The sequence below is a fragment of the Panicum virgatum genome, chromosome 3N (assembly GCF_016808335.1).
Source record: "Panicum virgatum strain AP13 chromosome 3N, P.virgatum_v5, whole genome shotgun sequence".
In the NCBI taxonomy this organism is placed as follows: Eukaryota; Viridiplantae; Streptophyta; class Magnoliopsida; order Poales; family Poaceae; genus Panicum; species Panicum virgatum.
In genome coordinates this window covers 16,144,950-16,214,099 of record NC_053147.1, presented here as the reverse complement: position 1 = coordinate 16,214,099, position 69,150 = coordinate 16,144,950, and the positions used below count along the sequence as shown (strand labels likewise).

General features: G+C 50.2%; 6 protein-coding genes across 8 annotated transcripts in view; 3 read left to right on the top strand and 3 right to left on the bottom strand.

The window, feature by feature from the left end:
* The first annotated feature begins 837 nt into the window (after window positions 1-837).
* On the top strand, window positions 838-2,571 carry LOC120667607. Its single transcript, XM_039947648.1, has 5 exons — window positions 838-959; window positions 1,052-1,997; window positions 2,046-2,140; window positions 2,196-2,497; window positions 2,540-2,571. The coding sequence occupies exons 1-5, from the start codon at window positions 838-840 to the stop codon at window positions 2,569-2,571; spliced, it is 1,497 nt and encodes a 498-aa protein (XP_039803582.1).
* A 9,382-nt stretch (window positions 2,572-11,953) lies between these two features.
* LOC120664652 (dnaJ homolog subfamily B member 4-like) lies at window positions 11,954-14,652 on the bottom strand. Its single transcript, XM_039943935.1, has 3 exons — window positions 14,266-14,652; window positions 13,682-14,169; window positions 11,954-12,684 (listed from the first exon to the last, which is right to left on the bottom strand). Exons 1-3 carry the CDS (start codon window positions 14,428-14,430, stop codon window positions 12,246-12,248), a joined length of 1,092 nt encoding a protein of 363 aa, XP_039799869.1. The 5' UTR covers window positions 14,431-14,652; the 3' UTR covers window positions 11,954-12,245.
* A 17,773-nt stretch (window positions 14,653-32,425) lies between these two features.
* On the bottom strand, window positions 32,426-33,373 carry LOC120667381 (protein DMP4-like). Its single transcript, XM_039947467.1, has one exon. It carries the CDS (start codon window positions 33,168-33,170, stop codon window positions 32,514-32,516), a length of 657 nt encoding a protein of 218 aa, XP_039803401.1. The 5' UTR covers window positions 33,171-33,373; the 3' UTR covers window positions 32,426-32,513.
* A 9,933-nt stretch (window positions 33,374-43,306) lies between these two features.
* LOC120664650 (NAC domain-containing protein 73-like) lies at window positions 43,307-45,314 on the top strand. Of its 2 annotated transcripts, none has more exons than XM_039943933.1 (3): window positions 43,307-43,848; window positions 44,061-44,289; window positions 44,376-45,290. In XM_039943933.1, exons 1-3 carry the CDS (start codon window positions 43,696-43,698, stop codon window positions 44,966-44,968), a joined length of 975 nt encoding a protein of 324 aa, XP_039799867.1. In that variant the 5' UTR covers window positions 43,307-43,695; the 3' UTR covers window positions 44,969-45,290. The 2 variants fall into 2 exon arrangements, with proteins under 2 accessions (XP_039799867.1, XP_039799868.1); XM_039943934.1 differs by having other exon boundaries at window positions 43,341-43,848; window positions 44,061-44,256; window positions 44,376-45,314.
* On the bottom strand, window positions 45,283-52,670 carry LOC120664649 (guanylate-binding protein 7-like). Its single transcript, XM_039943932.1, has 14 exons — window positions 52,310-52,670; window positions 50,566-50,727; window positions 50,249-50,314; window positions 49,983-50,126; window positions 49,668-49,781; window positions 49,469-49,570; window positions 48,715-48,900; window positions 48,287-48,376; window positions 48,078-48,212; window positions 47,823-47,945; window positions 47,642-47,727; window positions 46,924-47,536; window positions 46,717-46,794; window positions 45,283-46,622 (listed from the first exon to the last, which is right to left on the bottom strand). The coding sequence occupies exons 1-14, from the start codon at window positions 52,565-52,567 to the stop codon at window positions 45,591-45,593; spliced, it is 3,189 nt and encodes a 1,062-aa protein (XP_039799866.1). The 5' UTR covers window positions 52,568-52,670; the 3' UTR covers window positions 45,283-45,590.
* Window positions 52,671-67,806: 15,136 nt separating this feature from the next.
* The window catches only part of LOC120664647 (auxin response factor 15-like), a 5,827-nt gene continuing 4,483 nt past the window's right edge, over window positions 67,807-69,150 (top strand). Inside the window, exons 1-4 of one of the 2 annotated variants that reach the window (XM_039943929.1) lie at window positions 67,807-68,499; window positions 68,596-68,652; window positions 68,767-68,964; window positions 69,067-69,150. The exon at window positions 69,067-69,150 is cut by the window's right edge and continues 1 nt beyond it. In XM_039943929.1, the coding sequence (XP_039799863.1) occupies window positions 68,164-68,499; window positions 68,596-68,652; window positions 68,767-68,964; window positions 69,067-69,150 (675 nt within the window). In that variant the 5' untranslated portion in view covers window positions 67,807-68,163. The remainder of the gene's footprint in view (window positions 68,500-68,595; window positions 68,653-68,766; window positions 68,965-69,066) is intronic. The other variant, XM_039943930.1, reaches the window with a different exon arrangement.

The window sequence follows — 69,150 nt, the reverse complement described above, 5'->3', positions numbered from 1 at the left end:
CGAGGATGTCGAGCGTGTTGCTCCCCCTCGACGCCGCTGCCCAGAGGGCGAGGAGCGCGGTGGCGCGGTTCCCCTCCGACCCCGCGGATCTCTGGAGGATCAAGATGTGCCCTGAGAAGGGGTACATCGGTCTAGTGAGTCTGGCTTTCGGTTGTTGTCGATTTCATGTTGTTTCTTCCCCTATTTCTTGCTCCTGATTTGGTCGCGCTCGCAGGGACTAAGCCGTAAAGGCTATGTCTCGAAGCCCCCGCTTCCCGAGGCTCGCGAAGCAAACCGCCTACACATAGAGGCGGTGAAGAAGAAGAAAGACGGGGCAAAGGCGAAGGCCGCTAGGAAGAGAGAAAGAGAGGAGGAGCACAAGAAGGCGTGCGCCCGAGCGAGGAGAGAGGGGCTCCCGCCGGCGCCGACGCCCGAGTCCACCGAGGAGGAGGATTCCTCGACTGGCGGGGTCGATTTCTCGGAGTCGGATGACTTCGAGGTGGTGACGGGTGCGAGTCCCCCCCGGCCCAGCGAGGGGCCGGCGGCGAGGCGTCGACGATGGCGCTGGACGAGAGGAGGTTCGCTCCAGCGACACTTGTGGTGACGCCCGCGGCGAGGACGGAACGAAGGTCGCCCCCACCGGCGGCAGGGTAGAGGTTGCCCTCGCCGGCAACGGGACAGAGATCGCCCGTGCCCGCGGCGGGCAGGGTTTCATTCATGCCGGTGACGGGGCGAAGGTCGCCCGTGCCTGTGGCGGGGCAGAGGTTGCCCTCGTCGGCGACGGGCAGTCGGACACCCGCGTCCGCGGCGTCGACGGGCGGTAGGGCGTCTGCGGCTAGCGTGGAAACACCTGTGCGGATGGCCCCGGGGCTTCAGGCCGACCCGGGGGCGACGCCCTTGGGTCAGTCATCAGGAGGCTTCAATGTACCGCGGGCGCGGAGGAGCGGCACAGGCAAGCGCAGCCTGAGCTCCCTGTCAGAGTAAGTGATCCTGATTTCATTTTTCGCATTTGTTTACTTGACCCCCCGATTCTGTTGGCTTAGCATTTTTCTCCCCCTTTGTCCGGCCACAGGGCCGCCACCAAGGGTCCGGTCCGCTTTGCGCCGACCAAGGCCCTCAAGACCGGGGCGCGTGTGACGCCGCATTCGGCGCTGCAGCCCCCGACCGAAGGGGACCAGGCCCTCGAGGCGGAGGCCGCAAAGCTTCGAGAGGCGATGGCTCGGGGGGCCCAAGCGGCCCAGCAGACCCGAGCGCAGGAGCATGGGGATGACGCTGGTCAGAGTGGCGCTGCGGCGGCCACTTGGGCCGACGTCGAGGAGGAGACCGGCCAGGGTGGCGCGGGGAGCGCCGCTCGGCCGGATGTCATGGATGGGGCCGGCCAAGGCGGCGCGGGTGGCGCCGCTCAGCCGAAAGCAGGAGATGGAGGATCTAGCGGGGATGTGCAGGAGCATCCCGCCAGCCGAGAAGAAGAGACCCCCGCCCCCGAGCCCCCGAGGGCTGGGGTCGAGGGTGCTACCGCAGCACCGACGGCGCCAACGGCATCGGTGGCAGAACAGATCCTTGTCCCAGAGCCCGCAAGGGCCGGGGACGAGGGTGCCGCTGCGGCGGCGACAGGGCGAATGGCGCAAGAGAACGTGGTGCTGGTGGTGGAGCTGCCGCTGAGCGAGGAGTACGGGGAGTCGGAAGATATCGACCCGGTTGCCGCGGCTAGCGCCGCCGCCCGTATTGCCGAGTTCGTCTCGGCCTCCGACGATGTCCTCGGTGCGGGTATGTCCGAGGGTGCCGATCATGGGGCGAGCTATGCTATCGTCTACGTCGGGGCACCCTCGAATTTCGCCCGCATCGAGCGGGAAGAAGACGACGCCTGGCGAGCGCATATTGTCCCCCCGGATTTCACCCACGCCGAGCGGGTAGAGGGTGACGCCTGGCGTGCACATATGGCCATTGGGGCCCAGATCGAGGAGGACCTCTCTCGGGCTCTGAATCTCCTTTCTCGAACGCATCGTGATGTCAACAGTGTGAGTGCCTTGTTTGCCCACTTCTGGTGTTATGCATACGATTTCCAGCTCACGTTTCTTCATCTACAGCAGCTGCGGTCCATGTCGCGGGACAAGAGCGACAGGCTGACGTGGGTGTACGCCAGGGTGCATTGGCTCGATCGGTACATCGCCACCCTGGTGACGCAGCTGAACGAGGCCAACACCCTGATCCAACAGCGAGCGCGACACGCAGCGAGCCACAGCTGACCAGAAGGTCCAGGAGGCCGAGCTACGGCAAGCTAGAGCGGCGCTTGAGCAGAAGGACCAGGCCCTCGAGGCGAAAGAGGCCGAGCTCCAGCGCGAGAAAGCGGCCATCAACACGCTCACCGCGGCCCTTGAGGAGAAGGACATAGCCCTCAAGGAGAAGGAGGGGGCCGTTCAGAATGCAGAGGCCGCCCTCAAGGATAAGGAGGCCTCCTTGTCCACGCTCCAGGAAGCTGCACGGGCCCAGCTAGAGGAGGCACGAGGGTCTATCGCGGGTAAGTATCCGAGGTTTTGTTTAACTTGGCTCTAATTTGCAGCTACTTATCTTCGTTCCCTCATTCAGAGCTGAAGAAGGCGGTGGCGGACCAGACCGCGGCGAAGGAAGTTGTCCACATCGCGCTCACGGCGGCACAGGCTGAGTACTCAGACCTGGAGCAGACCGCCGTGGCCGTGTGCCAGGAACTCGAGGGGGAGGGGGCCTTATCTGGTAGTTCGGTGGCCAGTCGCCTGGGATCGCTGGGCGGTCGGGTGGCCGAGCATATCAAAAGCACTTTCCGCCTCGGTGTTCAACGGGTCCTCGCCGTGGCCTCGACGCACTATGACATGGACCTCAAGCTGGTGTCGTCGGGGTACGTCATCGCGCCCGGCGTCGTCGGGGATGCCGCAGCGGCCGCTATGGACGAGGCCGATGCCGCCGTCGAGGACTTCGCCGCCGACTTTGCCAAGAAGCTTGAGGACGACATCCCCCCATAGCCGAAATCGACGCTGTTGAAGATCCGCAGGGGGGAGATGGCAACCTGTAGAAAGTCTGGGCCTCGGAGCCCATATAAATAAGTCAGTATTTTGTTGTAATTGTGTTTCTGGGTGAAGAAACTAGTTGATGTATCGACAGTGTGGCCGATCGAGGCCTTGTGCGTTTGAGCCCTTGTTTTCTCTACTTTAATTTATGTATTCTCGTATGCGCCTTAGATAGGTCTCAACGAGGAAGTTTGCTTTCATAAGCAACTTAGGCGTAGGGAGGTGAGTGGGGATGCTTTGTCCCGGTGGCGTAGGCGGTCCCGCGGCTCGGCCGATCCCCCATAGATGTTTGTGCCTTGCGTCTACCTTTCTAAGTATACGAGAAACTTAGATACGAAATTTTTTCAAAAAAACGTTGGCATTTTTGGGGACGTTCGGGGGTTCCCCCCTGTAGTAGCCCCCGAGGGAGGCTTGGCTTTGCCGAGGGTAAAGCCGAGCCTACCTCAGTGTTCGTGCGCATCCGAGCCCCCGCGGGTTCGGAAGGTTCCCAAATAATAAATAAGTAAACTGTACTTTTCATTGCTTCGGGAAATTCGAGATACAAGTACAAACTATGTACAAATAGCTTGAAATTTCAAGAATAGAAGTGACGTAGCTGCTGAATGCTCCAAGCATTGGTGAAGATTTCGCCTTTTTCGTTGGCTAGTTTTGTACGTGCCGGGCTTGAGCACCTCAGCGATGATGTATGGGCCTTCCCATGGCGGTGAGAGCTTGTGGTGCCCTCTGTTGTTCTGACGAAGCCTCAGTACCAGGTCCCCTTTGTTGAGGTCTCGATGTCAGATCCTCTGCGCTTGATATCTCCGCAGGGATTGCTGATAACGTGCTGAGTGTAGGAGCGCCACATCTCAAGCCTCGTCCACTTGGTCTAGCGAGTCCTCGCGGACTTGCTGGTTTTGCTGCTCCTGATAAGCCATGAGCCTTAGCGATCCGTACTCCAAGTCCGTGGGGAGGATGGCCTCGGTGCCATAGACGAGGAAGATTGGAGTGAAGCCCGTGGCTCTGCTTGGGGTCGTTCTTAGGCTCCAGATGATCGAGGGTAGCTCCGCAAGCCACCTCCGGCCGAATTTATTCAACTTGTTGAAGATTCTTGGCTTGAGGCCTTGCAGGATCATGCCATTGGCACGCTCCACTTGGCCATTTGTTTGTGGGTGTGCCACAGTTGACCAATCCACACGTATATGGTAGTTGTCGCAGAACGCCAAGAATTTCTTGCCATTAACTGAGTGCCGTTGTCGGTGATAATCGAGTTTGGAACCCCGAATCTGAAGATTATGTTGGTGAAGAACAGCACAGCCTGCTCGGATTTGATCTTGCCGATGGGTCAAACCTCGATCCACTTGGAGAACTTGTCGATCGCTACCAACAAGTGAGTGAATCCCCCGGGCGCTTTCTGCAGTGGCCCAACGAGGTGCAGTCACTGCGAACGGCCATGTGATGGGGATGGTTTGCAGAGCATCGGCCGGGAGGTGTGTCTTCCGAGCGTAGAACTGGCAGCCCTCGCAGGTCCGTAAAAGCCATGTCGAAATGTGTTGCCCACGAGGGTGCGTGGCGCAGCATGGTGAATGCAGATGCCAGCGTGGATATCTCGGATCAGCTCCTTGCCCTCAGGGATGGGGAGGCACCGCTGCAGAACGCCCGAGGGACTGCGCTTGTACATTTCGTCGTCGATCAAGACGAAGGACTTGGCCCGCCTAACGATGCGCAGTGCCTGAGCACGGTTCGAGGGTAGGACCCCTCGGATCATCCAGTCGAGGTACTAGGTGAGCCAATTGTTGACGGTGCTTAAGTGCCATTTTCACCCGTCAACTATACTCAATAATAAAGGAAAACCACATGCCTTACTCACATATTTGTATCACTAACCTCGCTCCACAGTTGTTTTTGAGTTTTGTATATTTCAGATGAGCAGGAGTGGAATAAGACGAAAACACACAGCAGATGCCATACAACTACGCAGAATATCGCATCTGGCGTCACACCCTTACAAAGAGGGCCCACATGTCAGAGCAAACGGGGCCTCCACGCAAGATGCTCTAGAGGATAAGGATAAGATCCAATGAATCAACCACTCAGCAAAGGATCAGGCCAAGGGGCTGCCAGGTGGGGTAGGCCGAACCTGGCCTAGTTCCCGTCCAGGTGCACTTCGAGGAGGAGTAGCTGCCAAGGCACCTGATCACCTTCCATATGTGCGTTGGTGGGAAACCGACCTCTAGAGCTATAAATAGGGCCTCTCTCCACCCCCCTCAACACACACATACTTCATTCCATTCTCTCCAAGAAGTCTCTCCTCTCTCTTGCTCTCTTAGCTAGGTAGTGGAGTTCTCTTTAGCGAGCAAGTCGTCCTCGGGGTCGTTGAGCAATCCTCGGCTCCTGGTATGGCTTTGTATCCGACTTGTCAGACTTCTATTCATAATATAGAGTTCTGCCATGGTTGCTTTACTATCTTGATAGTTTATCAATCCATGCATAGATCGTTCATAAGTTATGCTACGGTCTTGGTTAGGCCAGATGATTAGGGTACGGATAGAGGTTCGTTGTGCTTTTGGGCTTGCTCTAGTGTTTTACTCGTCCATTCGAAGGGTGGGAAACCTGGGGCACTATAGTGACTTCATACATGAGCGTGGTGCTCTGGTATGCGGGATCCTTCGGATATGATCGTGCTCCACATTGTGACTGGGGTAGACGGCAGGTGGTGACAGCCCTGTCCGTCCGGCGTAACAGCGGTGTTGTGTTTAGCGTACTCCCCGACGTTCGGGTTCGGTGTAGGAGTTCGTGCAAAGAGGTAACGGGACTGGATGTACTCCGGTGCGGGACCTTCTCCCCGCTATCCCATTTTCCTGGCACCTGCAGTCCTAACCATGATCTAACATGACCCCAGCTTTGGATAGAAGCACTAGGACACCTAACCTAGCCTAAGCTCCAGCTGACTTGACGTAGGATAGAGTAGTTCTTTATTTTATAGTTTCTCTCCTTTATTCCTTCCTCTTGGAGTGTGGATGTGTGCTGTGTCACATTACCCTTGCTTATTCTTTATTTGTACTTACCCCTGTTAGAGTATTGCCTATTGCTTGAGGCACAATGTCATGGTTAATGTTGAGTACAATACCTTTGCCGCTGTCGTCCTTTGGGACACAAATAAATGACGATACCCTTACTCTCCGGGTATCCGTGCGCTTGCGGATCCATCTGCCTGCATACTGCTGCTTGGAGTCCATGGCCTCCTCGGCCATCTCCTATAGCTGCGCGGCGAGGGCCTCGTCGAGCGCCAGTGCATCGGCGTGCTCGACACACTCGACATCGCACTCGTAGGCGTGCTCGAATGAGGAGCCGATGGTGATGACACCCTTCGGGCTCGGCATCTTCATCTTGAGGTAGGTGTAGTTGGGGACCGCCATGAACTTGGCGTAGCATGGACGTCCAAGGATGGCGTGGTATGCCCCCCGAAACCCCACCACCTCGAAGGTAAGCACCTCCTTGCGGAAGTTGGCTGTCGTGCCAAAGCAGACGGGTAGGTCGATTTGGCCGAGGGGTTGGACTCGCTTCCCCGGCGCAACACCGTGGAACGGCGACTTGCTGGGGCGGAGCTTGTCCAAGCCAATCCCCGTGAGCTCGAAGGTGTGTGCGTACATGATGTTGAGGCCGCTGCCTCCGTCCATGAGCACCTTGGAGAAGCGAGTGTTGCCGATGATGGGATCCACAACGAGTGGATACTGTCCTGGGTTCAGAACGTAGTCGGGGTGGTCCTCGCGGCCGAAGGAGATGGTGTCCTTCAACAAGTCGAGGTAGGATGGCGTGGCCTTGGTGATGGAGAAGACTTCCCGGCACTCGCGCTTGCGCTGCCGAGAGGTCATGTTCGTCGTCGGCCCTCCAAAGATGAAGAAGGCGTTCTCCACTGAGGGGAACTTGCCGTCTCCACACTTGTCATCCGCATCCTTCTTCTTGTCTTTGTCGCGATGCGCGACGCGGTTGTAGTACTTGCGAAGCATCTCACACTGCTCGAGGGTGTGATTGACCGAGCCCTTGTGGTAAGGGCACGGCTTCTTGAGCATGTCGTCGAACAAGCCACCACTGCCACGAGGGCCCTTGCGATCTGGGGCAGCGACGAAGGCCTCGTCGGGGTCCTCCACTCGCCCCTGTTCGCGCTGGTTCGTTGGGACCGGCTTCTTTCCTTTCTTCCCCTGCTTTTGCTTCTTGGCGGGGGTCTTTGTCTTGCTGTTGCTGCCCTCCGCGGGCGCATCCTCCTTGCGCTTGCTCGTCTTGTTGTCGAAGATGGCACCGACCGCCTCCTCGCCGGAAGCGAAGTTGGTGGCAGCATCGAACAATTCGTTGGTGCTGGCTGGACGGCTTCGCGCAAGCTCATGCACCAAGTTCCTGCATGTCGTGCCTTCGAGGAATGCGTTGATGACCTCGATGTTGGTGACGCTGGGGAGCTCAGTGCATTGCTTGGAGAAGCGTCGCACATAGTCGCGCAGGGATTTGTTGGGCTTCTGTCGACACCCTCGGAGATCCCAGGAGTTCCCGGGACGCACGTAGGTGCCCTGGAAGTTGCCCACGAAGATCTTGACTAGGTCGGCCTAGTCATGGATCTGGTCCACGGGCAGATGCTCGAGCCACGTTCGTGTGGAGTCGGCGAGGTGAAGAGGAAGGTTGTGGATGATCACGGTGTCGTCTGTTGCATCGCCCAGCTGGCATGCCAGGCGATAGTCGTTGAGCCAGATTGCGGGGTCGGTCTCTCCCGAGTACTTGACGAGGGTGGTGGGTTGGCGAATGCGTGGGGGGAGGGAGCGGTGCGAATCTCCCGACTGAACACACGGGTGCCCGGAGGCTCCGGTGACACGCCCCTGTCGTGCTCGGGGTCGAAGCGGCCACCCCGTTGAGGGGTGTACTTCCTCCCGTTGATGATGTTGCGGGTGTCGCCGTCGTCGGCGCGCCCGCGCGCATCGTGAAGGCGCTCCTTCACAGGAGGCTTCTTGATGCGATCGTGCACCGAGAGGGCCCTTGCGTCGTCCGCCGCGGCTGCCTTGCCCTTTCCTCCTGGTGGAATGTGCACCGAGGCCTCGTGGTCCTGTTGTGCAGTCCCGCCGGCTTTTGCCGATGCCATTGAGCGCATTCGAGACGCAGAGCTCTCAGCCTGCTGCACCGCAGCCTGCTCGATGAGCACCCATGCCTCGTTGCGCAGGTTGCGACCTTTGGTCGTTGAGGGCTCGGGCATGGCCTGAAGTAGGTAAGCCGCCACGACGAGCTTCTGGCTGTCCCTTTTCAAGTCCAGCGGGTTGTCGACGTTGTCGTCGACCAGGATCCGCTCCTGGGCGAGACGCCCCGCCTCTCGGGCGTGCACCGCGCGCGGTGCGTTCCTGCTCGAGCGCGGTACGTAGTAGTCGCGTCTGCCGTTGTTCCTCTTTGAGCCTTTTTTCAATCTCCGTGAGTTGCGCCAGCTGTGCCCATCGCGCCGCCGAGCTTGACGAAGCAGCTGGCGTTGCGACCGGCACCACTGCTTGGTTTGCTGGTGGGGGGCTCCTCGTTGTTTCCGTCGTCGCTCGGCGCTTCATCGACCACCCCATCCGCCAGCTCGACCATGAAGCACTCCCGAGTGGGATCGTAATCCCCCTCGCTGGAGTCTTCGGAGCAGGTGAGGCAGTAATTTGCCGCGAGCTGGAACGACCGGAAAGCGTCGAGGTCACGGACCCCAGAGTAGTCCCACTCCGGGGCCGTGAAGTTGTCCATGAAGAAGTTGATGTCGTCGGCAATCATGCCGGCAGTGTCGGGGTAGGAGTCGTCGGGTGACACCGCGATGAGGTTGCGGATCGAGATGAGGTGATGACCCAGCAGATCCTCGTACGCGCTCATGTTGGTGCTGACCGACGAGGCATAGGTCGCAGCCATGTTGCGCATCCCGAAGGGAAAGGGCGACGGCGCGGTCGCGCCCTCCTTGGGAGTCTCCGGAGCTGCACTCGGTGGTGGTGAAGAAGTGGTGACGTCCCCCGCCGCGGCACCAGGCTGCGACACGTCAGCCTCGTCCCACGAGGGGGAGTTGAGGTGTGCCGCCCTGCGCCGCTCCATGCACGCTTGTCGCGCGCGCTGTCCCGAGCGCCTGCTGCGCTGGGGTGGCGGAGTCGGAGTGTCGGGGTTGGCCCAGGCCGGGAGAAGCTCTATGTCGTAACCGTTGCCGGTCGTGACGAAGTCGAGGCTCCCGAACCGGAGCACCGTGCCCGCCGGGAGTGGGCGTGGCTCGTCTGCCATCCGGAGAACAAGAGAGATCGAAGACAAGAGTCACGCAGCATGTCCCCTACCTGGCGCGCAAACTGTTGGTGTCCTGACCCGGCGGTCCGGCACCAACTAGTACGATGTTGCGTGATCCCTCACTCTGGATGGTTGATGCAAGAGGCAATACAGGAATGCACGGGTTTATCCTGGTTCCAGCCGCGAGGCCGTACATCCAGCAAAGGGGTGTGCAAATGCACTGTACTATCTTGCACCGGGGGTGCCTGTAGTAGGGGGTACAAGCGAGGCGAGAGAGGGAGGGAATCTCCCAAGTCTCTGCTAGGTGATTGAGGCAAGTGCCAATATCGTGCTCCGGGGAGCGGGCGTGTGTGTGCGTGGAGGAAGAGAACGAGAGAGTAGAAGATGATGAAGATAGAGTCTGCCCCTGCTTTTATAGACACAAGGAGGGGCGGAGTACATGTACGGGAGGGGGAGAAGTCGCCGTTCCTCCCCGAATCGGGGGCGCACAGTGGTCAACTACTATAGAAAGTACGCTGTGGGGCTCCGGAGATCATGGCGCCAGGCGTGCGGTTGTCCTGGGCAGTGTCCTGGCCTGGCGGAGATCGCGCTGGCGTCGTTGTGGCTCCAGTGGGCGTCATGGTCGCTCCTGTAGAGGGTACCGTCCTCTGTGCGCGACGTGGCGGTGTCTCGAGGGTCCTGCAGGCAGAAGTCTTGCTCCGGCCAAGGCCTGGGCAGCGCTCGAGGGTTGCGCCCATGCCGATCGAGGGTTCCCCGGCGGGGAAAGTACGAGGGAAGTACAGGGAGTTGGCAGTACAGTGGCGAGAGCAGTGCCAGACACGTCTTGCATAGGGCGCCGCAGGTTCCCACAGTGCCGGGGATGGCGGAGCAATGACTGGGGTTGGCGGACGGGACTTCGGTCACAACCGCTGTGCGGCGTGGAGGCCTGACGCCGCCTGACTCCCCACTCCGCGGTGGAGTGGTTGGCATTTATTGCCTTTGTCGGGCGAGTAGGTGAGCCGGTGGATTGATAACTCCGTCAGCCGAGGGGTAGTCTCGAGCGAGGCGGAGTCAGTCCGCTCTCCCGAGGGTAGGCTCGCTACCCTCGAGCGAGGTGGAGGTGGTTTGCTGCCCCGAGGGTAGGTTAGCTACCCTCGAGCGAAGCGAAGGTGCGGGGTGTTGCCGAGGGCCTCGGCAGGGAGGCCTCGAGCGAGGCGAAGATTGCTCCGCGGGTTCGAGGTGGTCCGGACGGGCCGCGCTGTTTGAGCTGGGCCATGGGCCGGGTGAGAAGTGGGCCCCTTTGAGTTCTTTTCTTTCCTTTGGATCGGAAGGAGATTGTAGGCCTTCGTGGGCCCGATTGCTTTACATGTGTTTACGTTTTGAGGGTAATTTAATCCCCTGCTTAGGGTGCCCCTAATCATGGTACCCGACACTCCCCGATAGTGATGGCAAGGGGGAGGTGGCCGCCAACAGGGAGTCGTCGTTCGGCGGCGCTGACGAGGAGAGAGCCCTCGAGGACGAGGGCACGACGGTCAGGGCGTGGAGGAAGGAGATGCAGGGGAGACAGTGGCCCTACCACCACGGCAGTTTGGCGCGCGGAGACCGCTCGGCATGTTTGCCGAGCGCGAAGCAGAATATTGCGAGTCGGGTAGCGAGCCGGTCAAGATAGAGAATATGTTGGATGATAATTTTGAAGGTTTTTCTAGAATTTTAGCTAGCCAGATTTTTAGAGAAGCTCTTGAAGGGTATAACCAAATTTTGGATCATTAAGGATCAGTTTAGCTGGATGTTAAAATATTGGCATTGCCAAAATACGGAAATGGCAAAACATATGCATGCTAATTTTTTTACCAAAATCTTGATAAATTTAAAATAACATTTGACTAGATAATCTATTCTTTCAACCTTCGTGCTAATATTTGTAGACTTACCTAAATTTTGGAAGCCAACCAATCAACTTGTAAATCTGCTGCTTTTATTTTGGTTAATTTTAGCCTTCAAACTTGAATTTAGGCGATCAAAGGAAGTGACTAGCATGTTAAATGTTAGCATCCTATCACGAAACGGAAGTCACAAGATAGCACCCTACAAATGGTCACAGAATGGAAGTCGGAGTTGCCAAATTTTTGGGGTTCGGCTCTGGTAGCACTTTCGTTTTTATTTGGTAATGAGTGTCTAATTATAGACTAATTAGTCTCAAAAAATTCATCTCATCATTTACAGCTAAACTGTATAATTTGTTATTTTTTAAACTACATTTAATATTCCTTGCGTGTGTCCAAAATTTCGATGTGACGAAAAATCTTGAAATTTTTTAGGACCTAAACAGGGCCTTAAGTGCTTTCGGGGAAAACCATTCAAGCTATGATCCCGTGCAGATGGGACAAACCATTCAAGCTATGATTCTGTGCTGATAATAAGAAACCATCTTCTTTCCGATAAGAGCAAGACTTGTGGATGCACCGGTAACAAAAGAAAAGAATGCCAACATTGCATTTATTAAATGCTGCGATCGGCCAATGGGTGGCCAGCGTCGCAGCAGCGCAGCGCGTCTGTCCGCTTGCGCCGATAACTCGAGAAACGCTGGCGAGCATCTCTTTGTTTCTCTCTCCCTCTCATTGGATTTCACCGGCTTCCTATTGCCCATAATACTTAGCTCTAAGAAATTACGGGTCGCATCGCACACTGGAACCGAACTGCAATACCAACTTTTCTTGCACTTCAAATTCCCATCTCGCTTAGTATCTTACTATTACCATTCCAACCAACGCTTGTAAAAGGTTTCTCACATAATCTATGTGCTCAACGATTATTCCGTCCTACCATTGCAAGTCGCCAAGAAATGGACCAGTGAACAAACACCAATCTGGAAGATTGTACAAGGAATCCTATGCACCTCAACCGTCTGCTCTGCGCACCGTCTCCATCCAGTCCAACCAAAACGAACAAGTTGTGACACAGAACAGAGCACCGTCTCTGCGCACCCCGCTAGCGCACTCGCTCTCACTACTGCCCGAGCAGCCTCTTGACGCCGGACTTCTGGTCGGCCGTGAGCCTCGACGGGAACTTGACGTCGAACTTGATCCGGAGGTTGCCCTTCCTCGACGGGTCCTTGGGGATCGGCATGCCCTCGCCGCGCACCACCTCCTCGTACCCCGGGTGGATCACGGAGGTGATGGGCACCGTCAGGCTGCGCCCGTCCAGCGTCGTCAGGTGCGCGGTGTACCCCGTCAGGGCCTCCGCGAGCGGGATCTTCTGCGTCACCACCAGGTCGTTGCCGTCGCGGGTGAACACCGGGTGCGGCTTCTCGTCGATGATGAAGACGAGGTCGGCCGGGATCGTGTTGGGCGTCTCGTTGCCCTTCTCCGGGAACGTGATCTTGGTGCCCTTCTTCCACCCGGGCTTCACGTCGATCGTCAGGATCTCCTCGACAGGGATCGTCTTGCTGCACATGAAGATCACCAGAGTTCAGTACAGGCAGCAAAAGGAGCTCAACCAGCTTTCTTGTTTTGTGGAGCTCATGGACTGATGGACCGAGCAGATTGGACGTTGGACGTCGTTGGACAATCAATTCAACTGTTCGAGCAACCAGTACTACAAAATCAAACAATTAAGTAGTTGGACGTTGATCCACCTCCAAGATGGTGATTGAAAACCAAGTTATTTAAGGTCTTGTTTAGATCCAAAACGCAAAATGCAAAAAATTTATAAATTACTTGCATGGTATACTAAATGTAGTTAAAAAATAAATAGCATTACATAAATGGACTGTAAATCGCGAGACAAATCTAATGAGTCTAATTATGACGTGATTAGACACAAAATTGCTACAGTAATACTACAATGAGCATGCTCTAATGATGAATTAGTTAGGCTCATTAGATTCGTCTCGTAGTTTACAGACGAGATATCGAGATATGTAATTAGTTTTGTGATTAGTCTATATTTCATACTTCAAATATTAAAGATTCCCTTCTAAAAACACAAAAATATAAAATGATCTAAACACACCCTTATTGCTAGAAGCAAAAAAAAAAAACTGATCCCAAAAGTTTTTGACCAAACATTCCCACGAAGAGAAAGGAAAGGTGATAGACGACCAGACGAGCTTCCCATGTGACGAATGCACTACTACTATGGTTAGATGTAGCTCAGTTTAGCTTATCAATGGCAAATTTTTATAAATGGCAATTATTCACCCTTGAAAATAACATGTAGTACCGTATTACCACCAAATTAAACAGTTTGGAGGCGTCTTCTGCACATTCATGCAAGTTTAATTTGAAATCTAGAGCAGAAATGAACCACCAGACAAATCTAACAACCCATGATTTTTATCCTGATTAAATTGGGACAGTTTCACGGCGTCTATTGAATTGGTGTTGGATTTGAAAATCTTAAGCAGCAACAGTAATCGACAATCCTATGACCGTGACACTTACCCGCTGGCATCAGCGATTTCCCTGGAAATCTTCATCTTCTTGGTGGTGCCCTTGTACAGCTCCTCGAGGCTGCACGGCAGCTTCCGCTCGATCGCGGGCGCCTTCACCGCCCGCCCGCCGGTGTGCATGCCGTGCCCGTCGGGGCCGCCGACGAACGCCGAGCCGAATATATCGTCACCAAAGATAGACGAGGAGAACCTCGTCCCACCGGTCCGCATGCCGGGCATTCCTCCCCCCATTCCGCCGGCGCCGCCGCCCATGCCGCCACCCATGCCGCCGAAGGGGCTGGACCCGCCGAAGAACTCCGCGAAGATGTCCTCCGCGTTGCGCGGGTTGAACCGGAACATCGTCGGCCCGTCGCCGCCCGTGGAGAAGAAGGTGGCACCCCCGGGGCCCGCCCCGCCGGCGCCCGGCGGCGGCACCTGCCCCTTGAGCCCCTCCTCGCCGTACTGGTCGTACACCGCGCGCTTCTGAGGGTCGCTCAGGACCTGTCGCAGCACGGCGCATCAAGGGCGCGTCACTACATTGCCGGACTCGACTGGACAGGCTTATGAATCCGCCATGGATCTCCTCAGGATGCTTACCTCGTATGCTTCCGAGATCTGCTTGAACTTGTTCTCGGCCTCCTTCTTGTTGTTGGGGTTCTTGTCGGGGTGCCACTTCATGGCGAGCTTGCGGTAGGCCTTCTTGAGGTCGTCGTCGGTGGCGCCCTTGTCGACGCCCAGGATCTTGTAGTAGTCGAGCCCCATGGATGTTGCTCCCTTCCTTTCTCGGCGCTTCGCCGCTTCGGCGTGCCTGGGCTCTTCGTAATCGCGGGAGGGTCTGCCTCGTTTACGCGTTCTCGTCGTTGCTGTTGCTGGCTGCTGCTGCGCGAGGTTTGGTGGTACGGGGATGGAGAGGGCAGGAGAAGAGGGCGAGAAAAGGGGGAGAGAGAAGCGTCTGGAGAGAGGGGGAGGGAAGAGGAGACTGGAGACAGGTGTGGAAGCTTCTGGAAGGTGCACGAGGGTGCGCGCGTCATCTCGGTCCGCGCGGAGCTCTCACGTGGGACGGACACGTGCGCCCGCAGTTTCGGTGGGCCTAGCCACCAAAATGGGCATCTATTGGGCTTCACAGCCGGAGTCGCATCGGGCCACAGCGGCCGCCCATCAAATTTCTATAGTTATTTTTGTAACATACTAGCATCATCAGGAACACACTCAAAACAAGGAATACCACAACAGAAGCAGCTAAATGCAGCTCTTTTTTACAAAAGAAACTTTGATCTGTCGTATACACAGAGAATGGCCTAAGTCATAGACTAACAACAAGCCCAACAACAAAACCAGGCAGGCTGCCTCTTCAATAGTTTTCTAATTCAGCAGTTGCGTTGATGGTAGTGGAGGTGCTTCAAACCTAAGTTATATCATTTACTGCCCAGGCAATTTTTTCAACACTCACATCATTCGCTATACCCTGAAGAATATGAAGTAGCACCATCATCCACATCTGCATTTGCCACTCCATCTCCACCATCATCGTCGTCGTCGTCATCACCATCCCCTCCCATATCGACATCATCGTCGTCGTCACCACCGTCTTCCGCTTCATAGTCCTCTCCATCATCACCCTCTTCATCTCCTTCAGCATCATCATTATCCTCGCTTCCATCATCCATCATCTGTAGGGGGCTGGACTCTGAATTGTCCCTTTGATAACTTACCTGCTGCTCATCATCATATTCCTCATTCATGGGCTCACCATTCTCCTCATTGTCTTCTGATTCATCAGATTGAGATACCGAATTGTTGTCATCATCTTCAACATATTCCCTTCTCTCCAAGGCCCATTCTCCTGCGCCCGAGCTCTCAGGAGAATGCACTGTTCCAGAACGGTTTGCCTTACTTAACATGCTAAAGCTGCCCAATAAGTTTGCCTTTGGAATTGATCTAGTGCCGAGCTCAGATGGTTGGCGAGGTCTAACTGTCCGAAGTCCGCGGCCACGACCACGCCCACGGCCACGGCCACGGCAACGGCCTCGCCCCCGCCCCCGCCCCCGCCCCCGGGTATTCTTTGCAATCTTCCGAGGGCCTTTCTCATATGAAATATTGCGGTCATCCCTGAACTGAATTCTGGAAGAGCTGCTAATACCTCTAGGAACCTTGCCACCACGACTACGGGATCTACCTCCCCTGCTACCTCCTCGACTTCCACGTCCACGACCTCTACGACCATTGCTGTTGGCTAGCAGCATTCCATCTTGTTGGTCAAAACTGATAGCTCCAAAGTGTTCTATTTCTTGTTTGTTCCTAATAGCAGAATACCTCGGTGGAAGATTCTGCACAGAACAAAAGGACAGTTACACAACCTAGCTCAACAGAGAGACCAACACTTTATATCATTGATCCAGATATGGAAAATTAAATGCATCAAAATCCCCACATGTGAAGTAAACACCACTACAGTTTTTAGATGCAATAATAAACATATATGGCTCACCGTGAAATCTCCAGCTTCTCGATCCTTATTTGATGCCACTTTTGGATGAAATGTGTATGATATAGAAGAATCCAAATCTAACAATCTTAAGGCAACAGCAGCAGTAGTATCAGGAACCCATGGAAGTACAGTAGCAGATCCAGCAGATCCAGAACGTGCAACAGAATTCTGATTGGTATCTTGTGTGTTTGAATTAAGCAACTCAGTTGTTGTTTCAAAGTTAGATGACAAGTGATCTCGCTTTACCGCACCTTCCAGCATAGTGAGCATCTGCATAAATATGACATGGCAGGATTTAGGTAGGCACATAAAATAGATATCTAAAGTTTGCTGATAAATTAAAAACGTTTTTTTTAACCATGCCAATCTCCTCCTCTTACAGAAAAGTAATTCAAGTTTGATAGAATTGAAGTGGTACACAACTTGCTGGGGGTCAAACAGTACAAAAGACTCAGGCAACTTGTACCTATCCTGATATTGTTGCTATTGTCAATACAGTAAAAGCTTAAGGTAATATATATCTATAGCAACCACAATAAACTGCTGGGTGTATTTCAATAAATAGGGGGGAAAGTATGAAACCTGCAAGACTTCTTCAGCAGACGACGCAGAGTACAACTTCGCACCCCAAGATTTTCGATACCCATCTGTCCAAAATGGTTGGAGAGCTTCTGCTGGCACTGAAGCCTGTAATACACAGCGCAACGAATCACACAAACAGCAATTTTTTGAAACAAAAAAAAATAGATTTCAGTGATAAAAAAATGCTACTGTACCTCAATGGTAGCTAAGAGCAGTTTCAGCAATCTCAATCCTATGGGCACAGAATGGTCCACTATTTGCATCTTCCAATTAGGATCTGTTCTCTGTTTTTCTTCACATTGTGATGAGTGCTCCAAGAAATTATGAATGGGTTTGAACGTCTTGTGGCAAGAAGAACAGTGCCTTTCTTCAGTTAAGTAAATCTGGTAGCAATGGTCACAAGATTGAATCAACTCAGGGTACCGCTTCTTTCCATATTTCATGGCATATGTAGATTGGTGACTGTAGCACTCCCTCCACATCCATTTCACAAACACATGAGCCCTTTTCGAGATAGCAATCTTCTCGGCTTCATTACGCCCAAGCTCTATCTTGAAAGTATCTGAGTGTGCCATAATATTATCAGAAGCAACACCAGAAAGGGTACTGCACGGACTTCCAAACTCATTGCCACGGTTTGGACTTATTATCTCATTACTTCCATTTTTCAAAATCCGTCCAGCTGGCTGTTCTAAAGTGGAACACTTTTTCCTCTCAACAGCTTCCTTAAAGGTTGGCTCAATACTTTGCAACATTGAGTGCAGATGTGACTCGCGGATGCCACGAGTATTAAGCGAGGCTACCAAAGCTTCAAACGCCTGCATTTTGAAACCGGAATCATGTTAATATATCACAATATCAGCACAACCTGATCTGTATGCCATGTAGTAGACGCTAACAACTTAATGTCCAAACGCTATATAACGACAAAATATAATTTTCATTAATCAATTTACTAGTTACTATCTAGTTTATGTACGAGAAATACAAAGATGCTGCTCAAAACCTAAAACACTATGCACTGCAATCGTGAAGGACCATAATAAGGAATTAGACACTAGATCAGACAATTAATAAACCAGCCAAAACACTACCAAGTAAGAAACAAACATAAAATAGGATAATTACAAGTTGACAACTATGGTGTTATGCATTTCAACTGAAAATATTGATGGCTCATGCCAGCTATCAAATACCATGCCCCCTAAATATTCCAACTTCAATGCTATCACCTCTGACCTTCTAGTGATATGGGGAAAAAACCATAATCCTCACTATTCAAAGTTGATCTAGCGCCTGAGATTGGAGTTCTCATTCTCCTATTTTCAGGTTAGTTACATAAAAGATAAACCAATTAACAATTAACACATTGAAAGAACAATAATCACCACTTGAACTACTCTATTTTCAAGCTCCTATTAAAAAAATAAATAATGAAATTCAACAAAGAATTTTTGGATAAACTACCTCAGCTGAGTCAATGACCCTCCAGTATCCATCTCTAGATTCAAAAAAGATTCTTCCAGAACCAGGGTCATAGGACGATGAAGATGCAGAAAACTGCCAATATCGGTTGCGCCTCCGATCTTGTCCAAGGGGTAGCGATCTGTAAACATAAAGCTGTTCTGCCTTGTGACCTATGTAGGATTTCAACTGAGATCGAGTTTTCTCAGATGAAGCATACTGCTGAACAGACAAGCTTTCTGGATTAATACTCGATTCTCGGCTTACACCATTCTGCTGATGAGCTATATCGCCCGTAATAAGCTGATTCTGCTTATCGATAAGCAAATCATTATTCATCGTACTGGCATTTCCATCATTGTTTTTAATAGGGTTATGCACTGGCGTAAGGGTACTCTCAGCAGCATTATTTTCTCGATCTGTGTCGACCTTCAAACCCACACAAGAATCATATTGTGTCTTACTGGTGAAGTCCTCCCTTGTACGCCTTTTATCAAGTTGTGCCTCAGCCCACATCTGTTTTTTTAAAGCACTTGCTGCTTCTAGACGCTCCTGTAAAGTCTCTTGTTCAGATGATGTTCAATGGGAAAAATATTAAGATAAAAGAAAATACAATAGGACCATTACCTCCAGAATTGCACGGATAGAATTTCCTTCAGTGGCAACACCAATAAGCGCAACCAACGCATTGAGGCGTTCATCCACACTAAGGTCACAGTAGTCACCTTCAGCTAGCCCCTGTACCCAGGATTCTCCTTGGTTACTTTCATCTATCTCAGTGTATTTAGCATCATCTCCAACCGCTGGATCAGTTGAAGTACTTGCTTTACTGTCAAAAGTATGCAACGAGACACTTTCACTGGATTTAGTCTGGGAGATTTGTGGTGCTAGTGTGTTAACCACACTATTTGATTCTTTTTTTATGTCACCAACTACTATAACTGGTGCACCATCTTGAGCTCCAACTAGGGGAGATTTGGCATCCTTGTCGTCAATATTCATGTCATCACCATCAGCATCATCATCAGCAACATCACATTCGGAATCCTCATCCCTCTCAACCTCATCCACATCCTTCTCCACTTCCGAAAGTGCATTCTGAAACACCCTGATTTTTTCACGTGCTGCTGACAACACAGCCTCAGAGTCAGCTGGGTCCTTTCTGTAAGGACTTTTAACACAATATGTTGAAGGTGCCGTTCTTTCAAAAAGCTTAGTGTCTCTTGACAATGCTGCAGATATAGAAGCCTCTGGTGTCTTGCTTGTTGTAAGGTCTCTCAGTCCAGATTTCTGACGAGAAAAAAGGATGTAAACCAATATAAGTTTCGTTAGAAATAACAGGTCAGTAATTTAGAAATTTGTTTAAAGTGGATATACCTGGATCTTTTCTGCAACTTCCAGTATTGTGAGACCTTTGCCCCCTTCAAGTGATAATACATGGAAAGCAGCAAATTTTACGGTTCCAGGTGTCAGACGGTGTCGTGACCTGCGACGGTTAGTATACCCTCTTTCCTTCATCAAAGCAGCAGCATTCACAGCCGCCGAACCACTTCGCAGAGTGGAAATGACATCGGCACCATCACGCCCCTTTCCAAAAAAAAAAAAAGATGCAAGGAATTTATTAGATATTTTGTGAGAATTCCCATGTTTACATGAATAGCAAAAGGAAGCAGTTCAAAAAACAAGCATGCTGCAAATATGCAGCTATACTTTGTTGAATTGTCGTGAATGGAATACATACAACTCTACTTCAAGATTTGCATCTAAGTTTTATGTAAATTAACCCAACACCTTTCTTACCATATCCCTGCAGTGGCAAGTACACGTTAACAAGCCCATTTCAGAACCAAAATTTAAAGGCCACCAATACCGGATTCTAGTCAACTTTAAGACTCAGAACAGTAAGGTGTCTACAGTAACATCAGTTCATAAAATTATTCTAATTTCCTAGCAAATGCTAGCACCATTGGGCAATTACCCTTTCAATCACATTTCAGCCGTTTAAGGCTTGTCTGCTTATCAGGCAGACATGCTACCTTTCAATCACATTTCAGCCGTTTAAGGCTTGTCTGCTTATCAGGCAGACATGCTAATTACACCTGGAAGCTTTCTCATGATCAATAACAACAACAACAACAACAACAACAACAACAACAACATAGCTTTTTTTCCCAAACAAGTTGGGGTAGGCTAAAGATGAAACCCAAAAGAAACAAAGGTCACGGTTCAGGCACGTTGATAGCTAGTCTCCATGCGCCCCTATCCAAAGCTACCTCTTTAGAGATATTCCAATCCTTAAGGTCTCTCTTAACCGACCCATCCAAAGTCAGTTTAGGTCTACCTCTACCCCTCTTTACATTATCGACCCGCTCTAGAGCCCCACTACGCGCCGGCGCCTCAGGAGGCCTCCGTTGGACATGTCCAAACCATCTCAACCGATGTTGGGTAAGTTTCTCCTCAATTGGTGCTGGTGCCACCCGTAAAGCAGTAAAATAAGACAGATAGTAATATTTCAGTTTCTTTATTATATGCATTTATAATATCTCGCCTCCCCGCAATTTTGTAATGTCCTTCAACATGATGACTCCAGATGCCTAACTAGTTGAGCCGTGTGAATCTCGCAAAAAGTCATGCAACAACTATTGCCCCCCCCCCCTTCTGTTCTTAAATAGACAACGCTTAAGGTTGCATATGCTAACTTTATAAACTTAGAAAAGGTGATGGTCAAAGGTGCGTATGAAAATGCCACTGTCTGAAGCGACAAATAGAAAATAATGGTCGGAGTATGGACCATGAAATGTAATACTCATCAAAATATATATTACTGCAAATGAATAACTGTCAAACTATCATAAGGTTCACATTGTAACATTGTAAACTGCCAGTAATCAATACCTCATTATCTTCGCGGTAATATACAGTTTCAGCATTCCTTTTCTTTAACTGAGGCCCGAAACCAGCACATAAACCAAATTGGCGCAATATTTCAGGCCAGGTAAGAAAGTTCAAGTGGCGCTGCCAGTTAAGTATGTTGAAGCCCCAAGCATATGCCTAGCATTAAGAAACAAGAAATGATTCTTATAAAAAAAACAATATTGGTCTTCAACAGAACAAAAATCTACGTTTTAGAGAACCAGGAGTGCACACATACCCCTTCAACGATTTGTGGGTGACCACCTCCAGGATTAGCAGAACTGCTCTGATTTACACCCAAAGCAACTGAAGGAGTGCGAGCAACATCCTCAATATCTTTTATGATAGATTTCAGTAGAGCAACATGCAACTCCCCCAGGAACCTTGAATCCTATCAAATAAATAATGATAGAAGTTTAGAATTGGTTATGGCACACATCTAAATTCATGAATGACACCAGACAAGCAGAAATATTTTGCTTAGTCTATTAGCATGCTTAAGAAGTTTATCAATACACATGAAAACGACACGTAAGTTATGTCAAATGTGACAGTGCATTTGACAATTGAAACCATAATATCCCAATATCATTAATCAAAGAAACAAGTAGACACTGTAATGAAAAGGTCTAGGACCATGTTCATGTCCTAGTTGTCATGGTAAAAAAGAACCAGCATCATGTCATCATATCAAGACTACCTTTCAACATGATTGGCTATATCTAAAACTCACATAATCATGAAGAGCCTGCAGGAACTCATCCAATGTGAACGATGGAAGGCCAAGAACATCAGCAAAGGTGATAAAGAACCTCCAAACCTGAATTCCATTAACAACAGCTTCTGTTAAAAACATTAATGAATAAATTCTAAAATGTGAGACACATTGAAGATATGTAAATCCAGGATGCAGTAGCAGGATAGAAAAATCCACAAATAAAAGTAGTGAGCAAATGCAGAAGATCATTCATTAACGCATGATTCAGTTGAACATTAATTACAGTTAACAGAATAACTAAACTACAGCAACAGAATAAGAAACTTTCTGAAGGACAAAAGAGACATCAGGAGGCCTTATTAAACATATTTTCTGGTCTCTGTCCACTGAATAATCTAGGAACAGAGGTACTGCTTTTGTCCCAAAATACATGGCGCAACCTAACTTCGCATGGTCTTCAAAACTGACTTTGACTCTTTCCTCCTATACTATAATGTTTGTGGCACCAAAATCATATCCATACCCATGTTATACAGTCGTCCGACTAATCGCGATTAGTCGCGATTAGTCGACCTTATCGCTCCGCTGGCTTCGATAAGTGAAACGACTAGCTTTTGTCGATCAGATGTCTGATCGTCCGACTAATCGTCGCCTAATCGCGATTAGTCGTCCGACTAGCTACTTGGACGATCAGGCCAAAACCAAAAGATGTCCAGCAGACCAGCACTCCAGCCCGCCGCCTGTACTGGGCTCAATTAGGCCCATTAGCCATTAGGGTTAGGTTAACTATATAACTTGCACCATTAGCCATTAGCCATTAGCCATTAGCCATTAGGGTTAGGTTAACTATATAACTTGCACCATTAGCCATTAGCCATTAGGGTTAGGTTAACTATATAACTTGCACCAGTAGCCATTAGCCATTAGCCATTAGCCTGTACTGTGTGGGACAAGAATATGGAGTTCTGGACAGTTCAAACATCAAATCTCACAAGTGTCACCAAACTGACTATCATTGTGGTGTTACTGCTTGCTATATAGTATATAAGTACATATACATGTACATATATGTCATGGGATATATAGGACGACTATAGCGACGACTAGGACCGACTAGGGTCGACTAATCGACCTGATCGACGACTAGTCGCGACTAGTCGCCTTATCGGTGTCATGGCGACTAGGTTCGACTAGACGACTGTATAACATTGATCCATACAAAAGTACTTTTAAGCGTCAATCCAATGATATTATTTTTGCAAACAACTTTACATTACATGTGGCTGATTGTTGGTCAGATACTATGATGCTTGAATCTTAAACAGTTAAAATGTGTGCTCATCTATATTTTGGGATGGAGTACTTTTTACAGAAAAAGGGTACAGAGACAATCATAAAGCTTTTCATGACCTCTCGTTGTCACAGAAGAATTTTAAGGAAAATGTACATTCTAAATATCAGGAGTTACCATCAAAAGGTTTCCAATGTTATCCTCCGAAGCTGCCCATGGTTTTATTGAAAATGGCACCTTCAGTCTCACAATTTCAGGAGGAAATTGTCCCAGCATTCCTGCAAACAGGACAATCAAAATTTCTTATTTTGTGTCAAGCAGTACACACTGCCCATAAGCATATTTCAATAAATATGGAGCGTACCTCTAAATGAATCAAGTTGCTGTAATGTGTCACCATCAAGAGAAAGCATTGAGGGCAACCCTTTACTACGACAGGCCAGTTCTAATAGTTCCAAGCGCTCATCTTCCATCAGTTCCATATACTCTCGCGCAATTCTACGTGCAGTAGCCCTCTCGTTAGCAGCCTTCTGCCTTGCAGCCTCTTTTTCCCTTCGAAGCTCCTCTTTTTGTCTTAGTTTCTCAGCCTGTTCATATAAGAAACTGTAAACTAAACAATGCCACTGTCCTATACTCCAAGGTGTGCAGCATATTCATTTGTATTACAAATATAGATTGCAGAAACTAGCAAACATACTCTTATGGATTGTTTCTGCATAAACTTCTCCATGCGCTTGTGTTCACGCCTTTGTTCCTTTTGGAATCTCTCTTCTTCCCTTTGCCTTTCACGCATCAATCTCTCCTCTTCTTTACGTCTTTCACGATCATGTCTCTCTGTTTCCCTCCGCATTTGTTCTTCTCTCTGCAAAAATATGAAAAAAGAGTTAATAAGGCACCACGAAAGGTACAAGTGAACTTTCGAATGTAACTAAAGAAGACCTTTCTGTTCAGCAGATCTTGCTTCTCAAGCTCCTTTCTGATTCGTTTTTCATGTGCCTCAACTTCCCTCGCAATCTTAGCTTCCTCATTATGCTGAAGTAGTGTTAGATAGAGATTATATATCAATAAACTGAAGAAGAAAAGGAATACATCCAAAAATGCAGGGAGTGTTTGCCTTGCGCTTTCTGTCCACACGATAGGTATCTTCATCATGATAAGCCATTCTTTCAGAGGATGCATGGGAGTTCTCAAACCCAGCAACTTGAGGAATGCCAAATTGGCCGTGGATTGGAACTGGACTAACATTAATATTTGACAAAGCCCCCTCATGATCTGCTGATCCTGATAGAATGGGTGATCTGCCATGTTGAGCTAAATGGCTAGAAGCAGATAATTGACCGTGAAACGAATAGCTAGGTGCCTGCTCAGCTCCATGGAGAAATCGTGATCCCGTAGACAGAGAAGCTATCCTCGAATTCGACACCTCTGTTGGAGCATCATAGTAGCGCGACTGGCTTGCCCTCTCATATATATCACTTGGCTGCTCAGGAAGAAACTGGTATTCATGTACTGCCTGTGAACCAAGATGAGAAGACGACCCAACCAAGGACTTCCGTTTCCCAGTAACTGTATTTGGAAGCAAAGGGTCTATGGTGGGCAAAAATGCTGATGCCTACAAGAGGAAAAAAAATTGAAGTGATCGTGATTTGGTTATTTAAGAAAACATTATTCTCGTTCAGAATAAAATCAGTAGATAAGCAGAGAAATCAAGAATAGAATAGCCAAAAAAACTCCAAACAATGTAAACTCATGAGGTATGAAGAAGTATGATATGATCATTCAAAAATGTGCAGAAAGAAACTAAAAAATGCTTATGAGGCTCTATGAACAGCCATGCACACACGATGTCTCTCATAGTCACATGCAATCATTATATTCCCTTCAATTCAACAGTATGCATGAAAGGAACAAACGTGTAACAAGGCAGTGCATGAGTGGAGTACCATACATATATGTATATGAGAGAGAATCAAACACGATTACACATCCTTGAATTACAGACTGCGGAATCACACCAATTCAGTAAAAGACTCCACTTATTCCATCTAATCAAAGACAAGAGGTGCAAGAAGCTGTCACAAGGAAAATAAACAGTCAGCATACCTTCATGGGCTTATGATCATGCCCAGAAAACATCTTGCTTTCATAAGATCGGTAGGGCTGCTTCGGTTGCTCTGGAACTGCTCCAAGACATAGAAAATAAACAGCAGAAAACAAGTCAGCATAATATAATCATGATTACATGATGAGAACATATTGGGATCAATTCAGACATTACAAAACAATCCTGGCAAGAACTTTCCAAAACTCCAAGAGTAGAAATGAGAGCTTATATCCATTATATTTAACATTAGATGTATTGGGATGACAGAAAGTGGTGTAGAGAGGTCAAAACAATATGCCTGTATTTGGACTCAAACATGTATCATAAATTTACAGACTCAGACAACAAGCGAAAGAGGCATGGTATCAACAAAAACAAATTATTAGGGCACTAATCAAATTAATATAATGTGGAGGCATCATGTGAGTAAGGTTCTCACCAATAGGCGCACCAAATGCACCAGGAGGAAGTGGATCAAATTCAATACCAAGCACTGGCCCATCCTCCCTCAGCGGTTCCCCTATCGATGCTTCCACAGAATCGATGACTCGGTGCTCAGCTTGTGTAAGGTGCACCGCTGCCATGTGAGGCAGAATGACCGGTGGTGGCTCATAGTATCTGCTCCCAATCTCAGGCACAGATATCCTAGGCACAGCGGATGACCGGCCAGGCCCTCTCCTGGAGTAAGGCAGCATCTGCTCACCATAAGCCCCAACAGTCCCCACCATTATCTCGCTGGGTGGCAATGGGGGCGGGAGGACAGGCGGTGGAGCTATGACTGGCACAGTGACCTCCTCATCGCGCTGCTGCCTTTTCGCCAGAGGTTTCCGGTCCTTGAGCCGGCGATGGCAGAACCACATCTGCAGCTGCCTGTCTGTGAGCCCCAACTGCACCGACAGCTCCGCCCGCTTCGTCTCGTTTGGGTACGAGTCCTCTGCACCAACAACACAAGGCAAATCGAATCCCCATGAAAAACACGCACACAATTCCGATCGACAGCTCGCAAAAACAAATCCAAAACACTCAGATTCCTGAGCAGCCGACGAACCTGTATAGGTCCTCTCGAGGACCTCCAACTGGTAGGGCGTCTTCATGACGCGCTTCACCGGCGGCTTCCCCCCGGATCCAGACGCACCGGCTCCGCTACTCCCGCCGCCAACGGCCGCGGGGGCCGACGGCGGGCCGGGGCTCCCCATCCCCGCCGCCGACGGCGCCCCGGCGCCCTCGTCGCCCCCATCGCCGGAGGACTCCATCCCCGGCGACCGAAACCCTAGATTCGCCGACCCCGCCGCCTCCAGCCAGCCAGGCACGAACGCGAACAGCAGAAGCACAAAACAACAAACCTAACCACACGCGCCTGCGCTGCGATCTCCTCCTCCGCGATAAATACACGAACAGCAGCGGAGGGGGGGAACGGGGCCGGGGCGAGGCCCGCCCGATGCGCCACGGCTCGATCCGCGCCGCAAATTCCACCCGCAACAATAATACCGAGGACGGCACGAACGCGACGAACAGTATCGGTGGACGCGCCGCGGCGCAAAAGCGGATAGCAATAGAGACGGGGAGGAGGAGCAACAGGGGAGGCCACAGATGCAACTCCTCCGCCTGCTGCTCGGCCCGAATTGGTCAGGGTTTGGATCGCTTCCATGCTAATAAAAACCTTTTCGATTTGATGCCTCCGACTTTTATTATTGCCTTTGCTGCTGCTGCTGCTCCTCCTTCCTGCCGCTGGTGGCGTTTGATGCTCTCCCCGCTGCTGTTATCCTTTTTCTTTCTCGGCTAGATGCGGCGGGAGTCGTCAGGCAAGGCCAAGCAGCCAAGGAAAGGAGGGGGGAAGCGATGATGTGGATCTGTTCTTGGAGCGGTGTGGATTTCGTGCGTGCGCGTTGTGAATCTCGCGGCGGGGTGGCTGTTCGTTCGCGCGATGAGAGAGATCGGCGAACCGGCCGCGGATCTTCTGTGGCCGCGGCGAATGGTTGTGGGCAGGGCTGTGGGGCCCGCTGGATGGCCGCGCTTCGCGTACCAAAGGCAAAAGGGTGCCCGAGCGGTAAACGGGTCTTGCTGCCGGTGTCTGCGGGGCTGGCGAACCACCGTGGTCCGTGTGACCCAGATGGCAGTGGGGGCGGTATTGTATTTAGGGGGTGTTTAGTTGGTGAAAAAGTTTGTGTTTGGGTACTGTAGCACGATTTGTGGTTACTTGACAAATAATATTCAATCATAAATTAATTAATATCATTAGATTCATCTCGTATGAATCAGTTAAAGTGTGTAATTAGTTATTTTTTCAACTGCATTTAATGCTCCATGCATGTGTTTGAAAACTTGATTTGATGGGTACTGTGCAAACAAATTTGGGAACTAAACGCTGCCTTAGCGATTTATTGTGTACAAGCATTGCCTCTGTTTGTTTTTTAACCACCTTCATGGCGTCATAAACCCGTTTTCCCTATTTACCCATTCGGTGAAATTTACCGTCCATTCTTAGGTCAACCAACTACATAAAACACCATTCAAAAAAATCTACATAAAGCAGAACCCTCCAAAGCATTATTTAGCGGCAAACAAATCCATTACACCTGCACCATTTGTCATCATACCAGGCTCAAATCTAGCACATCTTGGATGCCTGCTGCGATTGTGTATACCAATGCACTTTTGCTTGTAAAGCATCTGACCAATGAACCACCGGGGCTCGCACGGTGGGAGAGTGCGGCTCCGTGTCACTTTGGGTGATGGTTCGTGAAACCATCAGCTAAAAAACCGAGCGGCTCCTCCTTCTTGCTCACCTTTTCTTCTATCTTCGCCTCCCACCGACCACCAGCCACCACCCAGCCCCTCCACCACCCCAATGGCGGATTGGCGGGACCCTAGCCCGCCATCGCCGGCCGCCCTCCCATCGCAGCAGTCGCCACCTCCCGCCGTCGCCGCCTCCATCCACCATCGTCCTTGACATCGATTCCCCCAACCGCCGTATCCCGCCGCCCACCTCCTCCATCGAACCAACCTGCCACCGGTAGCCCTCTCTCTATGGTCGATGGTGAGCAGCAGCCCCCCGGTAACCCCGAACCCCTAACTCAGAACTCTAACCTCACCAGGGTTGGAGGAGGAGGTGATGGGCCGTACGTGGGCCGCTTTAGGCGATGGATCACACTTTTGTAGTGCTCGCGATATATAGCCGCGACAACGTTGGGACACAGCCCCTCTGCGGCGCGTCCCAGACCGCGCACGGCGGCATCGGTGTACCTCTCCTCTGTTTGCCTTATCTAGTTAAAGGAAACACCTGCTGAGCTCCTACTTGAATCACATCACCAGTACGGTCATTGAGTGTGACAATTACGAATGCCCAACAACAATGCTCGAGTCTACTAAACCTGAATATAAATTATCTCTCCATCCTTTTTCAAGTCCTGATCCATCTGAAACGATCTGATCATGGGCCACTTGACCTGACGAATCCGACCCGACGAATGTACGGGCTGGGCTCGAGCCGTAACTTTTGATCTGAAACCCGAAAACACGGACCCAACCCGACCCGATCCAAAAATTATACATGAAAAATTGGGTTTTGCCCGAACTAACCCGAACCCAACCCAACCTGCCCGACCTCATGCCTGGCTGGGCTCGGGCAAAAAAATCCAATCCGATGATTTCATTTGATTCAACCCAAACCCAACCCGACCCGAAGTATCATCAGGTCCTCTGAAATAGCATATTGCACAGCCCATTCTACATGGAGATTCAGACAAATGCCTAAAGTGTTAAACTTTAGCACCTGTTAGCACTTATACTTTTGCTAAAGTTTTTAAGTTTTGACTGAAGTTTATGCCACCATATTGGCGCTCTTGTTTAAATAGAATAGTGCTAAACTTTAGCACTTTGAAGCACTAACAGTTGGATCTAAATACCCCCTTCATCTTCCAGCAGCAACCCGTATCAATTGATTCCATGCAAGAATGAGCTTCACACATTAACTTGCCAGGGTAATTCACAGTGCAAAGAAGTATTTTTATTTCCCTTGTTTATTCATAGTGCAAAGAAGAAGTATTTTTATTTCGTCCTTTGGTTGATATTCTGTTTTTATTTTCTTCTTGTAAACTTTGGATCATTAACTTATATTAATATTACCAGTAGAGAGCTGCCCCTATTTAGACTTCATCAATCTTGAGATCGGCCGGCTCAGCCTCTTGGAGGTTCTCACTTCGATAGATTTGCGTGCGTGTATTCAGAAGGATAAGTGTACTTGCGTGTTTTTTTTTGAAAATTAAGAAGGAGGAAGCTGTTCGAAGATACATAAATATTACAAAAAAAAAACTTAAACGACTCAAACTCATTGTCAAAAAATTAAAACACCTCAGGTGTTTGACAGGCCACCCTTCTCAGGTTGACCTCCTCCTTAATCAGCCGCACGACTTGATGTGGTTGCATTCTTTTTTGTTCAAAAATCCTCCTGTTCCTCTCACTTGCGTGTATGTGAATGTCTTTTTTTATACTGTATTCCACACAAAAAAGAGGCTTTTCCCTCCCATTTCATTAAAAAAAACAATTGAGGTTGATGCAATCCAGTGCCAATTTTGTCCAACGTTGCAAACACCGGTGTTAAAAATTTATGGCATACAACATGTGCATGAGTGCATCGTCTTTCATGGAGTCATGCGACGAGAGTACGAGACGGATGAAAATCTATCTATGGAATCAGACAACTGAAGATAGCTTGGCTAGTTAAGTTCCGATGAAATTTGTTTATCTTGGTTTAGGTCGCATATGTGACGTGTGTGCTTGTATTTTTAGCTAATTATTCTTTCTTTCAACAAAATGTGAGGGCACGTCTATGATATCGGTGAGGCTGCATATATTGACAAACATAAAAGAGTCACAAACTCTCTGTAGTTCAACAGACGGTACTAGTTTTTCCCGCAACAAGTCTACTTTTGGAGAGAGAGAAATGTATTTGACCGAACTAAAGAGGGTCGAAAAAACGACCCGGGTTAACCTAGCAATTGCTCCGTTGGTCTCACAAAGGGCGCGCGGTTCATCATTTGACGCCGGCGTGCTTGACGCCTTAATTGACCGCGCGCGTGAACATGCATGCTTGCCACGGGTGCCGGCGTGCCGCTGCCAGTGCGGTGGTAGATTCAGCGTCCGCCTCGGACAGCGTTCGGCCGGCATGCTTTGTTTTTTGCCTGTTAAATCGTCGTGTTACAAGCGCGATAGATTCAGACATCGGAAGCAAGCCTGGCCGGTGTCACTGAAATAGCAATATAATGTGTGATGTCTAACTCAGTCTAACACCCATCCTGCAATTGTGCTCTAAACCTTTACAGCTTTACTTGCAAGTACCAGCTTGTGCCTTGCTATTTTGGTGTGTTATGCATGCCACATCATGCTTAGTGACTTGCACGTATGCATGCTGCTACCAAGAGTGCGGCGGAGGCGGGGGTGGCCGCGCCAGCTCCTTGGATCCTTGCCAGTTCTGGGGCGTGACGGCGTTCGGTGGCTCGCAGGCACGGCGGTGTGACGGCGGACGGCCTGCAAGCAGTGTTCGAAATTTCGGCGAAATTTCGCGAAATTTGGTGATTTCGCACCCTCCGAAATTTGAAAATTTCGGAAATAATAATTTAAATATATTTACAAGTATTTTTAAAAATAGTCTAAAAATGAATTTCGGTCGAAATTTCGCGAAATTCGGTGATTTCGGCCATGTCCGAAATTTTTTGACAAATGAAATTCAAAACCCTGCCTGCAGGTGGCCGCATGCGGCGCGGGCCGTATGGGTGCCGTGGTGGGGCGACTTCGTCGCCCAAGGTGGTGGTGAGTGGTGAGTGGTGATTGGTGACACCTCGGCGACGCGCAGGCGTGAGGCACCTGGTGTTCTGGCTGACCCCTGATCTAGCTCGGTCGGAGCAACCAAAAGATCTTAGAAGGTTTGCAATGGCTTGGCTTATTCTGGACTCTCCTCTTCTGGTGGACCGTGGTGGTGGTGCCATGCCCGACCCAGTGTCCCGCACCATGGCAGTGGCGGCGGCTGGTAGGGTGGCCCATGTTAGAATTGATCTCCATCAGTTGGCCCAACGGCCAACTTATCCCTTGACCTCGCGCCTTGATCGGGGCTCAGCCCAAGACAAGGCTAGTGGACCCCGTAGCGCAGCCCTATAAAGAGGAGATAGGGACTGGCAGCTCTGTCAAGAGGTTCACCGCAACCACTATTCCCACTGTCCAAAACCCTAGACCGATCAGAGAAGGGGTTGTGAGCGACGGGAAGCTCCACCACGGATTGCCGGAATGCCGCCACCACTGCACCACGACGCTGGTGCCCGCGACGTCGCCGTCCACGACCTCTTCTCCAACTCCGGCGCCACCCCGTCAACCTCTACGTCCCACGACCATGGCATCACCACTGCAACGCCTCTCCGTACACGACTACGCCATGGAGGTTGTACGGGCTACGAGGAATAGTTTTCCCTAACAGAAAGTGAGTTAACCCGATCGATCTACTACTAGAAGTTCCATTTGATTTAACAACCTGCAGTCGATGTTGTCTACTTTGTGGTGGCAGATGTTAGGGGTGGGTGGTCGTCAAGTTGTGCAGGTTCTCAGATGAAAGTCTTGCTCGGTCTTCAATCGCTGTCGGCAACCACGGTGCCATGGTGCATCATTCTTCTTCTTGAGAGCATTGCTGTGAGGACCTCAACCTCCAAGGATTGCTCCTGGTGAAAATAAAAAAAATTGAATTATACGTTCGGGCGACGATGGCATCTTTGATGTTGCTCTTCTGCTGGGACATCGCTATGGAGTTCTTTGGAGGGCCATCATGGTCAGTGTGGAGGGAAGAAGAGATTTGAAGATGATCCGAACATCAAGTTTCTAAGTAAATGAGAGATGCGATGGATTGATGTTTGCGTAAAGATATTGCAAAGATGGAACGGGAACGAAGAAGACTGAAGCTTAGCCTTCTAGCTTTCTTGATTTGTTTCCTAGCTTTTCTCTTGCTTTATGAAATTTCTTATTTGAGGTTCAGAATCTAAGCCCTCTTGTACTGTTTTGGCTGTATATATCCTCCTTGTAGATATAGAAGGCCGGATTAATCATTTATCTAAAAAAAGGAGTAGGAAGTCGTAGCTTGAAGCATAAGCGAAAACACGCAAGCTACTCGCCCCCCTTCACGTTGTTCATAATCTTTTTTTTTTGAGAGAGAGAGGGTGTTCATAATCTGTTGGTGCAATTTACTTATTTACAAGAATTTGGAAATGGAAATGAATACAAACAGGCAGCGCGTCCTGAAATCAGATCAGTGCTTCGAGAGCGGGAAACCAATGCCGTGGCGGGTGGTCGGGAAGGCCACGAACAGCATGCTCCCGACCACGCCGATGGCGACGGGCAGCACGGTGAGCACCTGCGCGGCGTCCTCCGACGGCACCGGGTAGAAGCACGACACCACGTTCTGGTCGAACAGCGCGACGGCGGCGAAGATCATCACGGACACCACCGCGTGCACGAAGTCGAGGAACCGGATGCGGTACCCGGCCGCGGCGCGCGGGTCCTCCAGCGGCGCGCCGCCGTCGATGACCCAAAGCCCGCGGAACGTGGCGAACCCGTACCGGACGGCGCCCCCGGCGTCCCGGAAGCTGTCCGTGAAGCTGAGCACGAAGCAGGAGAGCGCGCAGAGCGCCAGGAGCGCCGCCGCCATGGCGCGGTTGGTGCGGATGCACTGGCCCCGCGCCGTGACGATCGGGGACAGCAGCTGGAACGCCAGCACGGTGCCCGTCGGCAGCAGCGTCGCCAGGTGCGCCGTGCTCTGGTACGTCTGGCTGATGGCCCGCTGGATCGGGCTCATGCCGCCGCCGTCCGCCAGGGAGCGCTTCTCCAGCAGAGGCCGCTGCGCTTCCTCGTCGCGCTCCTCGTGATGAGACTCCACGTCGTCGTGCCGCGCTGTCGCCGCCGCCATTGCCGTCGATCACCTCGCGTCGATCGTCTTCGCTGACTGGGAGATCACTACTGGAGCATGTACTCGACCAATAACAAATGGCATCTGCGGCCGGCCGCCCGTGGAATTTAAAGGCCGCGGGAGAGGAAATCCATGTGGACGGAGGCGAGATCGGCCGAGCGTGTCAGGCATTTCTCGGCCGGCGATCGCATTGGCTTGCAAGGAACAGGCTCCTGCTGGCCAGTAAACAAATCTGGGGAGCTTGCTGTTGCTTGCACGAGAAACGGCCGGACGGGCCGGTGTGTTTCCGCGGCCGAGTTCGGCCGCGCCGTGGCTTGCTTTCGGTGGCACTCCAGCCACGGCACCCTGAGCGCGCACGCTTCAGGCGCGCGACGCCATGCTTGCGTCGCGAGGCCGGCCCGGTTGAGTGACGGGAGGACGCGGCGTGCTCCTGGTGGCTGTCCAGCGGCTCCCTTTCCGCGATGAGCTATAGATGCCTCGTGCAGATCGGGCAAGAGCGTGGTGCTGCAGGGAAGATTTCTGACCGGTACTCCTAACCGCCCGATCGACATGTCTCGTTGTATCCCGAATGATCTGGCGACGGTAATGGTTTTTTTTAATTTTCTATATGAAAATATGTGGTCCTTTTGCTTTGTTTTCTAATGAAAATAGTGCCTATCATTCTAAAAAAATATTTAAAAAACGTGGTGCTATAGTCCGATAAGAGTTACTATATTCCACTTGGCAGAATTGGAGTGGACGATACAGTAGAGCAGTGGCGGAGCTGTGATTCAAATTGAGGGGGGCTCATTTTTCTTTCTTCTTCCTCCTTCCTTTCTTTTTCTTCTTCTTCCTCCTCCTTTCTTCTTCTTCACTCGTGCTTGAAAAATGTTGGGAGGGGGGCTCCATGGGTTCTATGGGAGTAGGGGGCTCGAGCAGCCCCAGCACCCCCTGGCTCCGCCACTGCAGTAGAGTGTGACTTGAACGCATAAGCAAGAATGACACGTTGCTTGCATCTGCCGGGAAGCCCACCAAGGCCTCAAAGCCCTCCCTTAAATAGCAGGCCCAACAGATGGATCTGATCCCTGTATTCTACTAAAAAAAGACACAGTAGTCGATCTTACTTAGTACTTGGCCGTTTCCAAAAAAAGAAAAAGAAAATCTTACTTACTTGGGATTGTATGAAGATCTAGCCCAGTGGAGACATTGCTGGATCATCTTATATTCTCATGTGTTGTTCTCCTTGCACGTGTTCTCCAGCATCCTGATTCCTGAAACGAGAAGACAAACATTGCATGGCCTACGCGATCGAAAGGACCGAGATGGAATAAAACACTTTAGGCTACGACAAGCAAAATGCTTTTGTGCCATGACAAGCCTCCTGCAGTGGGCCTGTTTCTTTCCTTTTCTCTTTACCAGCTACCAATGGCAGCCCGATGGCTTTCCTGTGCAGGGAGATTCCCCCACATTGCATTGCCATTCTGCATGGCGTGTGCACCAGCGGCAGGAGGAGAACATTGTAAAGCTCCAGGAGACGACAGCGAAATCCTTTGATCATGTGGTTCCCTTTTCTGTGCATGCATGGATGAAGAAGCTATCGTATTAGCATGTCCGGTGTGTGTAAGCTTCAGTTCGTTCTTAGGTTAGGCCTACTTGGATCGAGTATCCTGTCCTAGGTACTAGCTAGCACATCTCGCGCAATCAGCATAGGGACGGGCAATGGTTATTTTCCTAGGTTCAGATCACGACATCATGTGTTTGTAATTTGGTTTCTATTTCCACATTTCAGATCAGGAGACCAGTGCAAAAAATTGATTCTTGGTTGCCACTCACGAGATCAGTTCTAGTGAAGTTTGGCAGTGTGTAGTGCTGGCTTGTAGCTCATTATACTGACCGTACACTATACTTTCGTATGTACTAATTAGGTATTTATAAAATTTCGATTCACCGTATAAGATAAAATCTTACAAGGACTTATATGATGAAATCATTTTTTGATCAATGTCAAATTGAAGAAGTGATTGCACCCCTGCACGAAAGCCTTCACCCTAACTTACTTATGGACTGGCTAAGCGAATCATGTCTAGGATCTTGACAGTTGACACAGCATGCACCACAAAACGTGCAATGAACTCCAATTAGGAAGTACGATGTCACCATTTTGAACAAGAGGCTTCCCCTGCAAGCTAAGGGAACTAATAGTAACTAGGTGATACCCCGCGCATTGCTGCGGGATTTCTTAAATAAAATTTTAAAGCGAAATTTGAAAGTAGAAACTGTATAGCAACATTCTTTTGCATGGATGCTATTAGTAACAGGAAATCGATGGAAGACTTAAATAGATGGTTCTAGTGGATGGTGATGTGGTGTCTGATATAGTGGGTTCCTATATGATGTGGATAGCTTGCATGCTGAGAGAAATAGAGTTAATGACTTTAGTGTGTATCATTTATCTTGCTATTACTAATTGGAGGCTCCTTTAGAGTCTACACATGAAGTCACCTAGGACCGTAGGTGGACACTTTGAAAAAATAGATAAATCATATAAATTCTCACAAAAATCAGAAACATCCAGCCATCAATCCAACAACTCTAATTATAATAACCATCGGATCTATTATCTTTCCTAATAAATTACCCACCTCTGCCATTACGAAAATAGACTAAAATAATCCCTTAAATAACCATTATGAAAATAGACTAAAGTAACCCCCTAAATACGTATCTAAATTACCCACCTTTGCTGTTATAAAAGAAATCTAAAGTAACCCCCTAATCTTTATGTAAATTACCCACCTATACCATTATAAAAATAATACAAATACCCCCTAAATTTGCGTATAAATTATCCAATTATGTCATTATTATTACAAGTTAAATTACTCCTAAATTTGAATCTAAATTATATAATTATAATAATATATTAAAGAGCACCAATATATAATTATAAATTACTATTTTTATCATTATTAGTATATTATTTATATAAAAATACTACCCATAATATATGTCACCATATGTTCATGTATGATGAAAGAAATAAGAATACCAATTCACAAACAAATAGTTCAACTAAACATACATTGAATACATATGGAGGTGTGATATAAAATAAAACCTACTGTAACTAGATAATGATAAATATATATTTTAGAGTATGTGGTAGAATATTTAATAGATGAAAAATGGCGTGAGATATATAATTATAATTATTAACATATTCTTATATTTATTCTAATTAGCCCTTGTGAGAGCACGGGTTGATAGATTAGTATAGTATAATTTAGATTAGATAAGCTAATTAAGCGCTTGATTAGGATTGATTGCAAACGCTCCCATACTAATTACGTAGATCGATCGTATATATCATTCTGTTACCAGAGCTTGCAACAATGGCACATTCGATTTGTACAGGACGACTTACACACATACGTTGATTCCACGCTAAAACGAGAGAGGACCTAGATTTTCCAACATCTTTATTACACCTATAAACAGAACTTACAGAGCTCATCAATCATCATACTTCTATGTGGACAAAAAATTGTCTCCGATGCAGAGCTGACGACATGACATGTCATCCTTTGATTATTGCCAACGGTCCCTCTGCTTATTATTGGGTTTCTTAAACAGAGGTTGCTCCCCATGGCTGGAGAGGGTTTCACGCGTCCTGTGCCTCCCCTATATGCTGCCACATGTCAATCAAGGATTTCTCAGCTTATGGGAGTTCTTCGAGTGGAGGGGTGCAGCTGCGTGCCTCTGCAGCAGGGGCCCTCCAAGCACATGCAAACCAGACTGGTCAGAGAGGTGAGGCGCTAGCGCAAAGTTTGCAGTCGCACGCTGAAAAAGCCTGCAGTTGCTGGATTCCCTCGCTGCTGTAGAAGCCACTGGATTCGCTCCCTGCTATGTGCTCATCCCTTGCACGCACCGCTCGTCCTCCTCTGTGCGTGGCTGTGCTGCTTAAGCATGGGCCTTAGTCGAACGTAGGCCCACAACCCGTGAAATAGCAGCAGTTTGAGAATGTGCACAACGAAAGAGACGGAGAGAGAGAGAGAGAGCAGTCAATAGGGCCTGGTCAGCCTGGAGATCCAATCGAGCGCTGCTCCTGGGATTCGTCTCCCTGCTCACCGATGGGTGTCATGTCCCGTCAGATTGGGCAGGCAGCGCCGCTACGCTCGCTCCGCTCCTGTCTCCTCCCTCCGTAGGCGCGTGCGGCACCTCCTCCCTCTCTTTGCGGATATGGCCCTGTCGCATCGGAATCGTCGTGGGAGGCCGGCCGTGCCGTCCCGTCGGAGCAGCGGCGTGCGTGCTACCAGCCCTGCTCCTACGGCCGCTGCCCTTGCCCAGGTAAGTTCTTCCCCCTCCTTCCTTTATCTACGTGTGCTTCGGTGCCCTCTCGCTCCAGCCCCAAACCCTAGCACCATCTGTGATTTCTCTTGCTCCTCCCTTTGTTTGCCTGCCCATCCCGAACCACACTGTGCAAATCATGAGCTTAGGTTCTCTATTGTATTGTATTTAGTTTTTTGTACATCGGATCTGCTATCTATTGATCTGATTTGCGATTTTTTGCTGTGGTTGTACAGGTGCAGACATCTCATGGCGTCAGTGACGTGAGATCTAGAAGTGGTCACTGAGGAAGGAAGGTGAGGCGCCTGCTGAATTCTTTAGGTTTAAAGCACCTTAGTTTTTTCATCTTGTGTGGTTGATCTAAACTCTGCTTCTCTTCTTGCTTCTGCTTGCAGTGAGCAGTCAGTTGGATAAGGAGAATATGAAGGTGAGTTTGTGCCTTCATCTTTGAATTTTTGGGCATCCAAGTTCTTTGATGCGTACCTTAATAATCTCTCTTTTGTTCATTTGACAAATGTAGGTTTTTAAAATGTACTCTTTAATACAAGCACGCACAACTATCTCTTTGTTTCATGGCGTGAGATTTAGAGGCTCAGAGCAACATGCTTAGCAAACCTTGCTAATGTTACTGTTTTCTTAAGTCAAGCTTATGAGGTTAGTGCACATTTCACAAGTCAGTGCTTAGACAGGGACGGTTATCTAAGTTAAGATGTTAAGATAAGGGACCTTGTCTGCCTTAACTTTCTTTGGTGGAAAGAAATATTTGGTTCTTTCTTATAAAATAAATTTGCTTATTTAGGTTTCAGTCTTCTTTCATTCAAGAGTAGAAATAATACCTTCTCCCTTAAATTATATTTGTAAATTGGATTTTTGTATGCTTAGGTTAGAATGTTCATATAAGGGAGCTTGTCTGCTTGCATTTCTTTTGTCGAAATAGCTATTTTTTGAATTTTCATAAAGTAAATCTGCTTATTTAGAATATTGTCTTCGTTGCATCTATATACTGCACAAAAGGGCCCTATGTAGTGGTTGTTTTCTTATCTTTCTAGGTGCCTCTCCCTAACTTATATATTCATCAGCTCATCTTACATCTCTATGTCTTGACTGCAGGCATTTTTCTCTTACCTACTACGGGAGATTAAGTGACCAGTCATGTGTTGATATGTACTCTACGATTGAGGCAAGTAGACTTAAATGGATGCAAGACCACCAAAAAGACCTAAGGAGTGAGTCGGTACAAGGCATAGCTGATGCGATTGATAAAGGTCTCACTAATGCTGATTCAGTTGGTGGAAAGGTAGTCATCCCTGCCAGTTTTACTGCTGGTAGGAGATATTTTGTGATGAATTACCAAGATGCAATGGCCATCATGTAGGGTCTATGCCCCCCTAACCTATTTGTAACTTTCACATGCAACACCAAATGGAGAGAAATAGGCGATGTGTTGCGCTTTGAACAAGGACAACAACCATGTGATCGTTCTGATTTAATAGTGTGGGTCTTCCATGTGAAAGTAGATGAATTTATAGCAGATATTAGAGAAGGAAAAACATTTGGACCTATCAGAGCAGGTCAGTAGCTTATACCACCATCACAAGCTTATATTATTCTTTGCTAGTTTAACCTTATTCTAATATTTCTTTTAACAGTTTTGTACACCGTTGAGTTCCAAAAGCGTGGCCTGCCTCATATACACTACCTTGTGTGGTTAGCTGCTAATAATTCTGAATTCAATGCTTCTACTTTTGATAAATTCATTTGCGCGGAAATCCCCGATATTAATATCTAATCTAAGACATTTTGTACTATGACTTATATGAAATGACATTACTATTTTTTTCAAATAAAGCATTTGGCCATATGCTGCTACAACAATCTATTAATGCTTCTACTTAATTTTCCTGCTTTATGCTGCAGTCTTACTGCTGATCCTGGCAAATTTAAAGATGAAGCTGCTAATTCTGCAACCAAAACAGAAAAGACTATCACAAGAAAAATGTCCTTCTCATGAACACAAACTCATTTTTTCATAACATGTTAAATAATAACATGATATCTAACATGTTTATGTTCCAGGTCCCGTCCCTCACCTAACAAGAAAATTGTCAGGAAGCTGCTGCTTAAGGATGACACTGCAAGCAAAGACACAGTGGCCATGAACATGATAGTACAAAGCCTAGGTATCTCCTTATTGCTACAGCTACAAAGAAACATATATACCACACTATAGGTGCACTTGATCATAAAGCACTATCTTTTTTACTTGTCACCAAATTGGACATTTGCTAGATCATGGTATCTATAACACTGATAGTGCATATCATTTTTCATCCTAATCTAAGCATCTTGTTCTACTTAGCCTTGCAGAAATGTGTCTAATTTTGCATGTTCCTACCTTGTGTACTTGTCCTGATTCTTATGTAGTTTGCCTAGCCAAGCTAGGTAGGGACCTTCCGCTCAAGCTGAATGTCAAGATACAATTCTAATAAATCTTTATTTGCTAATTTCTATGCGCCTCTTTCAGTACGTGTGACTGTATAGCCATAAGTGCCATAGAGATGCTTCTGTTCACTGTTTTTTTTCCAAAATAGCATCCTGATCCAACCATTGCCACCACTTCAAAAATATTACCTTTGTTCTAACCTTGTGCTGCTATTAACAATCTCTACAACAACTAACAGTTGTAACTATATTTACAGTTCTAGCGCTGATGCTTAGGAGGAAGAAGGGGCGAAGCTCATTTTGTATTTGCACAGTTGCAATCATGCCTTGACATGCATCTGATAATCTGTTGCTTGATGATATCTATTTAGCCGTTTTATAGCTTGTGCAATCAGCATTACTGAACTCTCTTTTGGATATCGCATGATTGCAAGCTGTGTTATCTCCGCCTTCCTTTAGTATCTTAGTACTCCACTCTTATTTGGATCAGTATTCTGAGCTACCTGCTAAAATGTTTGGTATCTAGCTACTAATGCTGATTGTCTAATGTAATATATATGGCTTGGAGAAACTACTGGCTGCAGATGCCATTTAGCGAACATTATTATAGCTATTAAGATATTTGCATGGGATATTTCATATTATTATGGTTCAGCATGTGGCACTCAACATATTGCTTCTTATTTTACCTATATGTTTTTGGCTGTTTGAAGGAGTTTTTCACAGATTTCTGTTTGTTGTCAATTTTTGGCTGTGTGAGAGCACCGAGATTAGAGATTGCTTCTTACTTTAATTGTGTGTTTTGGGCTGTTTGATAGAGTTTTACACAAATTTCTGTTTGTTGTGAGTTTTTGGCTGTGTGAGAGTGCCGAGACCGGAGGTAAAATTAGTTTGGAATGACATTCGTTCTCACACAACTTTGCAATACCCATCTATTGAATGTGTGTTTCATAGAGTAAAGTAATTCTTTGTAAAATGAGACATAGCTGTTCCGTATAAAGAATTTAGACAGTATGCTAAAGAACTGCAGTTATTCCATAAAAAATTGTATTGGCATAAACACTATATGCAACTTATAAAGAAGCGCGCGTTAAGTTCTAGTTGTACTGATAGTTGCAAAGAAATATACACACGTTTTGAGGTGGCTCCTTGGATGGATGGAGCTGTCTGTGCAGGCTAGGGGTACGCTGTCATTTTCTGACGGAGGCGTAGTACCATATCCGATCCTCTCCCGGCCGATTGATCGATCGGTCGAGGGCGAAGCCCGATGTTGAAAAAAGCCCGATGTTGGTGTCCGGCCGATCTCAATTATCGGCACGAGACACATGATCTCTGATTTTTTTTATTTTGAAGAAAATCTTATCTCTGACGATCTGACCTGACAATTCAGTTTGGATTCAGCCACGACTAATGACTGCTAGCAAGCTAGAGGCTCCAAACGTACGGCGAGCGTGGCGCTTTTTAGTAGTTCGCCCCAAGCCCCACCTAAAAGCAGGTAGCCTCTTGAAACTACTCCCTCTATTTTTATTTATATATTGTATTATATTTGTTCTAAGTTAAATTTGATCAACAACCAAATTTAAGGAGAAAAATAGTAACATTTACAACACAAATTTATTTTATTAAATCTACCATTAAATATATATTGACTGTGCCTATATGTTTGGTAGTAAAATTGTTGCAATATTTTTCTATAGACTTGATTAAAGTTGACTCTTTTTAACTTAGAACAAAACTAATACGATACAATTAGTAAGCTTGGGGTTCCAGGCTAATTGGAGGGGCAGTCGAATTAGATCCCGGGTCACGACCAACCAGTTCCTGCCACGCCACCCCAACGGCACCCACCACCACACACCTGGTTCCCAGCTGACATTGGTGGGATGCTTTCCGAGAGCGCTTCGTACCTGACATGATGCACTACTCCCACTATTCCTGCTGCCTAGAGAATAGAACGTGCGCCCACTACTGTACCCTGACCACTGGAAGACGGGCTAACCAATCATACAGTACAATGCATGCATGGCCTCTCGGTGTCTTCTGCTCACTACTACCAGATAGAAGACTGGAATTTCTTGGATTTGCATGCAGGTGTATATATATACCACACACATATGTATATATAGGCGAATGGAGTTTCTCGTGCGTACTGAAATTTGTTTTTTTTAAGATGTACTGAAATTTGCTAGGATATATAGATCGATTTGTTCTTGAATCTTGATTGCAAGAAATTTCTCGTGCATACTGAAATTTGCTCTTTTATTGAAAAATATGTACTGGAATTTGCTAGGATATATAGATCGATCGTTTTTGATCGCCTAATGCATTGACGCACGCAGCTCGGGTGGCCTTTTCTTTTGTGGGCATCGTCTGCCTTGCAAGACACTCCACGGCGACCGCGTATCTGAAGCCGCTAGCTCCCAGGCCACAGCGCAGCACCTCCTCTCCGGCCGGCGCGGCTGCATGATGAATGGACCGACCGGGAAGGCCAGCCGCCATCTATCTCTTCCGTTCCATGCACCAAATCGATCTACGGCGCCTGCATGATGATGAATGGGTGATGCACTGCACGGCCTCACCGGTTCTCATGCGTGCAGCAGCTGCGCTCTTAACACGGGCAAGGAATTGATCGATCGGATCACCGGCAGGGGGGGTCGGTGGTGATCAGCCCGTGCCTCGGCAGCGACGCACCCGCGATCGCCGGCCGGCCGGCGCCGTGGGGGGGCGGGCCGCGCGCGCGCGAGCAGGGGGAGCGAGGGCTGGGGCCCGGCCGGCGCAGAGAATCCGGCGGCCGGTCCTGGTTTCCTTCTCACGTATACGTACGGAGGAATTCGCGGTGCCCATACGTGAGGACCAAGCAAACGTGCCATCATCCACCTGCCGTGTGATCCTCCGATCCGACCCTAGCTTCGCTTCGCTTGGCTTGCTTGCGTGTGTTCTTCATTTCTTGTGTACACGCGCACACGGGCAACAAAGACATAAAAGACGAAGAGAAAACGAGGCCAGGGCATCGTCTCTCTCGAGTCTCGATCGTGGGCGGCTCATCGTCGTCCTACATACCGCGCGTCCGCGCCTCGCCCTAGCTTTGTAGTGCTAGTTGCTGACGCTAGCTAGTGCCTCGAGCTCGAGCAGCGCTCCCTATCGATAGATACCTATCTAGATGGTATCTCTCCTCGTCTTTGTTGGGAGATCGACCACGGCGCTCGGCCGACCGAGAAGCTAGTGTGGTTGCGCTCGCATGCACGGCGTGCGAGTGTGTACAGTGTTCGTACCGGCTGGGGATGGGGAAGTCACCGATCGAGGCTGCTGGTGTACGGGTGTGTGTGTGATCGCAGGTAGCTTTTAACAGGGACAAGCTAGCTAGCTAGCCAGCGCCCAGCGGCGGCTTCCTCCTTTTCTCTCCCGGCCGGGCCTCGGTTCTCTTTCCTTGACCAACCCCCTTTGTTTGTTGTTCTCCCTCTCCGATCGATCCCTGTCGTGTGTGTCGTCTCTCTCTCTCTCCCCCCCACCCCCCAAACACGGCAACACCCCTGCTCTCTCTAGACCCCAGCCTATGCTTAGCCCCGCCTCGTCGTCTTCTTTTAACACCCTGCATTATATCCCTCTCCGCCAGCCGATCGAGCCGGTTTTAACCTTCATTTGCCGGCCGCCTGTCATGGGTGTTTTATAGAGGAGCACGCGCGCGGCGCACCCTTTGTCGTCGTCGTCCCTACACGTTCGTCTCCCGAGGAGAGAGAGCGCGCGCGGCGAGCTTAGGATGACGTGGTGCAATGGCTTCAACGACGTGCGCGCCGCCGTGGAGATCAGCCTGTCCCCAACCGCCGCCGCCGCGGGCAAGAAGGCCGCCGCGTCGCTCGCCGTCCTCGTCAAGATGTGCCCGTCGTGCGGCCACCGCGCGCACTACGAACAGGTTCGTACACACGCACGCTTGCTGCGCGCGTGCCCATGCATTGATTGTATTTGCTCGCTCGTCTGTGCGGATCGGAGCATGGTGCAGTTTACTTACTCGATCATTAGTGCATGCAAATTTCATCTTTCTGTGACGAAGAGCAACATGGGCTTTCCTGCCGCCAATTATGTCGCTGGTGAGTGATGACATGGGTGTTTTTTTTTTCTCTGCAGGAGACAACATCGATCCAGGACTTGCCGGGCCTGCCGGCCGGCGTCAAGTTCGACCCGACGGACCAGGAGCTTCTGGAGCACTTGGAGGGCAAGGCGAGGCCGGACTCCCGGAAGCTCCACCCCCTCGTCGACGAGTTTATCCCCACCATCGAGGGCGAGAACGGCATCTGCTACACGCACCCCGAGAGGCTCCCCGGTACGAAACGCGAACGCACGTTTTGTGCATCACGTACGTACGTGCCGGTCGATTCAGAATTCCAGATCGATGTATGCATGTCGATCAGCAGCACGTGCCACTGCTGTTTGTTTCTGCAGGCGTGAGCAAGGACGGGCTCGTCCGGCACTTCTTCCACCGGCCGTCCAAGGCGTACACGACGGGGACGAGGAAGCGCCGGAAGGTGCACAGCGGCGACGGGGACGACGGCGGAGGCGGCGAGACGCGGTGGCACAAGACGGGCAAGACGCGGCCGGTGCTGTCCCACGGCAGGCCCCGCGGGTACAAGAAGATCCTGGTGCTCTACACCAACTACGGCAAGCAGCGCAAGCCCGAGAAGACCAACTGGGTGATGCACCAGTACCACCTCGGCTCCGACGAGGAGGAGCGCGACGGCGAGCTCGTCGTCTCCAAGGTCTTCTTCCAGACGCAGCCCAGGCAGTGCGGCTCCACGGCGGCGGCCAAGGGGGCCGTCGCCGCCGCCAACGTCGTCACGAGCAGCAACGCGCTTGCCGGCCATCACCAGGGTGGTAGCGTTCTCAGGGAGGCAAACGGTGTCGATCAGTTCTACAATCCAGGAACAATGATGGGGTACCAGGGGGTCCCAAACAACAGGGCACCTCCTGTCCCTGGTGCTTCTCACTTCATGCCTAGCTTCGCAGTGCATGCAGGGAGGGCTACCTTTGGCCCTTGAATCAAGAATTCAGGACAAAGGTTTATACAAGACCTATTCAATTCAATTCACAGGTTAATTAAATAGGGATTTAGGAGCAGGTCATGCCGTCAGGGCATTTGTCCCTGGCCTGGAAAACTACCTACCTCACACGCGAAGAAACATATCGTGTCCTTTGCACTCTAACTTGACGTTCATTTACGAACTACAAAAATTGTTTTCTTTTAAGATTCCTTTCTATTAGATAGGTCATATGTTCAACATCATATGCTGTTGTTCCATCGTAGTACTTGAATACTCGAATCATAAACATGTAAGGGGAAAAAAAGCCATGCTGCTCCAAGATTGAATCAGTTCATTTCTTCAAGTTAGAACTTTGGATAGTTCAGTCTCTCCTACATCACCACGTACGAAATGATGAGCTTCAAACAACTCCCAACGGCAACGGGCAAACTGATACAAGAGCTTGCCAATGATGCACGCTAAAAATGGACGGCACCATGGGAGAAACACACAAAACAGAGTTTAAACTAAGTTACATGCTTTGTTTCACTTCCATCTTGACCGTGTCGATAACATTCAATGCTACAGGATAGTCTAAGCACGAATACAAAGGGTAAGCACAAGTATTGCCGAGGAATTACTACTTGCCGACGACATGCTTTTCATATAAGGCGACGATGTCCTTCTTGTTAGGATTCTTCAACTGCAGCAGTTGAGCACCAAACCCGTGCTTGGTGAGCTCTTGCTTCAGTTTCTGCACAGTGAATTTAGTATAGTCTTCGGTCTCTGTCCCTTGCTGGCTCCCGGTGTAAGCATCTTCCCCAATAAACACAGATCCACCGTCCTCTGTATGATTGTTCTTGAACGGGCTTGTCGTGCTTTTTGATCGTTTCCGACGCCTCCCATTGTCGTCATCATCAATATCCATATCATGGACAGACTCGGTAGCTTCACCCCTTAAGCGCCTTGCTGAGGTCTTGAGCTTGCTATCGAGTGCAGTTTCATTGAGCTGAATTGATGCCCGCTCTTGTTGAAGCATGTCCAGTTTGCCTTGAGTCGCTTGCAACTGCAATGACAAGGCCTCAGCCCTCTTGTTGGCTTCAGCGCAGGCTTCACGCTCTGTTGCCAGCAGGCTCTCAAGAACCTGGACCGTGTTGGATCTTTGCTGGTTATTCCGTTTCAACATCTCATCAATCTCTTTTTCCCGCTCATCAACACTATTTTCAAGCAATGTGACCTTGGACATGGCATCCTTCTCTGACTGATGAAGTCTCTCAATCTCTTCCACCATCTTGGCCTTGTCTCTTTCTAGAGCCTCAACTTGCCGCTCCATTCTTTCTATCAGTGCAAGTCGCTCCATTGCAAGCCGCTGAGCTTCACCCTTATCCTTTTGAGCAGCAGCAGCTTCTGAACGAGCTACATCAGCCAATTCTGTTGCTCTTCTGGCCTCCCTTTCAGCTTCCTTGCATCTAATGTCTGTCTCATCAAACTTTTTGCATTCTGCCAGATACTTCTCCTGAAGATGGTTCTTTTCTTGTTCCAGGATCCTAACTTCCTTCTCACGTGACAGAACTTCACTTCTAATAGACTCCAGGTTATCTGTCAACGATCTGATCTCTTCCTTCAAAGCCTGCGAATCTGACTCATGGCTCTTCAACTTTGCTTCAGTGGCCTGAATTAGACCATTGGCAAAATGAGATTATGTTAACAGAGAGGGAGAGGGACAGGGAGATGAGAGAGGGTGGGGGCGAGGCAGACAGACAGACCTCAAGCCTTGAGATTAAACTTGTAGCATGAATTTCAGTTTGGTTAACTTTAGCACTTAATCTTGAAATTTCCTCTTCCTGTTACACATAACAAACAAAAAGTTAAGTGACCAAGACCATATACATACAACTTGGAAGAAAAATAATATTGGATGCAACATTTTTTACATAAATCAAAGAATGCATAACATTGAGACAAAGGATAACCTTCTCAGATAATTGGCTAGCAAGTTCAGCCCTCAAAGCATCTTCCCTCTCCTGCACTTTCTTATTTGTGCGTTCCTGTGCTACAGCCGCTCTCTGCAGAGCTGTTTTGGCCTCACTAACAGCAACTTCATATTTGCGTTTCCACTCTGATGCTTCTTCTTGAGCAGACTCAGCCTGTTCTCGTGTTGCGGATAATCTACCCTCACTGATATTTACCCTCGACTCTAGAGAAGCAATTTGAGATTTTAACTTACTCTCATCTGCCTTTTGCTGCAAAATACTGTGATCATATTTGCTTCTCCAGTCATTGGATTCCCATTTTGCAGTTTCAAGAGAAGATGACAAGCTCATGCACCGCTCTTCCAACTTGCTACTCTTGGTCTGAAGTTCAGTAATACGAAGAGAGTAGTCCTTTGAGATTTTCTGCTTATCATTGATAACTTCCTCATAGCGCCTCAAGTATTCAGCTCTGTGGCCCTCACTTGCTTCAAGCTGCTTCCTGAGCAGTACCAACTTATCATCACTTGAATTGCATTTCAATCTTAGGGCATTCCTTTCAGCATCTATATGCTCCAACTGTTTTCTGAAAAGGTCTAGCACAGGCCCAGCTAAACTGTAGTGATCATTCCAACAAAGGAATAAAATAACAAAACTAGGTGAGATCATTGTTTCACATCAACCAACAATAAGACAAATGACGTGGTGCATTAGTGCATACCATTGCTGTAGGAAAGTGGTCAGCCTTTTCCATTTCCCGGGACCATAGGCTGTTGACTCATACTCTGTGAGCAGACCATCAAGGAGCTGCATCCAATGAAAAGGACATAATATAAACAATAATGGAGAATAAGATTCTCGTCGATTAAGTAGAACAGCAGAGAAGTTTACAGTTGTCTTACCCTGACTACATCATCTAGCTTCGCATCAGGGCGGTTACATGCTGCCCGCACCTTTGATTCCATGCTCTGTACTCGGTTTGAACATTGCAAATCAGCCTCCAGAAAAGTGTTTCTTTTGTAATCCTGCATTCATGTGCTTATTACTTCAACAATGCTGACTAATAAATATTACATGTGATTATGTGAAAGACAATAATAAAAATGTATGCTGAGAGTAAAAGCAGCTGATAAGTAATAAACTAATATTAATGTCACCTCAAAGGCCTTTCGGAGAGAACTGTGAAGAAGCTTTTCAAATTTTGAACGGGCTGACCCAGCACCCACAGCAGAAGCGTTAAAAGCACTGATAGCCTTCCTCATCGCATCTTCATGTGCTTCTCTCAAAGAATCCTGCATGCCTATAAGTCAAAAGAAACCCAATAGTTCAAATGAGAAAGTACTCACTCACTTATTAGCTATCCTACCTCTTCTATTTGTTTTTTCCGGTCAAAACAAGAATTGTAAGTGTCCACAGCAGAATCATATGCCCTCCGACATTCTGCTTCCTCCACACTCTGTGTAAATAAAAAAAAACTATCAGAAAACATCCACCCAGAGAGGAACAAAATATTTTAATGGTTGAACCTAACAGGTGCATCAACTAATATACTGGTTCACCGGCCAATGCATATGTACTTCGGTTCCTCATCAAACAGTTGAGAATGTTTCATATGCAATTCATGTTTTAATGGTGTTTCTTTCAGTTGCAAATATATGTTGACACAATGTATTTGCAGAACATGCTTGTATATCAGTCAGGTCTATAACATGTACAGCTGCATGAATTAAGCTGCAATTCAAAAAATGAAAAAGTGAATAAAAAACCACACTGCTATAATCAACCTAGATATACCTTCCATGATGAGGATATTATAGGGACAGCACCACTATTAATGGCATCAAGAAATGATTGTGTCAATCCAGCAAGGATGGGGCCTGTCATTGTACTAGCTCCAAGTTGTTTTGGTCTTGTTCGGTCAAGCACAAATCTTGTGAAAGCATCCAGACCAGACCTGAACTCTGGCCGGAAATTACTCAGCTGTAATAAAGATATAAGGAAACATTGCATCAACATCAATCTGTTATACCAATATGATTATGCCAGAACATTCATTATGATTCTAATAACTCCTAAAGGGAAAAACATGCATCTCTTTAATCTATTCTTATGCCTCTTTGCTGACCAAAGTTCCTCAAAACCCAAAGACATACTTGCATAATTTGGTTCTCTAATAAGGTGTACATTGTTTCATGTTTGGTAGAACAAACCAAATGCCAATATTTACTACTCCCACAAGTCAGACACACGAGTAGTTTTACGATGCATGCAGTCAATCTTTTTGAAGTTGGTTAATTACTGGGTAGGATATGGACAAATAATATAGTTTGCACGGATATCAGATAAAAGCTTGATCTTTCTGATTGGTACCTAACACGCTATTACCAACAGTAGTTTTTCGAATATTTTCTTAAATACTCCCATGCAATCAGAAGTTTAGAACCAATAGTCAACACTCAACAAATAAATAGTGTTTGCCTCGCGGTTGACGGACAAGGCCACAACAACCAACTGTTCCCTGTAGATCAAAGAAGGAAGAAATGCTTACAGGAAGTTGATCGAGGCGCTGGAGATCCTTCTCATTATTCACAGGTCGCACAAGTGTAAAGCATTCCCTATCAGGAAAAAGTGCGCGGATGGACTCCCGTATCTTTTCCAGAACAAAAGAAGTATCAGGATAGTCCATATGTCAAGTTACTTAAAGCAGAAATACAGAACCATATTTCATCGAAAAAACACTACCATACCGCATTCTTTGCAGATACATCCCTTCCTCCACCTTGAACAGGCCTAAGTGCCAGTTCTAAGTAATCACGTGGGGTAATTTTTCTGTTGTCTTCAGTCAAATCCAGGTAGAAGTCCTATAGGAAAGGAAGCAGAATGTAAGTGTATATCAAATATGTGTTGCATAATGACTGAGGTTGGACACAATATATGTTTGATGGAAGTCCGAAGGTTTTTCAAGAAATAAAAATGGAAGTCAGAAGGTGATGCACAGCTAAGGAATAATTCAGGCATTCAGGAAACATAATTAATCTGGACAAAGGAATGCAATATCTTACTCTCAACAACCAAATAAAGACAGGTGAAAACTGCCCAAGTCCAGATGCGGTGGACCTTCCACCTGAGGCCCTGACACGTATATGCTTTGTCATCTCCGTGACTAGTGAGAGACGATCCAATGCAGCTTCATCTATGCCTCCCATCTAGAAAAAGTACCAGAAGGCTCAGAAATTTGCATCCTGAGTTATTACAACTGAAGACCAAAGTATTGAGTCTACAATTCCCACCATGCTCCAAATATGAATTCACTCATTCAGAAATGTACCTGGTTGTAGATGAACATGCTTGACAGTAGAACAGCCAAGGAAAATATTTGGATGCTATAGGTTCCCTGCCAAAAGGGAATCAGTGGGCATGAGGCAGTAATGCAAAAAATATCAATGAGTTATACCACAGAAAACACAAAATAAAAAATCACCCCAAAAAAGTAAATGATAGTGAAGACTCAGAATTATGATTCACCCAAAAATTGTGGCTCACCAAAAAGATGTGGATCTAAATATAATAATATCATTTTTAACATCAATAAGCATATCATGATCAATGAGTGGGTGTTAATTCAAGGGTGGCACCAACACATACCGTTTGATCATAAGCATCAATTCCTTCAGTATCCAACAGCACGAGACTGTATTCAGTTCCATCCAGACCAGTTCTCTTCAAAGGCGCACTCCACATCCAAAGTCCCTTAGTGCAGGGTCGATGTGTTGAGGCCACTTGAAAACCGCTGCTTCGCCCAAGAAGCTACATACAGAGGCCAAAATTCATCATCTGAGGCAGAAAATCAAACAAAAATGATGCACAACAATAGAATATCAATTTATGTCATTGCTGGGTGTAAAATGACTAATAAGTGTGATACATCATCTCAATTTACTCCAACCTTCCAAATTTTATCTCATGGATGCAAATGCCCATAGAAAATCATTAACATGCAAGCTTAATAATCACCAAGAAGGGGAAGAGTAGAAAATAGGAAGATCTAGAATATCTAGCTGTAACAAGACTCCGTCTGTCAAATAAAATCTCACAATTTGGAATTCCATGGCATTTCTCATGCTTAATTAAAACCTCAAAGTATCAAAAGATGTTTAAAGACCTAATGCTAATATGACACTGACGCAATGAAGGTCAGAATGAGGCATACAACAACAAAGCCTTTTAGTCCTATGCAAGTCGGGTTAGCATAGAGCTGAAACCCAACATGATCCACCACCAAAGAGGCATACATAAATAATCAGAGTTTAGCAGTGATCCCGCTTAACATTAAACTCCACTACTTGTCAAATTCTCCACCTACTGGTTGTCTGGTTCAACAGAGAGTCAAGGTCCATAGTAACGTTTACCCAAACTTATGTCATCCCTACTTCTTACATTTTCACATCCTATATAGTGTGTGGTTGTTGAAGATATGCACCCAAGAACTGCTTACCAACAACATGTGAAGCTTTTTGTCAATCATTGCTTCACAAACTCAAACTATTGTTTCATATAAGTTTGCAGATAATTATGTATGTATATCCAATGTCCATATGATCCCAAAAACTAAAAAATGTCTTCCTTGACTAGGTAATATGATGACAACTTATACTCATGCTAATCAATACAAGGTGCCAAAACCCCATGCAATCAAAACGAAGCATTGACTTTCTAATAGAAATGTAAAATGCCATTGTAATACCAAAAATATTGCACAGTTCTGTAAGATGATGTCCACATTGCATCTTAAGCACTAAACCTCATTTGCACGGAACCTCTGATTTTTTTTCTAGCAAAAACGACATATCTAAATGCATGGAGATACAATTTTCACCCTTAACATCTGTGTGCAGAATTAAGTCACCCACATTGATCCTCACTTTGAATTCCCTTAAGCACTAAACCTCATTTGCACGGAACCTCTGATTTTTTTCTAGCAAAAACGACACATCTAAATGCATGGAGATATAATTTTCACCCTTAACATCTGTGTGCAGAATTAAGTCATCCACATTGATCCTCACTTTGAATTCCCTTTCTCCTAAAGACTGGACACATGTCAATCATTATGCTTGCGTCAAACAACGTGAACAGGCCGCGTATTTCCATATTTCGGGCAAAATCACCAATTCGTCCAGTAAACAAACCCTAGAATCCAAGAGGATACCTAAACCCTACAACTCGAGTTGCTAACTTCATCACTTAAACATTTCTAACTCCGTAATTGAAGCCGAACCACATCAGCAGACCATATCTCAGAAAATAACGCCAAAACCCTAGCCTCGCATCACCAATGGCCAGACCCAGGCATCCCCCAAAACCTAAGTTCGCCCTGTCGCGCGCGTACCTGGTTGAGCACGAAGCTCTTGCCCTGCCGCGCGCGGCCGCAGACGGAGACCACGCCGACGGGGCCCTTGACGAGCTGCAGCGCCGCCACCGCCTCGGGGTCCATCACGAACTTGCCCTTCTCGTCGCAGTACACCAGCCGCAGCGGCCGCGCGGGGCCCGCCGCCGCGTCGCCGTCCCCGCTTCTGGCGGGGGTCGCGTCGCCGGCGCTAGGGCTCCCCCCGCCGGCGCCCCCGCGGAGGCCGAGCATCTGCAGCATCGCGAGTTCGCCGACGGCGGCAAGGGTCCCGTGACTCTTGTTTTCTGAACCCTTTCAAAAATGGGAAGAGGGAAGGGGAATCGCGGCGGCGAGTGCCCTCGGGGGGCAACGCAACGAAGCAACGCGGTTGGGTTCCCGCTGCGTTGGAATGACGCTGGGCGCGGCCACGGGCACGCGGCTGCCTATTGGGCCTCACGCGTTGTGTCCCCCGTGGTGAGCTGGACTGAACTGTTGGGCCTTGGTCGGTGCAGAAAGCCTTTCTTTTTTCTTTCCAGCAGGTCGGTATGGGGATGAGCTGGACCTCCCCACCTCTTCACCTTTGACAAAGGAGTCATTGGGGCGGTATTGAAATCTTTCTTTTGAAGCCCAGATTTGTAGCCTGTCATGAACATCGAATACCCTATAAATTCCAGAGCTTAAAGTTTTGGAGCACTGTCAAGTGTCAAACGCTATCATGAAACGGGTATTTGTATCCTGAATTGCAATAGAAAAAAGAATGAGGAATGGAAGTCGGTGTCTCTTCAAAGTGTGGTTCAGTATTTTCTCCGTGGGCCTCTTTAGAGTTTAGACTGAACTTTCAAATTCTTGGGCCCATTGGGCCTTCCATAACAATGTTCGGGTTTTCTGGAACTAGAAATTCAGGAAGCAACCAACGTTGCACATCAGCCCACTTTATAATTCTGTAAAATAAATAACTATCAAGTAATGCTTGTGTCTAGACATAGGTCAAGTTATTCTTCTTTTGCACCACTAATTATTTTGTTTAATATGAATCAGATATAAGACATATTTCTAATGTTTTTCTAAGAAATAAAAAGAAATAGGTCTTCCAGATCGTGCCGTCGTATATATATGGACATTGGACAGCGCACCTGTTGCCGACCAGGAGCGAGCACGATTTATTCCGGCATGTCCATTATTGGTTGAACGTATCTGCAAAGCAAACCAGTCTGAATCAAAGGCACGTCCCATCCATACCAGATTAGCAAAAGATGGGTCTCTGATGGCTCACGTGGCCCTGCCAGAATTGCACTGCTCATCTCTCTTTTGCGCGACGCCGTTCGCGACAGAATCTTACAGGTGCCGCTTGGTCGGACGGATGTCGATCGTGCATGTCCCGCTTCCTCAAAACCAGAAAAAACATAATAACAAGGATGCGGTGACTGTTAAGCACTTTCAGGCAGCCAATCATGCCTTTTGGAGCCAAGATTCGGAAGATTATTATCAGTAGAACTTATTCAGCCATCAGCGGTATGCCAGTGTGGGAACACTGTCTGAACCCAACTGTTTTTCAGCACATTACGTTCGATCAGCACTGAAACGGCAAATGGCGACAGCACCGAGTTGGATTTACAGGAGCATTTGATTAGTACTCCACTAGTTAATCCTTATAAGCCGGGAAAGTGAAGGGTGTGTAGGCCAATATACTAGAATGGCAGCGAAAGCAAGATGCTACCAAACAAATGGTTCAGCTGAAAAGGAATGCTCAAGCATGCAGCTGACACTAATTCCCATGATGTTAAGCGTACAAGTAGAGGGCTAGCTCCCTATCTGATTGCCTAGAGCACTTACTTCTGGAAAAGTTTTAACCAGTGTAGATTACAATGCGGACAAGCTAGCCATTGTGCCTTTCTGTCAACCCCTGGTGTGCTTTGCCTTTCATGATTAATCTAGCACTTGTTTCCAGCTGCTCCTGAATTCGAATGTTTTCTTTTTGGGTTTTTTTATGCGTTTGCAATTAAAAACTCCCGGTACAGGACAGCAGCAAGCTGCTCCGTAGAAGTATGCTGCCGCCCTTCCGGTCTGCCATCCACTCAAAGACCTGGATTAAGAAACCCCCATCAGATCAAATCCAATGAAGCAAGGCGGCAGCACAGAAGGGTTGGGAGAAATAGGGCAGCATACATGCATGAACCGGCTAAAATGCTGAGAAAAAAATAGTGGGTCACACACCCTGAAACCCGCAGGGGCGTCATCAAGTCGGCTCAGCAACAGCAAATCACGCGGCGGACCCAGCTCTTCGCCGCCACCCGATCAATCGGCGCTCTGGATGCCACCGAGAGCACGGTTTCGATTCCGAGTGTGGTCCCTCCCCCTCCCTCCCTCCCGATCTCGCATCCTCACCTTCGCGCAGCGTGGTCACGCCCCTCCGGCCGCCCTGCCAGGATCTGCCGGCCAGTCGTGGCCGCGCTGCGCTGCCATGCCCGTCGCAGCCGGGCGGGCTGCCAGTGCCAGCTCCGGCTGACGCGCTCGAAGCTGAGTCTCCAATAAACGCTCGCCAGCGGCCCGCCGGATCGAACGGGCAAGCTCCTGCGATCCCTTTCGAACGGGGCCAATTCCGTCAATGCGCTCGCCGGGTCCAGTTCGATCGACGGGTGAAGAAGGGTGTGGTGACGCATGCCATGGCTAGGAGGAGGTGCGCAGCAGCAGCAGCAGCATGGTCCCTCTGCTGGGCCTGCCTGCGCGTTTGGGTCTTTGAGGCTCTCCGCAGTGGACTCTGGATCGCGCTCTCTACACGTTTTACAGTTCCTTTTACCGCAAAAAAGTGCTGCAGCGGCACTCTGTAAGGCGCTCTCCATCGTTGCGTGCGGGATTTCCGCGCGCCAAAGCTGGCGCGGTAGCGGCCGCTCTCTACCGGCGACGTGGCGTGGGGCCCGCCTCCGTCCGTTGCTCCCGAGCATCCCTCCCGCGCTCGCCCATGGCCGCCCCCGCCGCCGCGGCCGCTCCGCCACGCCGAGCTCGCCCGCGCGGGGCTCGCCCGCACCGCGGCGGAGCGGAGCTCGCCACGGCGGCGCTGCTCGCTCGCCTGCGGGCCGCTGCAGCGCCGAGCTCGCCCGCGCGGGGGACGGGGCGGCGAGCTCGGCGCCCACCCAAGGCAGTGAGCCGGGGAGGAGGGGCCGCCGGGAGGGGAGGGGCTCGGCGCCCACCCAAGGCCGTGGCGGCGCGGAGGGAGGGGCGCGGCGAGGAGGCCGAGGAGGAGGGGCCAGGGCGGAGTAGCCGGAGAGAGGGAGAGGGAGGACGACCGCCGGTAGCCGGCCCTGCTCGCCTCGCCATGGCCGCTCGGAGGGGTGCCGCCCGGCCGCCGCGAGGCCCGCCGCCCCGGCCCCACGCCAGCCGTGCCGGGCGCCGAGGCCATGGGAGGAGGCGGGAGGAGCGACGAGGAGGGGCGAGGAGGGAGGACCGGGGCGCGGGGAGGCGAAGGGGCCTTCGGTGCGGCGCGTTCCCCGCCAGGCCCACCGCTCGCCGGCTCGAGATGGAGGGGAGGGTGGGCGGCGCGCGGATCCGGGGAGGGAGCTCCACCGAGCCATGGCCGCCTCCGCGCCTGCCTCGCCGGTGCGCGCGGGCCTTCGCCTTCGCCCGCCATGGCCCGCAAGGCCCGCCGCAGCTCGCGGCGGAGGGAGAGCGGAGGGAGGAAGGGAGGGGGAGGAAGGCCGCCGGAACGGAGGGAGGAAGGGAGGGGGAGGAAGGCCGCCGCAGCTCGCGGCGGAGGGAGAGCGGAGGGAGGAAGGGAGGGGGAGGAAGGCCGCCGGAACGGAGGGAGGAAGGGAGGGGGAGGAAGGCCGCCGCAGCTCGCGGCGGAGGGAGAGCGGAGCTCGCCTGCGGGCCGTTGCGGCGCCGAGCTCGCCCGTGCGGGGGGAGCAAGGCCGCCGCGCCATGGCCGCGAGGGAGCAAGGGCTCGCAGGGGAGGGGGAAGGGGGGAGGGGAGCAAGGCCGCCTCGCCATGGCCGCCGGCGGAGGCCGGGGGAGGAGGGGCGCGGTGGCGGAGGGAGAGAGGAGGGGGAGAGAGAGAGGCTGCGGGGGAGAGAGCGGGGAGGGAGGGCGGGGTAAAAAAAGGAAAAAAAAATACGACATGTGGGTCCCACGTTGTGGTAGTTGGTATAGAGAGTGATATAGAGAGTGAATGAACGCGGAGAAACTGAATATAGAGAGGAGAATCTCGATGACTAGGCAGGAATATTCCTTTTAGAGAGTGACGAGTGCGGAGAGCCTGAGCTCGTGATCCGCTGCCAATCCCAGAACCAACTCTGCTGCTGTAGTACATCGATACTGCAGAGTACATTGGCGGATCACAACTCACAACGTTTCTTTGCTAAAAAAAAACTCACAACGTTTCTCTCTCTAGTCTCGAGTACTTGAGTACAGTTCTCTCCACTACTACTCCCTAGCCGTAGGCCGTAGCGGTACAGTTTGCGCTTCATTGGGTGTGTTTAGTTCCGCGAAAATGTGACAGAAAATGTCGCATCGGATACTGTAGCACACTGTAGAATTTTTCGTTTGTTTGTGGTAAATATTTTTTTATTATAGTCTAACTAAGCTCAAAAGATTCGTCTCGCAACGTACATCAAAACTATACAATTAGTTTTTTTTTACTTATATTTAGTACTCTATGCATGAGTCATTTGCTATATTTAATATTTCGATGTGATTTTGATGTGATGGAAAATTTGGAAACTTTTGGATGAGTTTGGGAAAGTGAACACATCCATTCTACTGTCCGTGAAGTAGTTGCGTGCATGTCCCCCGGCTTACCCAGGAAACGCGCGCTCTGTGCTCCGTGAAGTAGTTAAGGACTGTCTGGTCCTGCCACAACAGGATGCACGTCGAGGTACTACTAGGAGTACGTCGTGTCACTAGTGTACACAGATTTTAGAGAATCAGCTATCAGAGCAATTTAATTGATCATTACGGAGGTGGTCACCTGGCTGCATCTCTTCCCTTCCTTTTGGCTTTGATGTAGCATCGGCAGAATGGGCATACTCCAAATGAAACGAGAGGCTTTTCTGTCACCTGCTCCGGCATCAGCCAAAAGCTAAGGCTCTGAATAGTTTCCAAAAATTTTCAAGATTTTTTGTCACATTAAATTTTTGGACACATGTATAAAATATTAAATATAGTTTTAAAAAATAATTAATTGCACAATTTAGCTGGAAATGATGAGATGAATTTTTTGAGTCTAATTAGTATATGATTAGACAATAATTATCAAATAAAAACAAAAATGCTACAGTAGCCAAACCCAAAAAAATTCGCGAACTAAACACGCCCTAAAAGGGCATGCATGCAAAGCCTTTTGCTAACCCAGGGATCAAGCTCATAAGCCCTGCCGGGATTACAAGGATAAAAAGGGCTCGGCTCACAGCCAAGCAAAATGATCAATCGAGACAAAAGCTCACAGGCTATTCATATATGCAAACCCGTAATGGCTCTCCGCTCGTGCTGAGGCGTCGATCTCGTACGTTTTGATCGCGCGCCGTCCTTGAGAGATCCGCCGCTTGTTCCCTTCCCCACAAGTGGAAAACCTTTACCTCGAAGCGCTGCCGAATCGGGAGGGCATCCCGCCATTTCGTGAATCTCCGGCAACACCAGGAGCTGAGTGAGATAGCGTGTCTTTCCGTGAAGCAACTTTGCTAGCTTTGGTAGACAGACGCCTCCTTTTGCGTAAACTAGCTACTCATCCATCATCTCGTCCCCTCTCACGATTGGGGCCGGCCGGGCCGGGCCCTCCGTAGAACTGCCGCCACCTCTTTTTATGTCTGTAGCCACCCAGTAGATGGCTATAGGCTGTCACTAGAGAGTGAGTCTATGCTGATGTTTTTTATTTTCTAGAGGTGATGGAATTGAAGTCTAGGTAACGAGAGTCTTTAGACCAATATCAGTGGAAGTGTTATAAAAATATTATGTACATTAAATTTGCTAACATATACCAATAGTATGAGGAGAAATGAGTGAGAAGTGTCATGAAATATGAGAGGAGTGTCATCACCATAATACGTAACGCCGCGCGCGAAAACTTCCGCCCTCGCTCTCCCGGCTAGATTAGCTTCTAGAGCCCCCCGTGATGGAGTAGGAGTAGTTTGCTTACGGTAGTGTAATTAACAAGCTGTTTTTTTCCTAAAAAAAAAGAAACAGCATGCTGCTTTGCCCAGGGCTTGGGGATCTGAAAACAAAACCGGAACAGCGAATGCGTTGTCGAAGTGGAGTGCTCCGCAACAATGCTCATTTACTAATACCGGGGTCCATGTTGGATCATGTGGGATCTCGCTGCAAAAGTTTGCGACGAGGCCCTCCGGATCGCACCGATTCGCACGCCGCGGGTCGAGGTTTCTTTCGAAAAGATGAAACATCGTGTACGCTAGCACACAGTGGACAGCGGCGTGTGCGGTCGCTGTGCGTCCGTGTCCGTTTCACTGTTTCGCGATTCCGACGAAGATTCTTGTCCTCCAAAAAAAAATCCATGCCTCTGCTCCGCCACATAGGGTGTGTTTACTTCCAAAAATTCTCTCTCCAAACTTCACTATTCACCTATCACATCAAATTTTTTACCTCATATATGTAGTATTAAATATAGATAAATAAAAAAACTAATTGTATAGTTTTGATGTACACGACGAGACGAATCTTTTGAGCCTAGTTAGGTCATGATAGGACAATAATTGCCACAAACAAACGCAAAGTGCTACAGTGTGACACAATATCCGATGTGATCCTTTTTACTCCTATTTTACTGATCTAAACAAACCTGTGTCTTTTCTCGCGCGTAAAAGTGCTTTGTCTCCGTGTCACGGACAGCAGGCGGGGTACACGCTCTTGTAGCTCACAAAAAAAGAAAGAATGGGCCTTTTCCACTCCAATGCAAGGCGCCGCTTTTATCATGCATCAGCCTGGGGCTCGTGAAAGCTGCGTACCCTATCGTTTCCGTCCTTGACGTTCTCGCTATGGAATCTAGAATCTATCCGGAAATCGTACGTAGTAGGCATTTTCAGGACGCCGTGAGAGGAGTGCGATATTAATTTTCTTTGGAGGACAAGAATATTCCTCAAATATGTTGACCGTGCGATCTCACTTTTTTTACTCTAGCCGGGGGTGTTAAGAATAGCAGCCAGGGCTCTGTGCTGCTGGCTGCTTCACCAGTCAGCAACAGTGTTTTTCTTTCACCCCAAACCAACAACTAGACATTTAACAGTAATTTTCCTTCACAATAAAACAGCACCGGGCACCAGCCGCAGCCTGCCGAACTCAGGGACTAACGGGAAAGATAAGCCTCGCCTCGCCTCGCCGTACAAATGTCTTGGCGCCGCCGTACTTCACTCCGGCGGTGTACGCACGAATCCGTACGCCTTCATGAGAACTGAGACGCCCGCAGGGCCTCGCCAGCACCAGTGAACCACGCGAGTCGGCCAGTCCGGTCCACCACAGCGAGCTCTCAGCTCTCACCCTCCTGCCTCCCGTGATGGCCACCCCGTACCGGTCGGCCATGCGCGGCGTGCGTATCACGAGCTAGCTCCCGACTGGTGGTCGTGAAGGATTTGCCTTGCCTGGGATGACTGCTGCCTACCCACTCACGGGCCGACCGGGGAGGGAGGGACGCGTGGCGCGGCACCCCCACGCCCCACCCCGGGTGCAATCATACGGCGAATCATGGCGGTGGTGCTCGTGCCTTTGCCGCCGCGACGGGCGCCCGGGCCGCGCGCCGCGCTCGCCTGGTCGCATCAGCAGCCTGCGCCCCGCCACGCGGGTGGAGGTCGATCCGCCGTCCGACCCCCGCTGGCCTGCCGCCGCTGTTTTTTGGCCCGGCCACCTCGGCGCGTACGTGCGCCGCCGCAAGCATCCGATGAATGAAAAAGGCACGCCACAGCGAGAGGTGAGCACTGAACAGCAGCGGCGACTGGACCGTGTCGACGGCAACGGTACCGGTACGAGCGCGTGCAACCGCGACGCCGAGAGCGCCTGCACTGTACTACTGCGACTGTACGGGACGTCGCGATCCAGGATGTGCCGTCCGACAACCCGACGGAGATACGAGCATACGGCGCTCCTGTGATCACCGGTGCACAACACACAGCAGCTGTGTGTTCTCTGGCGAGATTAGTGTCGGACACGGGCGATTAACGTGACGTTTTGTTTGGACCAGGGTCCAATCGGAACAGGAACAGGGATACCGGCTTGTCCGCTCGCCAAGGTCCCGTCGTCATTAATCACTCAGTTTGTCGGCCTTCACCTGCGCGGAAAGCCATGTGCGGCCTGTGCTTACTCTGAAAACCACCCTTTCTGTTCATTAGCTCTGTCACATTTAGTTTCGACCCGACACACGAGTACTACAAGTCGCCTAATCTGATCGACATCTTCTGTCTCCTAATCGAAATGAGATTTTTTCTTTGCCCCCTTGCTCTTGTACTGCCACTGGACTACTGGTACCGGTACTGTGGCACGCTTTGCTAATGGCAGTCCGTAGTGCCTGATGTACGGGCCGCGGCACAAAGGTCGAGTCAAACAGCTTCGCTTTGCCGACGCCGGAAAGCCGAGCCGACGCCGGGGCCCCGCGGCGGCTCTGGGGCGGCGCCTACAGAAAATGCCACCCGTAAATCCGTAATCTTGCCCAGCTCGGGGGCACGGCCGGGCCGCGCGGCATGCGACGCGTCCTCCTTTAATCAAAAGCAAACAACGGAGCGCCGCACAGGGGGAGGAGAGGCAGACGCCGACCCCGCGAGCAACAGCGATCACAAACCACGCCATGGCTGCCGGGGGGAGGGCCCCCCGCTCGCTTCCGGTAAAGCACAGCGGCGTCGCCCCCGTCTTGTCACTCACATTTAACACGCTCACTAGCCTCTCGCCGCAAGACAACGACGGCTCAACAAGGCTCTTGACCCCGACCGTGGAAGCGCAAGGGGCAGGACAGCGGCTCCTCGGCCGTGTTTGGTTTGGAGTGTAAAAGTTTTCGTGAAAATTTTTAGTTTTTTGATCATTAATTTAGAGTATTAAATAAAATCTAATTACAAAACCTTCTCCGCAATCTTCGTGTAAATCGCGAGACGAATCTAATTAAGTATGTGATCGCGTGATTAGAGAATGGTCATTGTAGTATTACTGTAGCAAAGGATCAATTAATTACTGTCATTAGATTCGTCTCGAAAAATTACAATCATTTCTAAAAAAATTTTACAAATAGAATTCATTTAGTATTCCATACATATGAAATTCTCTTTTCGAAAAATATGTACGAAAAAATCACTGTAGAAACCAAACACCGCCATCGCTTGGCCATGTGCTCCTGTCACAGGTGCTAAACGTAAACATGGATTTCGCTTAAACGCTCAGCACCTAGCGATGCTGAGAACACGCACGATTTTCTGGCGCGAGCCGTTCGTTCATGGCTTGAAATCGTACCGGAATCTATCCGAGAAGTGGGAGCAAAGCAATCAAGGCGCCCTGGTCAGATGTACTGGGACGCTCCGGGTTTTCACCGCGGCCGGTTTACCAAACCACCCGGACAGAGACTGCTAAAAAATTTTAATTAAAATTTAAATGTTCAATGCAAATTTAAGGACCATAGGCGCATGGAACACTGGGGGTTGGGTTGGGTTGGGTACGCGATCCGCTGGAACGGAGCAAGCGCGCGGCCCTGCCGCAGCCCGGGTATCCTGGCGCGCGGTGGCACTGGCTCGGCTGCCGCGGGGGCCTGTGGAGGGAGGCGTGGTCGCGTGGACCGGACCAGAGCGGAGGCGGTGCCACGGCGAGCCCTGAGCCTGGACGGACGCCGGCAGCGCAGCAGCGTGCGCCGAGCGGCAGGCAGGCGGCCGCTTGCTGCGAAGTGCGAACGGCAGCTCTGACCCGCGCCCGATAAAAGCGAGGGGAAAGTTGTGGGGTGGGGAGGGGCGTTTCGACCGTGCTTAGATGGAACTAAAAATTTTTTTACGATGGAATTTTGTTAATTTAAAATACTAAATAAAGTCTATTTATAATTTTTTACACAGATGTGTTGTAAATCACGAGACGAATTTAATGATACTAATTAATCCATAATTATAGATCGTTACTGTAGTATCACTGTTGACAATTATGAATTAAGTAGGCTCATTAGATTTATCTCGCGATTTATAGCCCATCCATGCAAAAAAAATTGTAAATAAACTTCATTTAATATCTCATACATATACTCAAACTTTCCATGTGATGTTTTTTTATTTACTGGGTTTCCGGGTTATCATGGCCTTCGTTTCAACCCCCCTCTATATCTGCCGCCTCTCCGCTCATTGCTCTGCCTGCCCGGGCGCTGCGCCCCTGCCTACCATTTCCATCCCCACGCGCGTCTGACCGACCGCTCTGGCACCACGGGCAGACGATGCCGAGAGGAGACGAGGCAATCTACGCCGAGACGCCTCCCTCTGTCTGTCTGTGTCTCTGGCATGGCCGCATGGGCGGGGGCGGATGCGTACGCGTGGGTGGTGTCTGGCATCTAGCGCGGTGACTGCGCGCTGCTCTTGGTGGTTTCCGCGACCCGGGCCGTGTTCGGTTAGCGGTGAAATTTTTTTATGAAAACTTTTCAACCATTCTACCACTGATTAGAGGTATTAAATGAGATCTAATTGCAAAATCACCTTTACAACTATGGTACTGTAGCACTGCTGTAGCTAATGAAGACTTCGAACGTACGGTTAGACGATGGTTAGGTTCTGTCGGTGTCCCGACCCGGGGGCCCAGATTCCAACTAGTAAATGCTGCGTGTTTCCTCGTCCCAGATGATGATGCAAGATGCAACACAGTAACGCACGGTTTATCCTGGTTCCGGCCGCGGGGCCGTACGTTCAGCAAAGGGGGTGTGCGAGGGCACTATATTATCTTGCACCCGGAGTGCTTGTAGTAGGGGATACAAGTGAGGCGAGAGATGGAGGAAGGCTCCCAGGTCTCTGCTAGAAGAGGGGTTGAACGTGGCGAATAGGAATGCCGGAGCGTAAGTGATGACAGATCACGTCGGGAGGCGTCTGAGCGTCCTTAGTGCGAGAGAAAAACCAGAGTCCGCTAAAGGAAGCCCGCCTCCTCCTTTTATAGTTACAAGGAGGGGCGGCGCACATGAGTGGGGGCGTGGAAGGCGTCGTTTTCCCCTGAATCGCGGGGTACAGTGGCCGGACACTGTAAGAAGTACACTGTGGGAAGGCGGTGTGCGTCGCAGTCGTCCTGGATATCGTCCTTGGTCCTGCAAAGATCGCGCCGTTCGTCCTGCAGTGTCCCTGCAGGCGGCGTGGTCGTCGCTGATGTATGGTCTTCTATATACGGCGCGGTGGCGTTCGGTGGGCCCTGCGGACTAGGTTCCTGCATGCACCAGCGGCGGTGGGGGGCGCGGCGGCCCCGGACCCCCTGGTCGGAGTGCGGGCGTGCACACTAGTAGGTCCGGCGGACGCGTGGAGCTCCCGGACTCCTCAAGGGGTCCGGGGCTCCGTCCGTGCATGCTGAGCGCCCTTCTCGGAAGGACACGTGACGTCGCCGGACCCCTTCCCCAGTGGGAGGTGAGTCCGGATGGTCGGTGTCAGCAGAACAGTAACAGGAGCAGTGCCGAGCCTGTCTTGTCCCGCGTCGCATGTCCCACAGTGCTGCTATAGCCTCCGGGATGGCGGAGCGGCGACCGAAGTCAGCGGATGGGACCCTGGTCACATCCACTGTGGGAGTGGCGGCCTGACGCCGCCTGTCCTGGGCGCCGTGGCGGAGTGGCTGGCCTTTAATGCCTTCGTACGGCAAGCGGTTGGGAGGCGGGCCTATTTGTCCCTTGTGCCGAGGGGTGGCCTCGAGGCGGAGATGAGTCCCCCGCTCGAGGGTAGATCCGCTACCCTCGAGCGAGGCGGAGATTGTCCAGCGGGCCCGAGAGGGATCCTCGAACGAGGCGGAGATCGTTCCGTGGGTTCGAGGGGGATATGGATAGGCCGCACGCTGGGCTTCTTTGAATCCTTTCCTTTCTTCCGGATGGGAGGCAGGCTGTGGGCCTTAGTGGGCTCAGTTGTTCAACATGTGTTTTGCGTTTTTCAGAGTTATCTTAGTACCCCGATTAGGGTGTCTCTGATCGTGGTACCCGACAGGTTCGGTTAATGTAGCATCACTGTAGCCAATCATGGTGGACCTTGGCTCATTATATTCGTCTCGAAAAGTTACTCATATCAGAGAAAAGGTTTCGCAAATAAACTTCGTTTAATACTTCATGCATGCATTCGTCTTTTTTGAAAAAAAATTGGCAGAGCAAACCAAACACGGCCCCGTTGTTTTGTACGAGCACGCTGCCCGCCCGCCCGAAGCGTTGGCAGTGGCAGGCAGCGACAACGCCATCGAATTCGGCAGCGGCGGCCCAGTCGGGGGGTAGCCGCGTCAATGGTCACACGCCGAGTATGGAGTGCCATAAATATTTGAGTTAATTCCCTATATGCCATCCAAAAATTAAATTCATCCCTTATATGCCATTAAAAATATAGTCATCCCTTCAATGCCATTGCTTTCTAATTTTCCATCCCTTCTATACCATTCCGTTGGTCTCAGCCGTTAGTTGTGCCTCACGCTACTGTGAGCCCACGTGTTAGTGGCGATGCCATCTTCTCCGACCAATCCGGCCGCCTCCCTGCTTGTGCTTCGCCATGGCCGGCCGTGCAAAGCCGTCTGGGACGAGCTGACGCGTGGAGGGGCAGGTGGCCAGCCAGCCATGGCGTGCGAGCTAGCTGGCCTCGCTGTGGTCTCGGCCGCCGGCCTGCGCAGTGCTCCCGCAGGCCGCCGCCCCCGGCGCCCCGCCGTGCCTGCGCAGCGCCCCCGCCGGCCGCCGCCCGCCCGCCGTGCCTGCACTGCCTCGACGCGTGCCGACACTCGAGGAGAGGGGCGAGCAAGAGAAGAGGGACTTGATCCCCGGAATCCCCCGCTCACGGCCCTCCTCCCGGTGCTCCTCCTCCCCTTCGCCTTCGTCTCCATCCACCTCCGCACCATCTCCGCTTTCTTCCTCGTCTGGATCTGCGGCTTCAAGTTCCTCCTCCTCACCCCCGGCCACGAGCTGCTCCTCCTCGTCGCCGGCCACGGGCCACTCCCCGCTCCTCCTCGCCGCCGGCCACGGGCCTCTCCATCCCCTTGCGCACCCTCTCTTGAAGCCCCAGCCGCCGGAGCTCCGGCAAGGGGAGCAAGCTGCCGCCGCCCAAGGTCCTGTGCAGGTGCCCCGTGCCACCTGCAGATGCCGGAAACGGAGCCGAGGAGCCCCTACATTGTGGCCAGGCTCATGGGCCTGTACGCGGTGCCGGCCGAGGCACCGCACGCCCCCAGCGCTGCCGCTCCACGAGCTCCGCAGAGGGGTCGCCAAGGCCGTGCCCCTGGGACGCGCCGCAGCAGCAGGAGCAGCAGTCGTGGGTGGTCCGGGCGTCGGCATCGCTGAGGGAGAAGCCGATGTACATCAGGCAGGAGAGCGACGAGTTCCTGCTCCTCACTCGAGGAGCTCGAGTTATTGCTCGCCACCGCGGAGCCGACGGGGGTGTGGGGAATGAACTGGCCACAAAACAGGGGTATTCTTGTCATTTTACTATACCCTTTAACAGCTCCGTTAGCTCATGTTGACGGCAATGGCATATACGATGGTCTAGAAGGGATGTGTTAATTTTTAATGGCACATAAGAGATGTGTTGTATTTTCCAATGACATAGAGGAAATTGACTCTAAATATTTTGTTCCCGTATGGGGAGTTTTCGCGCGTCGCCCCCTGGTACCCAGCGATTTTCCGGGACAGTACGCCGAGCATGGAGTAGTACGCTGCACTGCACCTGAAGACTGATTCGCGCAAGTAGCCAACCCAAGTACTACTATCACCACTACTCTACTGACGAGGAGTACTTGGTACCAACGGTGACTGGTAGTTTCTACCGAGCACACGGGCCAGGTTCACAGTTTAGACGAGACTCGAGCACGTACTTGCACCATGAGTCTAGCTTGTTTCCACCAAGAACGTTCCACCGTGTATGTATGGTCCGGGGTTTCCCATCGGACAGGGCCGGACTCGATGGATTCGGTGGCGCATTAAACACCGCGACAAATCGAATCGTCGCCTTAACGCCGGTTTACGAGCCGCGCGCGCGCACCACATGCGCGGCGCGGACCCCCCCCCCCCCCCCCCCCCCCGCCGCGGCGGCGACACGGGCCAATAATTGGCGCGAGGGGAGGGGGCGCGCCAACGCACGGACATCAACCCAGGGCCAGGCCCAGGGGGGTGGTGCTGGTGCCTCGTCTCGTTTTCGCTCGAACAGCGGCGCATCAACAAACCTATCCGTTCATCGTCATCATCCAGGTCCAGGTCCTGGAAGGCAAAAACGAGACTAGTACACCCTGGGTGGGGTGGGGTGGGGTGGGGTGGGATGTGTGGCGCGGACAGCGACGGGGACACACGCAAATGGCTACAGGGAGTTGACGGTAGTCAGGGACGCCCGGGCCGCAGGTGGTACGAACACCCCTTGACACTTTGACCCCTACTGCCCGGAAATACGTACTCTCTAGTCTCTACGCTGGCACCGCACGGCCAAGCCAAAGTACTGTGAACGGATGAGCTAGACAGGCAGTCAGTCTCCGTCATACTAATAGGCCACACATACAGCCGCTACGCATGGTGCAGGGAATTGTGTTTTCTTCTGGCCATACTTGTACTGGATCAGCCAGCCGACCGATACATATGGCTCCATGTCGACGTACATGACACATGTATTAATATACGGTACTACGTATGTGGATACCACATTTACGTTCGACGCGACGGGCACGACACGACCAAGAACAGTGCTCACTGCCACTCCCCCACTGGCATGCGTATACGCTCTCTCGGTACCGGACTACTGGTAGTCTGGTAGTCGGGCCGTATCAGCTGTAACCGGTACCCAATAAGACTGTGGCCCAGTTATTGTACCCGTACTCCTGCTGCCCGCTCCAGTCTTCCATACCGCGCCAACCATGCTCCTGCTGTACCGAGCGCCCTGCCGCCTGCCTGCCTGCCTGCCTGCCCGCCCGCCCTGTGTCCGCATCCACCCACCAGGCCACCACCCACGCATCCTCTCCAGTCTCCCCTCTGCCGCCCGCCTGCGCCATCACTGTGCGCGCCTCCCGCATCGTCCGCTCCCTTTTTCATCTCTGGCTGTATTTAGATCCTGCAAAATTGAGACGGTAGCGAATTGTAATATTTTTCGTTTATTTATGGTAAATATTATTTTATCATAGAGTAACTAGGCTCAAAAAATTTGTCTTGAAATATACATCTAAACTGTAAAATTAGTTATTTTATTTAACTACATTTCTCCATGCATATGTCTTTTGGTATATTTAATGATTCGATGTGATGAGAATTTTGAAAATTTTGGAGGGAGTTGGGAAACTGAACAGCCAGCTTTACAGCCACCGAGCGGCAGCAGCTGCTGACCAGCGACCACCCCTTTTTTTTACTCCCCGAGGACGCAGCTGCGCGGCAGTGGAGATCGGAGAACTGGTATTGATGTCCACTGGCACGCACGGCCGTCCCCGGCCCTCGCCCCGCCCGCCCTGCATCTTTTCCGGCTGGCGCGTCTCCCTCCTCCCCTCCCCCTAGCAAGCTATCCCAGCCAGGTATGCCTGTAGGCTCAGCCCCGCCATAACCCCTCATTCATGGCCATTACCACGATGTGTCACCCCACGCCACCACCCCCTTCGCTGCTGCCCCCCTAACCCTGCTGCTCGCGCTTTGGAGCTTTGCTTTTGCCCCTCCCCATTAATCACTTGCTGGCTCTCTCTCGGCTCGGCGCGCTGCCCTGCCTCCCGTCTCGTGCTCCGCGCTCGTGCCCGCAGCCGCAGCCATGACGGGGATCGACCTCAACGACTCCGTGGAGGACGACGAGGAGGAGGCGGAGGCCGGCCACGCCTGCTCCCAGCAGAGCCGGTCCAGCTCCGCCGCCACGGGGACGGGGACCCCGCCGCCACCCCAGCCGGGCCCGGGCGCCGCGGTGTGCGTGTGCCTCGAGCTGTGGCACGCGTGCGCCGGCCCCGTCGCGTCACTGCCGCGGAAGGGCAGCGCCGTGGTGTACCTCCCGCAGGGCCACCTCGAGCACCTCGGCGACGCCGCCTCGGCTGCGGCGGGTGGCGGCGCCGTGCCGCCCCACGTCTTCTGCCGCGTGGTCGACCTCACCCTCCATGTGCGTGGGCGCCGGCTCGCTGCTCCTACGAGCTCAATGTGTGTCTGTGGATTGCCGTGCGAGCGGAGCTTGATTGGCTTGTTGCGTTTGCTGCAGGCGGACGCGTCCACGGACGAGGTGTACGCGCAGCTCGCCCTCGTCGCCGAGAACGAGGTGCGCACAAGCCACAGTGCACCGGCGGCGTTCGATTCCATTTGGTTTTCCGCCCGTTGGTGAAGATTTCAGGCTGATTTGTGTCGTCGGGGCGCCCGCTTCTGGCTCCTGCAGGAGGTCGCGAGGCGGCTGCGCGGAGGGTCGGAGGACGGGAGCGGCGGAGACGGCGACGGCGAGGACGGGGACAACGTGAGGCAGCGGTTCTCGCGGATGCCGCACATGTTCTGCAAGACGCTCACGGCGTCCGACACCAGCACGCACGGCGGCTTCTCCGTGCCGCGCCGCGCCGCCGAGGACTGCTTCCCGCCTCTGGTACGCTTGGATTGCCTAGGGAAAAAAAAGTTCCATCTTTTCTACGCCCGGTTGATGCTCCGAGCTGCTTTGCTGAATCAACTGTTTTTGGGGGGCGTGCAGGATTACAGCCAGCAGCGGCCGTCGCAGGAACTCGTCGCCAAGGATTTGCACGGAACCGAGTGGAGGTTCCGCCACATCTATCGA

What these genes read in the sequence shown, in the direction of transcription:
- LOC120667607 (XM_039947648.1), top strand. Translation starts at nt 838, where the DNA reads ATGGCCCCGGGGCTTCAGGCCGACCCGGGGGCGACGCCCTTGGGTCAG. An exon ending in AGCCTGAGCTCCCTGTCAGA is followed by an intron (nt 960 to 1,051) that starts GTAAGTGATCCT and finishes GTCCGGCCACAG; the next exon opens with GGCCGCCACCAAGGGTCCGG. An exon ending in CGCATCGTGATGTCAACAGT is followed by an intron (nt 1,998 to 2,045) that starts GTGAGTGCCTTG and finishes TACGATTTCCAG; the next exon opens with CTCACGTTTCTTCATCTACA.
- LOC120664650 (XM_039943933.1), top strand. Translation starts at nt 43,696, where the DNA reads ATGACGTGGTGCAATGGCTTCAACGACGTGCGCGCCGCCGTGGAGATC. An exon ending in ACCGCGCGCACTACGAACAG is followed by an intron (nt 43,849 to 44,060) that starts GTTCGTACACAC and finishes TTTTCTCTGCAG; the next exon opens with GAGACAACATCGATCCAGGA. An exon ending in ACGCACGTTTTGTGCATCAC is followed by an intron (nt 44,290 to 44,375) that starts GTACGTACGTGC and finishes TTGTTTCTGCAG; the next exon opens with GCGTGAGCAAGGACGGGCTC.
- LOC120664649 (XM_039943932.1), bottom strand. Translation starts at nt 52,567, where the DNA reads ATGCTGCAGATGCTCGGCCTCCGCGGGGGCGCCGGCGGGGGGAGCCCT. An exon ending in TTGATGCTTATGATCAAACG is followed by an intron (nt 50,315 to 50,565) that starts GTATGTGTTGGT and finishes CCCTTTTGGCAG; the next exon opens with GGAACCTATAGCATCCAAAT. An exon ending in GGAAAAAACAAATAGAAGAG is followed by an intron (nt 48,213 to 48,286) that starts GTAGGATAGCTA and finishes ATAGGCATGCAG; the next exon opens with GATTCTTTGAGAGAAGCACA.
- LOC120667381 (XM_039947467.1), bottom strand. Translation starts at nt 33,170, where the DNA reads ATGGCGGCGGCGACAGCGCGGCACGACGACGTGGAGTCTCATCACGAG.
- LOC120664652 (XM_039943935.1), bottom strand. Translation starts at nt 14,430, where the DNA reads ATGGGGCTCGACTACTACAAGATCCTGGGCGTCGACAAGGGCGCCACC. An exon ending in AGATCTCGGAAGCATACGAG is followed by an intron (nt 14,170 to 14,265) that starts GTAAGCATCCTG and finishes GTGCTGCGACAG; the next exon opens with GTCCTGAGCGACCCTCAGAA. An exon ending in GAAATCGCTGATGCCAGCGG is followed by an intron (nt 12,685 to 13,681) that starts GTAAGTGTCACG and finishes CTTCATGTGCAG; the next exon opens with CAAGACGATCCCTGTCGAGG.